The sequence below is a fragment of the Apium graveolens genome, chromosome 6 (assembly GCF_009905375.1).
Source record: "Apium graveolens cultivar Ventura chromosome 6, ASM990537v1, whole genome shotgun sequence".
Lineage (NCBI taxonomy): Eukaryota > Viridiplantae > Streptophyta > Magnoliopsida > Apiales > Apiaceae > Apium > Apium graveolens.
The window spans coordinates 21,398,196-21,470,284 of record NC_133652.1 but is presented as its reverse complement, the minus strand read 5'-3'; the positions used below and the strand labels follow the sequence as shown (position 1 = coordinate 21,470,284).

The 72,089-nt window shown below is 35.2% G+C and overlaps 1 protein-coding gene across 1 annotated transcript; it reads left to right on the top strand.

Moving 5' to 3' along the window:
* The first annotated feature begins 31,576 nt into the window (after window positions 1-31,576).
* On the top strand, window positions 31,577-54,941 carry LOC141666797 (myosin-9-like). The gene is made up of 40 exons (XM_074472993.1): window positions 31,577-31,887; window positions 32,234-32,362; window positions 32,742-32,885; window positions 33,013-33,158; window positions 33,234-33,390; window positions 34,395-34,453; window positions 34,558-34,717; window positions 34,797-34,946; window positions 35,034-35,170; window positions 35,278-35,424; window positions 35,679-35,780; window positions 36,761-36,818; window positions 36,895-36,996; window positions 38,366-38,403; window positions 38,564-38,690; window positions 38,785-38,967; window positions 39,117-39,248; window positions 39,344-39,453; window positions 39,795-39,855; window positions 40,774-40,951; window positions 41,107-41,312; window positions 41,392-41,511; window positions 42,575-42,673; window positions 43,106-43,348; window positions 43,677-43,919; window positions 44,239-44,481; window positions 45,382-45,521; window positions 50,428-50,614; window positions 50,709-50,732; window positions 50,828-51,085; window positions 51,185-51,334; window positions 51,422-51,628; window positions 52,053-52,196; window positions 52,378-52,448; window positions 52,627-52,726; window positions 52,806-52,862; window positions 53,157-53,213; window positions 53,298-53,378; window positions 53,720-53,802; window positions 54,272-54,941. Exons 1-40 carry the CDS (start codon window positions 31,885-31,887, stop codon window positions 54,393-54,395), a joined length of 5,160 nt encoding a protein of 1,719 aa, XP_074329094.1. The 5' UTR covers window positions 31,577-31,884; the 3' UTR covers window positions 54,396-54,941.
* Window positions 54,942-72,089: the final 17,148 nt, after the last annotated feature.

Genomic DNA, 72,089 nt, shown 5'->3' with positions numbered 1-72,089 from the left:
GTAAGAAGTTGAGAGCTGATAAGAGAGCCACCACTTAATCTGATCAATCTCAGCCTAAAACAACCACACACCGCTTAAGTTTCCGGTAAAGAACCACCGTCACAGATCTTAGTGCCGGCGAGAAATCTCAATCTTTGTTGTTACCAAATTCCTCCGTCAACAAATTGGCGCTAGAAAGAGGGGTGCTAATTAAGGTCGTAATCTTAGGAGGAAAAGATGTCTTATAATCGTGATGGAAGTTCTTATGATGGAAGTGACAACAGATCTGAAGGAGAAGGCGGGGGAGGCTACACTAGCCATGAACCCTACGTTCCCAGAAACATGGCGGATCCACCAAGAGCTCCGGATGTTGGGGGGCACCTCCAGTTCTCATCAGCAACGCTGATATCTTGGAGCAGTTGTATCGCTTGAGGGATACTCTTAACAGTTTTCACTCAAGACTGAACACGGTGGAGCGTCGAAGGACGAGGAGAGGTCGTTGTTTCCCCCGTCACGGTCATACCTTGGGGAAAGCCCCTGTAGTTGAAGGAGACACCCAGGGCAGCGGGGAAAACCCGTGAATCACTCCGCGGCGCTTGGAATATTCTGATGATGTAGAGCCTATTGTGGAGCTTGTTGATGAGGACACCGAGGGTAGGGAAAGGCCTCGCCTTGGTAACCAGGTGGTGCCACATCCACATAGGTCTGGGCGTACGATGGACGAGCGTCGTCATGCGGAGAACACTCAAAATCAAGATGAGGAAGGAAGGGATCTTTCAGCCTTGAAAAGGAGGCTTGGCATAAGGTTGGAAGACGATGATTTGAGAATGTTGCTGGTAGAATGGCAAAAAGAAGGAAACGCCGGAGAAGCGAGGCCCCGTGACACGACGTGTGTGCCCCCTGCATTCCAAAGGGATGACGTGGCGCGGCACCGCGAGCACGAGTGTGCCCCTCCGCGAGGAAGGCCCGGGAATTACTACCGGGGATATTAGAGGAATGGAAGAGGAAGAATGGGATATCAATACGGAAGAGCACCGTACAACGGTAGGAGAGGTGGAGCACCCTCCGCTGCAGAAGCCCTTGCCGTTATTCCCGTAGCTTCCCACAATGCTACTGGTAATGGGTCTGGGGCGCGTCCTCATGACCAGGACGATGGGCGAATTCAAGTAAGAATGCAGAACAATGATGAAATTCCGCGACGCGGTCAAGAGGAACCTCGCGTGCGGGAAAATATTCAAAACCAAAATGGTAACATGCCACATCCACAGCCTCAGGGCGAGGGGCGGCGAGATCCACCGCCACACCCGGGGGGTAATCAAGGGGAATTACAGCAAGTCGCAGAGCAACCCCAACAGCCTAATGTTCAAACCATTCCTGGGGTAGGGATGTTTAATGTGAATGATCTCAAGAGGTTGCTCAACCATCTTGAGGGAGGAAGAGTAACAGTGACTGCGCAAGCTCCTTCTCCTTTTGCTGCTGTTGTGAGGGAGGCGCAATTGCCCGCAGGATACGGGAACACAACCAATGACTTGCGTTTTCATGGGAACTCTGATCCTGTGGAATTCCTGGGGCATTTTAACATTAAAATGGACGTATATCAAGTACCTGATTTGGCTCGATGCCGTCTTCTGGCAGCCACTTTTAGAGAAGGCGCTCAGCAGTGGTTCCAAAAACTTGGTCCAGGTGTGATTACATCTTGGGAACAGATGAAAACTTTGTTTTTGACACAATTTCAAGCCGCAGTGAAGTACACACCACCTGTTACCACACTGGCTAATGTGAAACAAAAGGAAGGAGAAAGCTTGACTTCGTATTTCAAGAGGTTTAATACAGAATCCACTTTGGTGAGGGGTGCAACTGATGAGACACTGAAAATACTGCTTATAGCTGGGTTGCGTGTGGGAACGGATTTCTGGAAGCACCTGCAAGCGAAGGACCCTATGTCACTAGCTGACGTGCTTGCGCAGGCGGAGTCGTTCAAAGCAATTGAGCAGTCGCTTACAGAAACAAAAAAGAATGACAATACCCACAACTCCAAGGGGCGATCCAAGAGAAGGGACAGATCCTTGAGCCCAGATTATCGGCAAAATGCCAGAAGCCCTAACAGGGTGAACACCGTAAGCTCGCGGAGAGAATGGAGCCCACCGTCGAACTACGAGAGAAGGGTTAGCAATTATACACCACTGACGGCGTCCATTGATCATATCTTTGAGGTAAGTAAGGATAGAGAAATCTTCAAGAAGCCCGACCGTCTAACTTCATGGCAGAGCAGAGACAAAAAGAAGTATTGTGACTACCATGAGTCTACTGGCCATGACACCCATGAGTGTTGTCACCTGCGGGATGAAATTGAGGAATTGATCAAGGCTGGATACCTAGGAGAATGGATTGACAAGGTGAAGCGACGCAGGGGAATTGATGACAAGGGTAAGGAAGAAAGACAGCCCCCGCGGGCGGAAGATGTTGAAAAAACAGCATAAGTCAAGTTTCAGAGGGCTGGCAGCATCAGGGTAATTTTTGGAGGACACCCTTTTGTTGGTGATAGTAATCGAACATTGGAAAGAAACACGAGAGAAGCGCGACATCCACCACTCACCAATATTCACAGCTTAGAAGACAGACCTCCGAAGGTCTTTAAGGGAGAGTCCGCTGATATTACGTTCAAAGAAAAAGAATCAAGGTAGGTGCATCATCCCTACAATGACGCGCTTGTGATTACCATGCTTATTTGGGAAATGAACGTACATCGAGTCTTCTTGGACAATGGGAGTTCTACGAACATCTTGTACTACAACATTTACAAAAAACTGGGTTTCCTGGATAACGACATATATTTTGAAGATGCGCACGTCTATGGCTTTACAGGGGAAGCAGTGAGAGTTATGGGTTCGGTCAGGCTTCCCGTCACGCTGGGGGAAGGAGCTTTATCGGTTACTCAAATGATAGACTTCAAGGTGCTAGATCAGGATTCCGCGCACAATGTGTTGGTCGGCAGACCTTGGTTGTGAGCGTTCAGGGTGATAACTTCGATACATCACTTGATGATAAAGTTCCCAACACCAAACGGAGTTGGCAGTCTGAGAGGGTCGCAGTATGAGTCACGCGACTGCTATTATAAGGCTGTTAAATAATTCCGCAGGAGAAGGTACGAAGGAAAAGGTCTCCCATTTGAGGATGTAGAAGATATTCATACAAAACCAAGTGGAGAGGTCCATGCCCACTATTTCGTTGAAGGCCCCGAAGGGGAAGAAACCTATGTCTCTGGGAACTCTTTTTTGACGCTGGGACATGTTTCGAAGATCCGTAGCATGGAAGAAGTGGTGGTGAGCCATGCAGAGGAGATCATACAGAAGGAGGTTAACGGGGAAAAATTGGAAGGGAGAAGTGAGATTTTGCAAGGTCTCGGGAATAACTTCAAGGTGGATGCTCCTCAAAAGAAGGACGTGCCCTTGAGGAATGAAAATGAAATTGAGGTTGATGCTCCTCCAAATGAGGACGCACCCTCTTCATCTGCGTTGCACAAAGCTATGCCCTGTCTTGAGGTGGATGCTCCCTCTTATGGGGACGCGCCCTCAGATGCAAAAGTGGAAGTCGAAGATCCCTGAGACTTTGATTTCGATTTGGATCCCAGGATCCCTATGCCCGCCGAAAAGATGGGACCGGCCGAAGACACAATATCTATTCCGGTTGACAAAAATGACCCGAGCAAGGTTTTGAAAGTAGGATCCCAGTTAGATGATGAAATGAGAGGAAGTCTTACCCGCTTCCTAATTACAAATCTTGATGTCTTCGCGTGGAGTCATTCAGATATGATAGGAATCGACCCAGAAGTAATGTGTCACCGTTTGAATATCTTCCCGAATTGTAAGGGCATACGTCAAAAACGCCGCCCAGTAAGTGGGGAAAGGGCGATAGCATTAAAAGAAGAAGTAGACCGGTTGTTGGAGGTGGGGCTAATCAAAGAATCATTTTACCCCGAATGGCTTGCAAATCCAGTGCTGGTGAAGAAGCCGAATGGGAAGTGGAGGATATGTGTGGATTTCACAGATCTCAATAAGGCCTGTCCAAAGGATAGCTTCCCGCTTCCAAGAATCGATCAGTTGGTTGATGCAACGGCGGGGCATGCGTTGCTGAGTTTTATGGATGCATACTCCGGTTACAATCAAATTCTGATGTATGGCCCTGATCAAGAACATACATCCTTCATTACTGACAGGGTGTTATACTGTTAGATAGGAATGTCGTTTGGTTTGATTAATGCTGGCGCAAACTACCAGCGGTTGGTAAACATGATGTTCAAGGATCAAATCGGGAGAACTATGGAAGTGTATGTGGATGATATGCTGGTAAAGTCCGAGGTGGCGAAGGACCACATCAAGCACCTGATGGAGATGTTTAACATTCTAAGGAGGTTTCATATGAAATTTAATCCACAAAAGTGTGTGTTCGGCGTGAAGTCGGGCAAGTTTCTCGGGTTCATTGTTAACCACAGGGGAATTGAGGCCAACCCCGCGAAAATCAAGGCATTGTTGGATATGAAGTCACCCACCAATGTAAAACAGGTGCAGAGTTTGACTGGGAGAATCGCCGCGTTAAATCGATTTGTTTCCAAGTCGTCCGATAGATGCAAGGAATTTTTCAAGGCAATTAAGTTAGCAGGGAAAGACTTTGTATGGACGTCAGAATGCGAAGAGGCTTTCAAAAGAATTAAGGAGCAACTGGGAAACCCTCCCATGCTGTCAAAGCCGTTGGATGGGGAATCTCTAATACTGTACCTTGCAGTGTCTGAATATTTGATCAGTGTAGTTCTGGTAAGAGAGGAAGATGGGCAGCAATCACCAGTGTACTACGTGAGCAAGCGGTTACACAACGCTGAAACTCGCTACACAAGCATGGAAAAACTGGTTTACGCCCTGATTCTTGCATCAAGAAAATTGCGGCCGTATTTTCAAGCCCATAGAATTGAAGTCCGTACAGCGTACCCGCTGCGACAGGTCCTGCATAAACCAGAGTCATCAGGAAGAATGCTGAAATGGGTTGTGGAGTTGGGACAGTTTGATTTGGAATATGTGCCCCGAACGGCGATAAAAGGGCAAGCCTTAGCCGATTTCTTGTTGGAATTTGATTTTGAAATTGATGATAAAGCTTTGGTAATGCTACATCCACCTCATGCTGAGGAGTCTTTGGAGGAGTTTCCACATCCTTGGTGGATCTTGCATGTGGATGGGGCGGTTAACAATGGAGGAGCGGGTGCGGGTATAGTACTTGTGTCTCCGGAAGGCCACCATCTGATGAGCGCAATTCATTTCAAGTTTTATGCAACCAATAATGATGCGGAGTATGAAGCACTGATTAATGGCCTAAAAATTGCTTTGGAAATGGGGGTACGAAACTTACTTGTGAAAAGTGATTCAGAGCTGGTGGTGAATCAGGTAAACAGGGGGTTTCAAGCGCGAGGCCCGCGAACAGAATTATACTTGAGATGCACACAACGCCTGATCGGGATGTTCAAAGAAGTTAGGTTGGAATGTGTTCCGCGGGAGAAGAAAAGTAACGCGGATGCTCTCGCAAAAATGGGGTCGCAACAAGAGGCTGTGTTGTTAGGGTCCATCCCTCTTGAAATTCAGGAGATTCCTAGTATTCCAGAAATAGAAGTTATGCAGGTGGATGAGGCTCCCAAGGAAACATGGATGACGCCCATTCTGGCCTACATTCGCAAGGGAACGCTTCCTGAGGATAAGTTTAAGGCTCGCCGACTTCATTATCAGGCTGCAAGGTACGTGATATATGACGAAGTCCTGTACAAGAGAGGGTTCAATCAACCTCTGCTTAGATGTGTTGACGAAGAAGAAGGAAATTACATCTTAAGGGAAGTACATGAGGGAATCTGTGGAAATTACTCGGGGGGTGGTTCGTTGGCAATGAAAGTTTTGCGCCAGGGATATTATTGGCCCACAATGAAAGAAGATGCTATAAATTTTGTCAAGACATGTGATCGCTGCCAGCGCTTTGCAAACTACTCATCTATGCTGGCGACACTCTTGACGCCTATGGCAAGCCCGTGGCCGTTCGCCATGTGGGGAATTGATCTTATCGGAGAATTGCCGAAAGCTAAAGGGGACGTCAAGTATGCAGTGGTCGCGGTCGATTATTTTACTAAATGGGCGGAAGCTATGCCACTGGCCTCTATCACCGCAAAGAAAATCAGAGATTTTATTTTCAACTCCATCGTGTGCAGGTTTGGAATCCCTTACAAGCTTGTCTCCGACAATGGAAAGCAGTTTGATAGCAAGGAGTTGCGACAACTATGTGAGGAGTTGAAAATCAAAAAGGAGTTTGCCGCGGTCTACCATCCTCAAAGCAATGGACATACAGAAGCTGTTAACAAAATAATAAAGCATACCCTCAAAACCAAACTGGAGGAACGCAAAGGAAATTGGCCTGAAGAACTCCCGAAGGTGATGTGGTCATACAACACTACCCCACGATCTACTACGGGAGAAACTCCGTTCATGCTGACTTACGGCTACGAAGCCATGTTCCCCCTGGAAGTTGGATCGGGATCGCTTCGCAGAGATTGTTACAGAAGGGAGGATGCCGAGGTTAATCAAAGGCTCCATTTGGATCTCTTAGAGGAGACGAGGGAAAATTCTCAGCTAAGGCTCGCAGCGTATCAACAACGCGCCGTAAGGTATTATAATAGGAAGGTAAAGGGACAATTGCTGAAGGTGGGAGATTTGGTACTTAGGAAAGTGATGCCCAACACGAAGAACCCCCAACATAGAGTGTTTGGAGCTAATTGGGAAGGACCGTACAGAATAAAGGCCATCTTGTGGAAAGGGCCTTATCACCTTGAAGATATGGAAGGGAAGTTGGTTCCGCGAGCTTGGAATGCGGAACATCTCCGAAAGTTTTACCAACAAGGCGCGGCTTTGGCCCCTTACGTACCTCATTTATTATATATTTAGGGTTATGCCCGGATTATAGGCTAGAATTAAATAAATTCCTCCTAGCCTAGGGGGGTAGTGCATGTACAACTTACCTTGGAACTAGTTGAAGGGTCATTTTTTCGAATTTATTTCCCCACAGAGCATAGTAGCCATGGGACTGGTGCACTTTTGACACCAAAGCGCATTATAAATAAAATCTTTGAAATTTTCCAAAAAGTTATTTGCTTTGTTTGCTTGGTTGCATGACGCGTCCTAGCCATAGGGCGCGCCCTGATTGATAGTTCTATGCGAATGTTAACTGAATTAGTGGCTGTCAAAAGGAACAATAAAACTCAAGTAAAAATGGAACTAGGAAGTGTACTATTTCCAAGGACGCGCCCAAGTTATATTGGTTGATGCTCTTTCAGTTGAATGTTTCCTTAATTTTAATATAACAAGTCCCTACCAAGGACGCGTCCTCCCTGAGAGATGAAGTACTTCTTAGAGAAAAAGTTTAGGTGCGTCAAATTGTTAAGACGCGCCCCATTGTGCTTTGTGCCTTGACTAAATAAACAAGTACAACTTAGTGCCGTGCTCATGCACTTTCCAAAACAAATAAAGACGCGTCCAACTATAGAGGACGCGTCCACTACGGAAATTTGCTTATCATGTGAGTAGAAAAAATAACAATTAGTCAAAGGTGACGCGTCCTAAACACAAAACGCGCCCATATAAATGACTACTTAAGTAAAAAAGTGCAAGTGAATGAAGTTCAAAAATAATCATCACAACTTGCAAGGCTTCAAGGGGCCCGCACCCTTAAAAATAGTTCAGGAAGAATACATGAAAAACATAGGACGCGTCCTAGGTAGGAGGCGCGTCCTGAGGCTTGTCTTGGTCATTTGCAGGGGGAGGTTGAGTCTGAAGCGGAGCAGGAGAAGGGGGCGCGTCCTCTTCCTCTAAGCCTAGAAAAATCCTCTTGTTCTTGATAGAATCTGCGACCCTGACCCTGAAATCATTGACCCATATCTGGGTATCTGCATCAAACTTTGAAAATGTATACCCTGAGTTGTTGGCAATAAACCCAGAGCACCACTCTTCAAACCCAGCCTGGAAGCCGTGCTGGTAAACTAGCTTTTTCTCCTCTGTCCATCCATGCAGCCTGTCATCATTCAGAGTGTCAAGCTCCAGCTGCATGGTGGAATTCAGCACGATGACACTATCCATTGTTTTCTCCAATGAGGAGACATTACCTTCCAACACAGCCTTTTCTGACTCAAGACGCGCCCTCTCCCCCTCCAGGCGTTTGATCTCAGCATCTTTCTCTTGGACAAACAGGGTAATGTATCTTTCCAGAGATTTAACCTTGTCTTCAGCCTGGCTCCTTGCAGTGTCGGTGGCAGCAAGACGCGCCCTGAGCCTTGCAGCCATATTAGCACTTTGCCTAGCGTGCAGGTGAAGCTCAGCTACAGCCCTCACCATGGCCTCTTCTGTTTGTTGCTCTGTCCTGAAGGTCCAGCCTCTGACTTCGTCCTCTATGAAATTTCCAGCTGAGGACGCGCCCAGATATCGAAGAACGAAGGATTGATCGTCTGGAACTACCTTTTGGCGTTTGGAGGGCGCGTCCTCCACCTTCTCGGGGATGTCTAATACAGTGGTGTCAATTATCTTTGGTGGAGGAGAAGGAGTTGTAACAGGAGTTGAGGTTTTTGCCTTCGTATCAACCTTTGTAGGGGCCTGTTTCCTGGCCCTTAGCTTTTTGGAGGCCCCGATTGCGAATCCTTTGGGAAGAGAGGCCATATCTGTGGTATAAACAAGAAAAGGTATTAGTTAAGTACAAGAAGACGCGTCCTTGGAACAAGACGCGCCCATATTATGATATAAAATTCTACATGCATGACAGATATAGATGAATGCAAAAATGTATAGATATATGTGCCTCCTAGAGAAGTGACGCGTCTTACCTAGGACGCGCTTCGGATATATGGAAAAGCATAAGTAACATTAATAGCAAAACCATAAAATTTTACAAAAAAGACGCGCCCGGGGGGTAGGGCGCGCCCATGGTAACAACGCAGATATAAAGTAGCGTTCATAAGTCGGGTTAGAATTAAGGAAAGGTGAGCACAAGGAGACGCGTCCTAAAGCCATGACGCGTCCTATGTTTAAGAACTAAGTCCACCTTTTTGTTGATGTCTGGCTGAATGATTTCTGTGGCTTGGAGCCCTTTGGATTTTTTCGGAAGCAGTGAGGATGGGTTTCCCATTATGGAAGTCTCGGAATTTGCAGAGAGAACCCACTCGTGGAGACAAAGCTCCTATTTTCTTCAAATTTTCTTCAGTAATCATGTCCTTGAGGTTGAAATATTTCTCAGCATACTATAATACCTTCTCTGCTCTCTTCTTCTTCCTTCTTGTTAGCTCTTTCTGAGTTCTTTTGTCTAGAGAGGGGAGAATAGGTTATAAAAAGAGAAAGAAGGTAATAAAGGGTAAGACGCATCCTGATACACAGGACGCGTCTGAAATATTGAACTTACTTGGTTCCAAGTTGAAGCGAACGCGCGTCCTCTTGACATCATAAATATAGAAAAATGGCTCCTTCCAGTCTCGCTCGTGGCTGATTTTACCTTCATTAAATCTCTTATTGTTCAACCATTTGTTGACAACCAGGAAATGGTACCCGGGAATTGATTTCCTGATGCTGTAAAATAAGTTAATATACAAAGCCCATGCTAGCTTGTATGAATTTGGTGATAGTTGGACTGGGGCCACGTCGTACCATTTCAAAATTCTCTTAATGTATGGATGCAAGGGCGCGCCCACACCCAGGGAAATTAACTTTGGTGTAAGCACCATTCTTGGGATCCTTTGGTTCCCAATGTTGAAAATGTGTGGCCTCATGGTTCGAAGAGGGTGCGCCCAGATGCCCTCCATGTCATAGTACTTCATGTGCCATTGGATTTCCCAGTCAGTTGCAGTCGAGTCAAGGGCTACACAGGCTAGCTTACCTTCTTTCTTCTTTCTGGCATTTTTCTCTACTTCAGTTAGGGCACCAAGCCTGGCCCAGTCACAATCTGTTTCAACGTCTTCAGGTTCCCAATGTTCCAGGGGAGAATCAGATTTTTGGGGGGATACAGGATATGTTTCGGGGTCGGGAACCCTCTTTTCAAATTCGCTTACACTAAGAGGGGACGCGTCCTGAGAAGGAGTTGCACCTTGGGAATCTGACGCGTCCTGGGAACGGGACGCGTCCTCGTTTGAAACAGCAATTCCTCGAGGCTTTTGGCCTGTGGTAGGAACAATCTCATCGTCCGTCCAATCTTCGATGGCGGCCCTAGTATGGAGAACTGGAGTTCTTTGCCTTTTAACTCCCTTCTTTTTCATTCTTGAGCTTATGGGAACATGGTCCATGGAATCGGAGCTGGAGTCAGACATTATAGAAGTCTTTGAGTTGAGAGATTGGAAGACGCGTCTTTCTTTTTTGAGAAAGGAGCTCGTCCTATGCCGATTCAGGGAAGTCGGGTTTGAAAGAGATCAGGTGCGAGGAGTAGATTCTAAGGCATTTGTTGAGGACTTTAAACGGATGGAAAGGTGAGGAAGAAGACGCGTCCTCCAGCTGCAAAAGAATAAACAAAAATTTGAGGACGCGTCCACAAAAAAAAAAGGGGAGAGAAGAAAAGATAAAGGGGAAAGAAAAGAAAAATGAATGATAATGAAGGAAGCTACTAGAGACATTCGAAGGCGCGTCCTAGTAATCTATCGCAGAGAAGTGCTATGGTGACGCGTCCTATTAGGCTTTTGGTTCTATATTACCTTTGTTTGGGACAACTTAAACACGTCTTAAATAAGGATATACAGGACGCGCCCTAACGGGAAGGCGCGTCAAACATGGTTGCAATGTAGTGGAATTTCAATCGATTACAATCGATTTGAGGGAAGTCTATCTACGAACCTAGAAACATGTAAGTGTGGAATCAAAAGAGCAAAACACGACCCAATTACAGATATATACATATATACATACAAGGGAAACTAAGAACAGTTCATAGAAGCATGGGGTATGTGAACAGTTTTTTTTCGTTATAGTCGATTTGCTCAATGAAATTAAGAAATAATGGAAGATTTGCATACCTCGTAAGTTGGGGGATTGATTAAGCTGAGAAAATCGGGAAATGGCTGGATAGATCGCCAGATTTTTGGACCTTGGAACTCCTGCTTAAAAGGGCGGCAATGGCGGTTTTTGGGAAGAAAGAGAATAAGGTATAATTGTGAGTTGGGAGGATATTTATAGGAGGAGGACGGCTACGTGGATGACAGCTGTGTGTCACGGGTATAAGGTGAAAGCAAGACGCGTCCTACGGCCATGAGGCGTTCAATTGTTTTGGGCCAAATTTCGTTACTCGGATTCAAGGATAAAAATTCCAATTTTGTTGTTAACTGCAAATGGAATTTGGGGGGTAGTTGTTATATGTAAAATTCGGCCCAGGTCAAATGCGGAATACGATCGGTCAAACTCGGTATTGCGTTGCAGGAGGTTAGGATGCGTCCAGCGTGAAGGACGCGCCTACTTGTTAGAAGATGAGCTATAGTCTGTCAACGACGAAGTAGGGTAGTGTATGTATAGGGAAGGACGCGCCCAATTTTAGTAGACGCGTCAATCATGGTGAATGTATTTGGTAAATGTGATCTTATGGTAATGGGAGTTGTAGGACGCGCTTGTCTCCACTAGGACGTGTCCTGTAGCTTTGGCACGCTATAATGGGTGGTTAATGAAGAAACGGAGTTGGGTTTATGAAGGAAAGGGCGCGCCCAATGGGTTAGGACGCGTCCTGTGATTGATCTATGTGCACTCAATGGTGACTTCATGGAATAGCTTGTATGGAGAGGAGCAATGGAGGTTATTTTTACTAACGTATTTGTTATAGGTACTCTTTGAAGAATTCTCTCTTTGAGACGGTCAATCAGGGGGATGTCCGTGAAAAGCTTGAAGGCTTCCAGGGGTATACCTGATGATTGAAGGCCTCCTCCTGTATTCAACGGGTGTCGTCGTTGGGGATGTGGGGTTAACCTCGGTGTGTGCTTTGGGAACTCTGTTCTTGCATTCAACGGGTGTCCGCGTTGGAGAACTTTGGAGTCATCCTGCACTTTGCACCCAAGAGCTTGGGATCACCTGTCTTGCTTTCTGGTGGGTTATCCTCATTCGGGGGACAGGGACGCGTCTGGCACTTGGGGTGAACCGTGGCTATACCTGCGTTCGTGAATCAAGGGAGATAGCGGTTGCGGAGTGTTATCCTTGCGCAGGGAGATGCACTATCCGTGAAGTCCTGCGATTACGAACGAGCCTTGGGCCTTCGCGGTTGGGCCTCATAGTTGGACATTCCTAAAGCTAGCGGAAGACGGACGTTGGATTGGCTTCTACTGGACCTAGGAATAAGAAGTCTAAGTCCATTAGATTTTTTGTTATACGAGAACTACGTCAGGCTTGATCCCTATTGTAATGACCCGCACATCCGGACTATTAATTCTAAATCAAAACTAAAAAAAAATACAATTTACTAATCGAAAATTCAATTACAAAGGAGACTATTACAAAAGCGCAGCTAACAGAAGTCTAAAAGTCAAACAACTCCAATTCTAAGTCCTCTAACTTCAATGCTATCCAACTCGAACTCTTAGGCGAAACCTGAAATTGTAAGTAATGAGCTATACAGCCCAGCAAGAAATCAATCGATCCAACTAGTAGGCCAAGTAACATGAACACATATAACAAAATACGATAATCTATACGATACGATATACGAAACAAACACTTTTGATACACTTTCTTATTCTTATTCTTATTCGATACATACGATACACATAACACATAAACAACAATAATTCAAAACCCATAATTCATGCCAAGACCACTACAACCCGGTGATAACGGTCCTAAATTTTCTCAAAACTGTCACTACAATCCGGTGACTGCGGTCCTAAGTTCTTATTTGATATTTTCACAAACCATGGCACAAATCAAAGATCTCAAATTATCGTCTAGACATCACATATATATTCGATACATATAACTTAAGACATAATACTCTCAAATATATAATCACTCAGCCCAAATTTTGATAATCAAATATACACGTATCACATAATTTTGAAAATCTAGCAAGATCGATCGAAAACTTACCTCAAAATCTGACCAGATCTGAATTTAGCCTTTTTTGACCCTCTAAACGACGTTATCTTGAAAAACACAAAACACAAAAGTTGTGGAGAACGAAAAGATCTCTCCGAAAAGTCTAGAATCACTGAATTCTGACTTACGATGAATTTTCTACGAATTTTGCAAAACTGCTGAATTTTATGAATAAAGGCCTACGAATTTTAATGATTAAAACGAGGAAGACGAATAGAATGTATTTATAACGATACAAAACCCTATTTCTTAACCTACAAGTTATCCATATTAGAATCTGATCCAAATTTTAGGCATGTTATTCTAATTCAATTTTAAATCCTAATCTTAATCAAATTTTAATACTTTTTTCTATTATTCTATTATTAATCGAATTCTAAAAAAATTACGGGATATTACATACTACCCTCCTTAAAAAGAATTTGGTCCCCAAATTCACAACAATCCTAAAGTTCGAGACACATCTACCCCCTGATCTACCAAAGGTCAAACTATGGTCCACAAGATCGAATCCTAGGGAATGTACTAGTCCCATACCTAATACACTCCGAAAGACAGCCTGCTCTGAATACCAACTGTAATGACCCGCACATCCGGACTATTAATTCTAAATCAAAACTAAAAAAAAATACAATTTACTAATCGAAAATTCAATTACAAAGGAGACTATTACAAAAGCGCAGCTAACAGAAGTCTAAAAGTCAAACAACTCCAATTCTAAGTCCTCTAACTTCAATGCTATCCAACTCGAACTCTTAGGCGAAACCTGAAATTGTAAGTAATGAGCTATACAGCCCAGCAAGAAATCAATCGATCCAACTAGTAGGCCAAGTAACATGAACACATATAACAAAATACGATAATCTATACGATACGATATACGAAACAAACACTTTTGATACACTTTCTTATTCTTATTCTTATTCGATACATACGATACACATAACACATAAACAACAATAATTCAAAACCCATAATTCATGCCAAGACCACTACAACCCGGTGATAACGGTCCTAAATTTTCTCAAAACTGTCACTACAATCCGGTGACTGCGGTCCTAAGTTCTTATTTGATATTTTCACAAACCATGGCACAAATCAAAGATCTCAAATTATCGTCTAGACATCACATATATATTCGATACATATAACTTAAGACATAATACTCTCAAATATATAATCACTCAGCCCAAATTTTGATAATCAAATATACACGTATCACATAATTTTGAAAATCTAGCAAGATCGATCGAAAACTTACCTCAAAATCTGACCAGATCTGAATTTAGCCTTTTTTGACCCTCTAAACGACGTTATCTTGAAAAACACAAAACACAAAAGTTGTGGAGAACGAAAAGATCTCTCCGAAAAGTCTAGAATCACTGAATTCTGACTTACGATGAATTTTCTACGAATTTTGCAAAACTGCTGAATTTTATGAATAAAGGCCTACGAATTTTAATGATTAAAACGAGGAAGACGAATAGAATGTATTTATAACGATACAAAACCCTATTTCTTAACCTACAAGTTATCCATATTAGAATCTGATCCAAATTTTAGGCATGTTATTCTAATTCAATTTTAAATCCTAATCTTAATCAAATTTTAATACTTTTTTCTATTATTCTATTATTAATCGAATTCTAAAAAAATTACGGGATATTACACCTATATAAAGGGTACGTAGGCACATTGAGAGGGTAAGAAGTTGAGAACTGATAAGAGAACCACCACTTACTCTGATCAATCTCAGCCTAAAACAACCACACACCGCTTAAGTTTCCGGCAAAGAACCACCGTCACAGATCTTAGTTCCGGCGAGAAACCTCAATCTTTGTTGTTACCAAATCTTTGTTGTTACCAAATTCCTCCATCAACATTATTATACATATATAATATATTGAGGCGTGCGACATGAAACAGTTCTTTCACAGCCACCTTCCATTATAAATTGTAAGCACACAGGAGGTCATAACATCCAGTACTAATCAATATTTTATTATAAGACACACAAAGGGAGACACACATAACCTATGTTTTCATGTTTTGTAAATTACGACTGAAAGGATTATTGTTTAGAGGAATGGACCATGTCTTCATCCTCCATGTCTTGACTAGGTCATCCTCCATGTCTTGACTGGTTGAAATTGATTTTGCTACTGCCTCATTTTAATCTGGGCTGATTATATATGTTTGGTCCAGTTTTGAGCAGTTTTGCATTAATTATACAAATGAGAAGCTGCAACAGCATTTCAACCAGGTAATAAGTTCGTCATTTTTGGTGCGCCATTCTAAGACAGCTTTTACACTTTAATTATAACTACTAGATAACTCGTGCGAAGCACAGCCCGAGATCAAAATATCAGTATTTAATAATGATTATAAAAATTTATTTTAATTTTTTTATTAAAATATATAATAAATAAAATTGTACGATTATTATAATTTTCATTTTTAAATTATATGTAACTTTCATTAATTCAAATCTTATTATAACAATAAACTTAACATTATTATGTATCTATTGTTCAAAAAATATAACTAATATTTTACAATAAAACTTAAGCCGCGACACGATTGATGGATAATTTAATAAAAAATTAAATCAACATCACTAAGTAATTGCATATTAAATTTCTTATTGTTAGCTGAATTTGTGTTTTTATATAGTTTGTGATTACATAATTTTTTATGATAAAATATTCATTATGTATGTATAAATTTGCAATTGGTGCTAAAATAGCATTCCGTAGGTATGAATCTAGAAATTACAATGTATATACGATTTTGTTTATATAAAAACAATATGAATATGTGGTCTATAAGAATCAAAAAACGAGTAAAGTATTACATATATAATTATAAGCCATATATAAATAAAAAAGAATAAAAATGATATATTTAGAGCTACATAGGGGTGAAAGAGAACTATAGGGGTGAAACCAAAATAAGGCGTAACCGTACTAAGATGAAACCAAGTACCCTATCAAGAAATAATTTGGAGTTCTACGGAAATAGAATTGTTATCATATTACGGTTTGGACAATTTTATTATTTTCCAGTGGTGAAACCAAAATACAATTTTTTATAATATTCATACCATTTTATTAATATGGAATTATACCAACAAATTAAAAAATTCTAAATTAAAAATTTTCAATTTAAACACATGACCTATTTACTTGATCGCGGTTTATATTTCTCGGAGCCTATTTAGTTGAGCCAATTTGTGAACTTATTTATTTTAAAATATATTTAAAAATAGGATTCAAACCTATACAAATAATAAAAAAATATGGCTTATAAAAATTTTGTAAATGAGTAAAAATAATACATATACAATTATAAGTCATATAGTAATAAAAAAGGATAATAATAATACACTTGGAGTTATAAAAGGTGAAACCAAAAGGTGGTGGAACTAAAAAATAAGTGAATATGTTTCGTTTATTAATAAAGAAAAACGGGTAAAAATAATACATATAGAATTATAAGTCATATAGAAATAAAAAACGATAAAAATATTACACCTAGAGTTACACCATGAATCATAAAAATAAAAAAAACAAAAGGTGATAGAACCAAAAGATAAGTGAAAAAAAAGTATCACTTAAAAAAATTTATTAATAAAGAAAAACGGGTAAAAATAATATATATATATATATAGGGAGTTGCTCAAATGAGAACCCCAATTATAATGAGATATGAGATCTGATCTCAGCCCTCCATTTTATAATATTTTTTATTTTTCTTTTAATCCCTACCACACATTTCCTTCTTCCACCCAACTATTTTCTTGTCAATTCTCTCTGGACATTCAACCCACCCACCACTGCACTCTCTCCACCCTTACCACCCGATGCCACCGCCACTATACTACTCATCGCCGAACTGTTCTCTCTCTCTCTCCCTCCCTCCCTCTCCACAACGGATTACATACACACAACTATACGCACACCACCGCACTTTCCGTTCAAGCTCAATTCATTCGCCATTGGATCTGTTTTTACTGATTCGTCCACAGTTAATTTCATCGATCAGAGTTTTACCTTGAATATTGGCCTTGCAATTGCTCTACTGTGTATAGTTTGAAATCTTTTGATCAATATCATGGGTAATTTTTTAATAAATTTTGGTAATTCTTCCGATATCGGGGGTCAATGGATGGTGATGGTTATTGTGGTGGTGATGATGACATGGTGGATTTGACTATGCTATTTATAGTTAAATATGGTGATTTTTGTTCTAATGGTGGTGATCGGAGTTGATGAATTGAGTTGGTGGTAGGATCTGGTGAGTATAGGCAGTGACCGGTTGTGGTGATTTGTTTATTTCGGAGGTGATTTTTTGTTTATCAGTTGTCGGTTGCTGTGATTTTTCATTTTTTAATGGTGATTTTTGATTTTCCGGTGGTGAGTATAGACTTTGATTTTTTTTTACCGGTGGCTATGTGGTGATTTTTGTGTTTCCGGTGGTGATTTTTCATTTTTCAGTGGTGATTTTTTATATTCCGGGGGTGTTTTTTTAATTTGACGGTGGTGATTTTATGTTTGCCGGTGATGATTTTTCGGTGATCGCCGGAGGTAGTGGTGGTCACCGGCAGTGGTGGTGGCCGGAAATGGTGGTTGCCGGTAATTGGAGGTAATGGTGGATGGTAAGTAGAGAGAAGATAGAAGAGATAATGGTTGGAGAAGATGATGGGATTTAAAATGAATGTTGTAGATTAAAAATATATTTAAATTTTTATGGCTGAGATTAGATCTCATATCTCACCAAAAAAAGCTTCTCAATGGAATAAGACCCTATATATATATATATAGAATTATAAGTCGAATCAAAAAGGATATTAGAGTTAAAGTTATTCATGATGAAAAAGTGAAATCAAAATGGTGGTACCAAAAAATAAGTGAAACTAAGTACCATTTGAAAGAAGGTTTTGTTTATTAATAAAGGTTATTAATTTGGCGATTTAACAACATGTGTTCAAGATGGAACAAGAGGAGTATACAAAAGAGGCGATCAACTGGAGCTACATAGAGTTTGTCGATAACCAAGATGTCCTAGATCTGATTGAAAAGGTAAACCTTTAGGTTAGTTATTGACCTGAATTATGATAATCTGCAGGCTAAAGCTAGTTTCTAATAGTAAAGTACAACACAAACATTCAGTTCTATATAGTAAAAGACTAGAAGATGGAGCTTATTTCTTCGATGTCATTAGCGATGTTGGAGGACTAAAATGCTGTTCAATCTGAGCAACTTCCCAAGACTGGAAGAGAGAATATAACTTCGCCTACCCTCTCTGCTACACGAAAGACGAACTGTTAGAGTACTAATGAGCAAGAAATACCGCGTACTAGACTGTAGATAGCATGCTTAGTGCTTGACGAATAACGTATATAGTTCCGCCTGATAAATGTCGATCTGCCTGCTATGGAATAGCAGAAGTGTTGCTTGGTAGTACAATAGCGGAGAGACGGACAGAGAGTGACTCTTTTGATCAAGAAGTATCTTTGTTGTTGAGTCTGAGTGCATTTTTGAGCCAAGTGCATGTTAGGCATCCAAAGGTCCACTGCACGGACCTGCCATGTGGCCAGTGTGGTACATTAAGTCAAAATGTGTAATTTACTGGTTGATGAAGATAATTTTTTATCTGATTTTGCAGTGTCTAAAAGCATGAATCTAGGCAGGGCTACTATACTCAAATAAAATACTATATCCGGACCTGTCGTTCACAAATATAGTGAAATTATCTTTCCTATGATGTCCCGGAAATCCACTACTAATAATATATATTCTTTTGTATTGTTGTTGAGTACCCCTTTTGTACCTAAAATGTTGTCAATTTAAGGTCTATGCCAATTCACGATGATTAATAAATGCAATTACTGCACTGAATTTTTTACTATAATTAAGTTTTTTCACTTTTATCCCCATAAGCTACAAAGTGTACTATATTTAGAGAGTGTGGATATGTTTAAAAAACAACTCATTTATCATAATACGCCAACTGTTAGATTAGTCAAAGTCAAAGTGTTATATGTATTACACGGATCTTATGCTCACTCAATTATTTTATTCAACCATAATTGCATTATCGTTCTTTTGCTAAATACTTACATAATTGTTTGGGGAGTGGCATTTTTTTAGGGTTAAATATGCTTCATCAAGGGATTGCTAAAAAATGCAAAGTGAACCTTTTTGAAATTGAACATAGATGCTGCTGAATTATCGCTATAGGGAGCGTAATGATTTCATTCAAAAATCAGACTACGGGTCATGCACTAAGGGATTGATTTTCTTGGTCTAACATTATAACTCATGATGTACGATTTTGAGTCCAGAGATATGTCTTCAATATATAGAGTACTTAACAGTTACTAGTTCGGCTAATTATAGATCTTACAGTAAATGTTTCACCAAAGGTTCTATTGACTTCGTTTGCAGAAACCTGGAGGGATCGTTGCTCTGCTTGACGAAGCCTGGTAGGATAATGAATAATATCATGTTTCTCATCATAATATTTGAGATTTGTGTATTCAAGGGTGTTTCATGATCAAGTCTGATGTCTTCACATAAAATACTGTGAGCATTTGCCTGCTACTGCCGACTTAATTGTTTATCTTGTGCTTGTTTTTACTAAGTGCTGCAAACTGGAGGAGTCTTCTAAATTACATGGCTTCATGCTGCATGTTGGTTTTAGGTCCAATATCAATCTGATCTATTTTTGGACAAAAACAAAGACTATGTTGTGGCCGAACATCAAGATTTGTTGAGTGCTTCCAAATGCTCTTTTGTAGCTTGCCTTTTCCCACCACTTCCTGAAGAGACAACCAAGTCATCATCTAAATCTTCCAAGTTCTCATCTACAGGATCTCGGTTCAAGGTATAGAAATAAAAAGGTTCTTGTCATTAACGCAATGAATTGATTTTATTTTTTCCAGTGATACTGTAAACATTTGGAACTATAGAAATATTTCAAGCCCTTTCTTTTGCAAGAAGGTAAAAACGGTTACTATTAAAAAAATTTACAGGCACAACTCCAACAATTAATGGAAACGCTTAATTCTACAAAACCTCATTACATCATATGTGTGAAGCCTAATAACCTCATTACAATTAATGTATCGTGTTATAACCAAAATTTGGTATGGGATCATCTCGGGTTAAATACGGGTCAATTGGAATTGAATTGGGGCAAGAAGATGAATAATTAGGTTTTGGTCTGCATTGTATGAAGCAAATACGCGCCCTATATATGTAGGATGCGTCCATGATTGTGTAGGCTATACTTTGGGTTGTCATGTAAAGAGATGAGGAGGAAGATATTGAAAGGAGGAGGACGCGCCCTGACAAGTAAAAATAATGGGATGAGCTGTACAGGTAATAAGGTTGCCATGCAAGGAGAAAATGTGTATTTTACAAGGGGAGGATGCGTCCTGCCTCCTGTAAATGCACACTTTGGGATGGGTAAACTTGTTCTCATTCAAGACAAAGCAAATAAAGATACTTGGAAAATATAGCAATATGTGGAGTTCGTAGGGTCAGGGCGCGCCCAGTCGTTCAGGACGCATCCTATGTGTGAAGAATGCATGATCAAGAGTAAGTTTAAAGCAAGACAAGCGTGGAAGGAGCAATGGAGGATTATTTTCACTAACGTATTTGTTGCAGGTACTCTTTGAAGAATTCCCTCCTTGAGACGGTCAAGGAGGGGGATGTCCGTGGAAAGCTTGAAGGCCTCGAGGGGTATGCCTGATGATTGAAGGCCTCCTTCTGTATTCAACGGGTATCCTCGTTGGGGATGCGGGGTTAACTTTGGTGTGTGCTTTGAGAACTCTATTCTTGTATTCAACGGGTGTCCTCGTTGGAGAACTTTGGAGTCATCGTGCACTTTGCACCCAAGAGCTTGGGATCACCTGTCATGCTATCTGGTGGGTTATCCTCATTCGGGGGACAGGGACGCGTCTGATATTTGGGGTGAACCGTGGCTATACCTGCGTTCGTAATTCAAGGGAGATAGATATAGCGGAATGTTATCCTTGCGCAGGGAGATGCTTTATCCGTGAAGTCCTGCGATTACAAACGAGCCTTGGGCCTTCGCGGTTGGGCCTCATAGTTGGACATTCCTAAAACTAGCGGAAGATGGATTCTGGACCGTGCCTGGGAATAAGAAGTTTAAGCCCGGTAGATTTCTTGTTCCCCAAGAACTACGTGGGCTTGATTCCATATAAATAGGGATACGTAGGCAAATTGTAAGGGGACGGAAGCGAGAGCCATAAGGAGTTACCACCAACCCTAAGCAATCTCAGCCCTCAATTTACCACAACCACCACACTCCGCTCACTTTTCAGGCGAAGGACCACCATCGTAGATCTTAATTCCGATGACGAACCTCAAACTTTGTTGATACCAAATTCCTCCGTTAACAAATTGGCGCTAGAAGGAGGGGTGCTGATTAATATCATAATCTTAGGAGGAAGAGATGTCTCATCACGATGAAGGTTTTTTACACAAGAATTGAAGGAAAGCCACAGAGGAGTTTGCAAACAACGGCCACGAAGGAGATCTGTGAGTAACTATTTTCGGCTAGGGGGTCGAAGGTTATTTGAATGTAGTATCCGCGACTACGACGGAGATTCATGGATGATGATTTCCAACCATGGGGGTTGAAGTTTTCAGCTATGGCCACGAAGGAGCGAAGTTGGATGCGAAATTCGGATTTGATGGGTTAGGCGATTTACTTACACTGTTTGGGCTTTATCTTGAGTTCCGTAAGTCAGATTTGGACGATCTTACAGCCTACGCGAAGCTTATTGAATTCTCTTTAATTCAGAGATGATATGGCTACGAGAATCCAAGTTGATCAACCCGGAAACAGAGGAAAACAACAGCTACGAATTTTTACCAAAAAATCCTATTTGGTTTAGAAGATTGCAAGAAACCCATTCCATTAAGAAGATTGGGAGAAACCTATTTGTTATAGAAGATTGAAGAATCCTATTCTAATTAGAAGATTGAAGAGTTCTATTTGATCTGGAAGATGGGAGAATCATGTTCTAATTAGAAGATTGGAGAATCCTATTCTATTTAGAAGATTGAAGAATCATATTCCAATAAGAAGAATGAACAATCCTGTTTGATTTAGAAGATTTGAGAACACTATTCAGATCAGAAGACTTAGTCAGGCGCAAATCTGAGGACGATCGGGAGGAGAAAACTCCGAGAAGAAGGCATTACTATCATGAGCTAGTCATCGCCTTTAAGACGATCCCTCAAGGAAACACTCAACTAGTTTCATTGTATTTTTCGTTACTCGTTTATGGGACTTGTGCAGGAAGAGGATTGGGAAGTAGACTTGGCATGGAGAAAATCCCCACAAACTCTTAGGACGCGCCTTGATTAAGAAATTTGGGGCCCAGACGACTTCCAGCAAATTCCAAGAGAATTCACCGACTAGATGCGTCTGTCCCTCTAGGACGCGTCCTCCAAGTAACATTTCAAGTTCCATATTAATTGTGTTTATTGCTGGTAGGAAATCTTATCAGGAAAAAATCTCATGAGTTACCAAGCGCTGCGTCACAATATATTAAGACGCGCCTTCTGCATGTGAAACATTCAGTGGAGAATTGCCCTCCCAGGGCGCACCCTCAGAAGAAAAAGTCTATGGAATTTTTCAATGAAGAGGTCATGATAATCAGATGAGTTATAGTCACTACTTGAAGAATGGCTCGACTGGAACTAATTCCTCATCTTTCAAGACGCATCCTTTCCTTAAGGCGCGCCCTCGAAAAAAATATTGATGGTGAGGTGAACTTTATTGACCACAAGGAGAATCTTAATATTGGAACTTCAAGAGAAAAGAATCTATCAGAGTAGAGGTACCATGAATCCTAGGACGCGCCCCTTGATTGTCAAGGTGAGGCCCCTGGACATGAATGAGCTCATCTATCTAAGGATATAATGTTATATCCTCAACAGTTATAAGTAAACTCTCCAAGGCTATCTCTTTCAAGGCGCGCCTTCGTTGAAATACCCATGTGATCTTCCTCGACATTACATACATGATTTATAAAGAAGCAAATGAAGTACAATGATCTTCCTAGTATGTCGAGAGTTTAGTTTCAGCGAACGTGCCCTCACATCCTCAATAATCTGAGTGAGTTTTCAGGACGCACCCTGAGCATATCTGGCTCATGTTAAGGTTTCTTCTTTCGATATGATTACCAAGGTCATTTGGTTGTCTTTAGCAAAAAGGGAATGTGGGAGTTGCATTAGTTCAGATGAGGAAGATGAGGCTACAAAGTACTTTTGACAAGGTGCACGCTCGGGGGTAGGTTACCTCTCATTAGTTTTGTGGTGTTACATATTGCCACATGAGTAAGGTACATGACTTTTCCTAAAAATAAGAGAGATGCTTAAGGTCGAAAAAATACTCATGTTTAAGGAAACGCTCAACTTCAAGAAAATGTCTCTGAGAGTGAGATGCCCTTTATCAGATGCCACTTCGTGAGATGCCTCGTTGGGAGATGTTTCAACAAGAGATAGTTTCTGCATCGCTTGAGCTTTGTTGAAGATAAAAGCCTTCTAAAAATATTGATCTTTGATTTAGTTTTATTACATGAAGATTCTGTAGAAGACCCTTGTCGAGGTAGATGCTGCTCTTACAGAGGACGCGCCCTCCAAGGGTGAATACCCTTGTCGAGATAAGACGCTCCTCTTAGAGAGGACGCGCCCTCCAAGGATGTTAGCTTGTCGAGGTAGACGCGCCTTTTACAGAGGTAGCTCCCTCAAAGAATGATTTCCCTTGTCGAGGTGGATGCGTTTTTGATAGATGACGCGCCCTACAAGGATGAATACCCTTGTCGAGATAAGACGCTCCTCTTAGAGAGGACGCGCCCTCCAAGGATGTTAGCTTGTCGAGGTAGACGCGCCTCTTACAGAGGTAGCTCCATCAAAGAATGATTTCCCTTGTTGAAGTGGATGCGTCTCTGACAGAGGACGCGCCCTCCAAGGATGAATTCCCTTATCGAGGTGGATGCGTCTCTGACAGAGGACGCATCCTCCAAGGGTGATTTCCCTTGTCGAGGTGGATGTGTATCTAACAGAGGACGCGCCCTCCAAGGATGTTACCTTGTTGAGATAAGCCGCTCCTCTTAGAGAGGACGCGCCCTCCAAGGATGAAGACCTTGTCGAGATAAGCCGCTCCTCTTAGAGAGGATGCACCCTCCAAGGATGAAGACCTTGTCGAGATAAGCCGCTCCTCTTAGAGAGGACGCGCCCTCCAAGGATGTTAGCTTGTCGAGGTAGACGCTCCTCTTACAGAGGTATCTCCCTCAAAGAATGATTTTCCTTGTCGAGGTGGATGCGTCTCTGACAGAGGACACGCCCTCCAAGGATGAATACCCTTGTCGAGGTGGATACGTCTCTTACAGAGGACGCACCATCCAAGGGTGATTTCCCTTGTCGAGGTGGATGCGTATCTAACAGAGGACGCGCCCTCCAAGGATGTTAACTTGTCGAGATAAGCCGCTCCTCTTAGAGAGGACGCGCAGTCCAAAATGAAGACCTTGTCGAGATAATCCGCTCCTCTTAGAGAGGACGCGCCCTCCAAAGATGAAGACCTTGTCGAGATAAGCCGCTCCTCTTAGAGAGGACGCGCCCTCCAAGGATGTTAGCTTGTCAGAGTAGACGCTCCTCTTAGAGAAGAAGCGCCTTCCAAGGATGATTCCCCTTGTGGAGGTGGACGCTCCTCTCATAGAGGATGCGCCCTCCAAGAATGATACCCTTGTCGACGTGGACGCTCCTCTCATCGAGCAAGACGCTCCTTGTAAGGAGGACGCACCCTCTAATGATGTTAATTATTTGAGGAAGACGTCGCCTCTTTAAAGGGCGCGCCCTCTAAAAATAGATGATTGAAGAAGATTGTAAAAGTTTTGACTTTGATTTGAATAAATGAATCACGCTATTTGTGGAAAAGATGAGATCAGCGGTTTGGAGTCATGATTTGGAAAGAAGCAGAAAATCAAATATAGAATGGTATTGTGTCATCGGTGGAAGGATCACTATCACCAACAAGGCACGTCCTTTTTGCGTCAAAGATTATTTATTACTTGAAGATCAGAGAGCTAGTGTTTCATTCTGGTCGCGTTTTCCTTAGAGCGCGCCCTCATATGATGACCCTTTCAGTTTAAGGCGCACTCATGGGAGACCAATACTGGGATGAAAAAGTTAGAGAACCCTCAAACCTTTGTTAATGGATTGTGCTTTTCCAAGGTATGTGAGGTGCACACTTTTGTACAAATTCTCTTGTTTCTTACGCCGAGTTATCTCATGTAAGCTTAGAGATATGGTACATAAGTGGTAAATCTCTCTAGACAAACCAAGGTTAAAGTTATCAAGAAGAGAAGGGGTATTCATAGGTGAAGGCGGGAAGAAATGTGAATGACAATTGTGAACGCGGCAAAGAGTGAGAGGGCGCCGTCATGGTCAATAAGGATGATAAGATTCCGAAGACGCGACCTTAATTGAGAATGCGCCCTCATAGAGGAAGATGCAGAAGACGCATACTCATACGAGTGGAGGATGACACAAATTTTTGCTTGGATGTAGATATTAGAATTCCAATTTTGTTTCCAACTTCATAGGGAAATCGGGGGTAGTTGTTATAGCCAAAATTTGGTATTGGATCATCTCGGGTCAAATACGGGTCAATTGGAATTGAATTGGGGCAAACAGATGAATAATTAGGTTTTGGTCTGCATTGTATGAAGCGAAGACGCGCCCTGTATATGTAGGATGCGTCCACGATTGTATAGACTGTACTTTGGGTTGTCATGTAAAGAGATGAGGAGGAAGATATTGAAAGGAGGCGGACGCGCCCAAGGTGCAGGACGCGCCCTGATAAGTAAAAATAATGGGATGAGCTGTACATGTAATAAGGTTGCCATGCAAGGAGAATATGTGTATTTTATAAGGGGAGGACGCGTCCTGCCTCCTGGAGATGCACACTTTGGGATGGTTGAGCTTGTTCTCATTCAAGACAAAGCAAATAGAGATACTTGGAAGATATAGCAATATGTGGAGTTCGTAGGGTCAGGACGCGCCCAATCGTTCAGGACGCGTCCTATGTGTGAAGAATGCATGATCAAGAGTAAGTTTAAAGCAAGACAAGCGTGTAAGGAGCAATGGAGGATTATTTTCACTAACGTATTTGTTGCAGGTACTCTTTGAAGAATTCCCTCCTTGAGACGGTCAATGAGGGGGATGTCCGTGAAAAGCTTGAAGGCCTACAGGGGTATGCCTGATGATTGAAGGCCTCCTCCTGTATTCAACGGGTGTCCTCGTTGGGGATGCGGGGTTAACTTTGGTGTGTGCTTTGGGAACTCTGTTCTTGTATTCAATGGGTGTCCTCGTTGAAGAACTTTGGAGTCATCCTGCACTTTGCACCCAAGAGCTTGGGATCACCTGTCCTGCTATCTGGTGGGTTATCCTCATTCGGGGGACAGGGATGCGTCTGACATTTGGGGTGAACCGTGGCTATACCTGCGTTCGTAATTCAAGGGAGATAGCTATAGCGGAATGTTATCCTTGCGCAGGGAGATGCATTATCCATGAAGTCCTGCGATTACAAATGAGCCTTGCGCCTTCACGGTTGGGCCTCATAGTTGGACATTCCTAAAACTAGCGGAAGATGGATTCTAGACCGGCCCTGGGAATAAGAAGTCTAAGCCCATTAGATTTCTTGTTCCCCAAGAACTACGTGGGTTTGATTCCTTATAAATAGGGATACATAGGCAAATTGTAAGGGGTCGAAAGCGAGAGCCATAAGGAGCCACCACCAATCCTAAGCAATCTCAGCCCCCAATTTATCACAACCACCACACTCCGCTCACTTTTCAGGCGAAAAACCACCATCGTAGATCTTGATTCCGGCGACGAACCTCAAATTTTGTTGATACCAAATTCCCCGTCAACAGACTGTACTGCACATTCTAAGATATCAGCCCATTCTTTTGATCAGGCACATCTCATGAGAAAAGTTGAATTTTGGTGAAAATTAATTTAAAAATATTGCAGAACCCTTTTAGTGTTTCTTATATTTTCTATCTCTGGTTTGAGAAAGGCGATGGTATCTTCTGCAACAGCTGAAACACCTTGAATAAGCCCTTCCTTCTTAGCTCTTTCCGTCAAGAAAATGAAATACTTCTCCAACAATATTAAACAAAAATGGAGATAATGAATCATCCTGCCTCATTTATCTCTGAAAGTTTAATTCTTTAGTTGGAGACATATTTACAAGTACCGAAGCCTTCCTAAAGTGAAACATAGATTTGATCTATAACACTCATTTCGATCGAAATTCAAATGCTTCCAACACTTCAAATAATCTCCTAATAATCTTCAGCCATATTACATATTTTTAAATTACTCAAATCATGAATATTACACATATCAACATATCTGACTGAACCACCAATAAAGATTTTGGGGTCCACATTAAATTCACCCCATAATAAATTTTTATAGTGAATTTATCAGGACAGTCTACCTATGCAAGAGAAGGTGACAAAACACTTAAGATTAGAATGCAAATATGTGATGTTATTAAATTATAAAACAAAAGTAAAGTAAATTGAAAAATAGGACACTTAAACATACACACAAATAAAACACAATTAATAGGCTCAAACAAATATGTATTCAAAAGCATATCATCAGCTGATTACACTACTACTTACAGTTATATTAAGCTCAATAAAATCAAAAAAAGAAAATAACAACTCACGAACACCTGACGACTATAATCGAGATCTCATGAGGTAAAATGCTTTATTATCTCATAATGATCATACATGCTAAGTTATTGCAATGAACAAAATAATAAACACATCAACAAAATTTATGCCATAGATCAGGAGAAAAATAATGTTTTACATTAATGAAGATGGAGGCAAAAATGATCAATAATACAAGTGTAGCAAAATGACAAGAAATTCCTTGTTAATATAACACTAATGAAAGTACACATTTTGTACTTCTCTCCAAACTTCATATATACATTTTGCAATTATGAAAGTTGAGATACACATCCTGCACCATTTGCAAAATTGAGGTGTACAAGCAGCTTGTTTCTTTCTTTTTTTTTAATCAAAATTTTAAAATGAAAATTCAAGGTCCGTTTGATTTGCAGGTCCAAAACCGTCAAAACCAACGTTTAACACACTGCCCAATACATTACAGCTTGGATCTCCAAGGTGTAATATATAAGTGTCACTCTATTATATCTATTACTTAAAAAATGGAACACTCCAACAAGAAGGCTTATTAGATATAAACTAGCTTTATAGCCCGTGCAATGCAGGGGCATACTCTAAATTGGACGAATCAATATTATTTTAGTTATATTTTATGATAATATTTCATGTTATCCCCCTCCGAATGTTGATGGATTTATTTGTGTATATGAGTAGATTTTTATTGTGATGACATTGGTGCAATAGTGTTTATCTATAATTGACGTAGAGACCAGTGACATTTCTTGTTTTCCACCGTTAAGGACGATCAATGGAAGTTTTTTAGAAATTTTAGTAATTACCTAAACTACTGCACGATATAGTTGTTTGTTTACATAAAATTTTATTTTATAATTGTTATTTGAATTTTAGTATTCTTCAATTTTAATTTCCGACTTTAGTAACTCTTTCCCCTCTCTCGAAAAATATTAATAAATTCACATCTCTCGACATACTAGGCGCTTCTTGGTTGTATTTCATATGTAAACTTTACCAAAATTATTTATTTTAGTTAATATTATTCGTTCACGCCATGATGACGCCGTAAAATACCAATGTAAACCAACATAATCATATATTTTATGAATTATGAAGACCATAAGTTAAAGGGTTTTTTTGCATAAATTAACACATAAATATACACACATATATATTATATACATATAGTTGTGTGTGTCTATATATATATATATATGAAAGTCCTGAATTTAATTTTTTTGTGTAAATATAAGAATATATATATATATATATGTATATATATTATATATACATATATATATGTGTGTGTGTCTATATATATATATATGAAAGTCCTAAATTTAATTTTTTTGTGTAAATATAAGAATATATATATATATGTATATATATTATATATACATATATATGTGTGTGTGTCTATATATATATATATGAAAGTCCTGATTTTTTTTTGTGTAAATATAAGAATATAACACTTAAAGTATGACATGATTAAATATAAATATTTATTCAGTTAGAGGTATAAATGGTTGCGATGCACATAATCATATTTAATATATAAGTTTCTCTAGTTGATTTGTTTTTAATATTTAATTCGCAAATATTTATAGTAGAGTATAATGTGATAAATATGGTATATGTCAGTCAACTGTGTGATTAAAGGTGGGTGTGAAGTGAGAGAGGAGGGATGTCATAATTGCGGTGCGAAGCGAATGAGCGCTGTACTGTTTTTCGGGGCGGGGGTGAAGAGAGACGAAGTATTCTTTACTCAAGTTTGACCAATTAATATAAATAAATAAATTTTATTTTAATAGTAAAATTTTGTACGATTTTTGCATATCTTTCTATCTATATATATATATTTTGTCATTAAGATTAACGACAAACAATAATATTTTATAAAAATAAATTTTATTATAATTTAAATGTACTACCACTTTTTTTTATAAATAACATGATTTTGAACTCAAGTTTCTCATGTATTAATATTGTTTATTTTTTTATAATAATAAATTAATAATAATTATTATTACTATAATAATAATAATTATTATTATTAGAATTTTTAATATATATATTTTATAGACCTGCTATTCAAATTAAATATTTTTTATTTTTTAATGAAATTTAAAATTATTACTATTACTATTAATAATTATTTTTACTTTATATTTAAAATTTACTTATTTATATTATTAATTTGATAATTAATAATTTATGTATTCTCCTCTTTAGAATTTAACTTACGTTAAAAATATGTACAATTTTATTTTTTGTAGACAAAAAAAATTGAATTATTAACTAAAAGAGAAATTTCATTTGAATATTAGGTTTTTAATTTTCGAAGCAAAAAAAAAGAACAAGACATGACTACCACATGCCAAATAGAAAAACAAACTCAGGGTAATATAAGATTTTTATTGTTTTGCTCTGATAATATGTTTGTATGGATATATGTATGTATGTATATATGGATATATGCATGCTTGCATGTATTTATATAATAATTAGTTATAAATATATATATATATTATGTATGCAATAATTAATCGATATTAGTAAGTCACTTATGAGATAACTTATGTATTATATGATGCATGCATGTATCTCTATAATAATTAGTTATAAATAAATATATATACTAAGTATGCAACAACTAATCAATATTAGTAAGTCAATTATGTATTATATGAATTCTTATTTAAGGGTTAACATTTAAATTTTGTATACTAATTTTTTTTAATAGAGTATGTAAATTTTATGAAGAAATTATTGTTAATGACTTGCATATTAATGATGTTTTAATTGAGGTAATAAAAATTACATGAATAAATCCGTATTAAATATATAATAATGAATGAGTTATATTAATGATGTTTTAATTGAGGTAATAAAAATTACATGAATGAATCGGTATTAATTATATAATAATGAATGAACATTAATGGTTAAAACAAATCATGTACAGATATTAATTACTGTATTTATGATTAAATTTGCTCAGCGAACCCTGTTGATGTATTAGATATATCATAGATTTAGATATTTGTTGATTATTCAGCCATAATCTATAATACTTCACCTCATTTCCTGCCCATATTAACCCTAATATAACCTAAATTTTATTTTAAATTTTATTATTTATATTTTTTATAACATATTTAAGGTTTATATATATAATATTATAATATGAAAGTGGTGTATATATCTTAATAATAATTATATGTATAGATGTATTGCTTGTATTTTATTTATAAAAAAATAATAATATGTAATATTAAGTGTGATAAAATTATTTTATTGTTAACTAAATTTATAAAAATTCTAATATATTAATATATGTTTTAGTCATATATCTTATTTTATATGTAATTAATGTTCATAATAATTACTAAATTTTATTTTATAATGTTTATTTTAAAATATTGATATAAATATAAAAATGTTATAATATTATAATAAATATCTTTTGATTGAATATATTATTTTATTTCCATTAATATAAAATATAATTAACTAAACTCCTTTTCGAAAAAAATTAAACTTTTTTATTTATATATTAAAATTAATAAAAAAAATAATATTATAAATATAACTAATAATTATAACTAATACGCAAAAATGATTACGGGTTCAATAAACTTTTGCTAACTAATAGTTTTAGATGCCCTCTTACCGTTTATAACCCTCCCCGCCAAAATCGAATACCAGTGGAGAAGGAGCGAGAGATAGAGAGAGAAAGAGATACATGTCATCCTATTTTGTTGCAAATGACTATGTCCCTCTATCCCTCGCAACCACATACTCCACACTCACTTTCTCCTCAATCACCTCTCTCTCTCCTCACCATCCTTTCTTTCATTCTCTCTCGTATCTTCCCGCCGATTCGCCACCTCTTACTTCTTTTCCGGCCACCATCTTATCGCCTCTACGTTACCGGCTCAACTTTTTTGTCATCGGAGTTATATTATTGGACGTCATCCAACCTAATATTTCCACATCCATGGGATCATTTTAATGGTACACACAATACATGCCCTATTCTATTTACCGCTGTTAGTGACAGAACCAGAATTTCAAATTAGCCGGGCCAAACTAGTCTTAATATTTTAATGCTGGTCACTAATTATTATTTTTTTATAAATTTTGACTAGTGTACAATATTAACACTTGTTTTGAATGCAATTACACGTTTAATGATTTGATTGTAGGGTTGTACAAGTTTTATATGAATTATGTGCATAACAATCATGAAATTGTAGGGTGTTTAAATTTCATGCAATTACACTTTTAATAGAATGTATTTAATCAGGTGATCTATAATTATGCGCCACTAGTTGCTTTCCAATAATTTCAATTTTTACAGGGTACCGCGGGGAATTTTCTTGTTGGTGCTCATGTTTGGGTTGAGGACCCAACGGCAGTGTGGATCGATGGGCAAGTAACAAAAGTAAAAGGGCAAGAGATTGAAGTAAAGACTTCAAATGGGGAGACGGTAAAATTGAGATTTTATTATCCAACATTTACTAATTACTCAAATGAATTCACTCCACATACCGCTTTTAATGTTTTTTCCCCGATATATGTTGATTTTTTTGGGTGCAAAGTTCATAAGCATGGTGCCTAGCATAGATGTTTTAGTAAGTTGGGCGAGGGTCTGAGAGAAAAACATTGGATGAAATAACATACGAAAAATTATGAAGGCCACTAATAGGTGTATGTAAAAACTGACATTTGAACTTTTTAAATAGGTGTATGGAAAAATTGGCTAAATCCCAAGTTAAGACGCAATAAATCACGAACTAGGGAGAATTATTTGTTTTATTTAAATCTCATAATCCTAAATAAGTTGGGAAATTTCTATTCCTTCTCAGGTTGTTGCGAACAAATCTTCAATCTATCCGAAGGATGAAGATGCACCCGCTGTCGGAGTTGATGACATGACAAAGCTATCATATCTTCATGAGCCTGGAGTCCTGCAGAATTTGGCAACTAGATATCAACATAATGAAATCTATGTAAGGATATTAATAAACAATTATTTTCATAACTAGTTAATGTTCACCTGGTGAGGGAAAGCACTGAACTAATGCAGCTATGGGCGGCTCTGTCATAATATTGTATCCTACTCTCACATTATGGCAGACTTATACCGGCAGTATTCTTATCGCCATAAATCCATTCCAAAAGTTGAACCATTTGTATGATGGTTACATGATGGAACAATACAAAGGAGCACCATTTGGAGAACTGAGTCCTCATGTTTTTGCAATTGCAGATGTCGCTTTTAGGTATTATGTCCATTGCTTATATTGAAACCTCATTGTCATAAACTTCAAGTTACTAACTTGATTGAGATAAATTAGGGCAATGGTTAATGAGGGAAAGAGCAACTCAATTCTAGTCAGTGGTGAAAGTGGGGCTGGCAAAACTGAAACTACTAAAATGCTTATGCACTACCTTGCCTACTTGGGTGGACATAAACAAACTGAAGGACGGACAGTCGAACAACAAGTTTTAGAAGTAAGATTTATAATCTAACTCTACTTTAATTCTAGATTTATGTAATCTGAATTATCCTTTAAGACAAGTACCAAATATCTTTAAATTTGTGTTTGACTCGTAAATACTATATGACGTGCTAGGAGAAAAATATAGTGAAAAAACAAGAAGAAGAAGAAATAGCCATGTGCATAAAAAGCAAGAAAAACATGTTTGCATAATGACTACAATGAAATCACAAATATGTTTACTATGTCCTTGGTAGCGGGAAAATATGTAATACCAGTTCTTCGCAAGTATGTAAACCGGACGTGCGGACCATAATGTTATAAATAGAAAAATTTTGATTTACTAAATAGGACAGGAATGGTACAAAAGATCGAAGAGATGCATCCTCTCTACAAATCAATTTAGATACAAGTTAGGATGTACTTGGTAAGGCAAAAGTTGTTTAAAAAGCTTTCGTGTTAACTGTCACTTTCATTACTTAACTAAGTCCAACCTGTAAGTGGAGCATCAAACTCAACAAACTTTCGAATGCATAACACAGCCAATTAAACCTTGCAATCTAGTAACTGAACATAAAAAACTTTCACGTCCGTTAGGTTGAGTTTGACTTTAATGGAAGTCCTTTAAATATTTTCTGTTATGATCTTGCGAATGCATAAAAATTGAAAAAAATGAATCAAATTTTATCAATATTAAAAAAATAAAAAATTTGTCATTCTTTATCTTTTTATATTTAATAAATTGAAAAATATAGACATAAATTTTTATCTTGATACTATAAAAGACCACCAAATCTATGCATATATTCTTTTGTTCTCTTACCAATTCTACTACTAGCGTAAATTACATTATATTCAAAATTTGTAGAGCTACAAATTGTGTTGCTTTACTTTCCAATTTTTTTTTCAACTTGAAGAGAATTTACTGATTTGCAGTAAATCTTTCCTCCTTTGGTACTAGCTTTCTATGCTTTCAATTAAAATGTTAAGCTTGACTATTGAACCCTGAAAATGCAGTCTAATCCAGTTCTCGAGGCTTTTGGAAATGCAAAAACTGTCAGAAACAATAATTCGAGGTGGGGCCGTACTGCGAGCTTGTGGTTTCTTTCATTCTAAAACATTTTAGTTATTGAAACCTAATGGCTGTTTTCCTTGCTTGCTCTTATGTTATGTCGGACAGTCGGTTTGGCAAATTTGTTGAAATTCAGTTTGATAGACACGGGAAAATATCAGGAGCAGCTATTAGAACTTACCTTCTTGAGAGGTCTCGCGTATGCCAGATTTCAGACCCTGAACGCAACTATCACTGTTTTTACCTTCTTTGTGCAGCACCGTCGGAGGTATATTAATTAAGTTTACTTTTCTACTTCAGTCTGTCCTTAATATTCCATACTTATTAAAACCTGTAATTTGTATCAGGAAGTTAAGAAATATAAGCTGGGAGATCCTAAATCGTTTCACTATCTTAATCAATCAAAATGCTATGAACTTGTTGGTGTTAATGATTCTGAAGAATATCTCGCCACTAGAAGAGCCATGGATGTAGTCGGCATCAGTGAAGTTGAACAGGTATAGTTTTTTTTATAGAAATTCTCTCTCCTAACTTCTATGTCACTGTATACAGTGATTATGCAATCACCCTTCCACGCCATTCAGGAAGCAATTTTCAGAGTCGTTGCTGCCATTCTTCATATCGGAAACATAGAATTTGCTAAAGGGAAAGAAATCGATTCATCAATTCTGAAAGATGAGAATTCCCAGTTTCACCTTCAAACAACAGTAGAACTTCTCAAGTATGAATAAAGCATTCATGCTCTCTCTCTCTCTCTCTAAATATATATATATATATATGATTTTTTTGTATATTTTGGTTGTGAGGATTAATAAATAATATTTTCAGGTGTGATCATCATGCGTTGGAAGATGCACTACTGAAGCGTGTAATGGTTACACCAGAAGAAGTTATCAAAAGAAGTCTCGATCCAGAGGCCGCAACAGTTGGAAGAGATGGCTTAGCCAAGACACTATATTCACGCTTGTTTGACTGGTAAGATACGAGTCTATTTGGCTCCCCTTTTCTTTTTTTTGGGGAGAGGTGCAACATAAGGGATTATTTGCACAAAATATACCAAATTAATACTTCTTTTGCCAAAAGGAAAAAAGAATGGGGAGCCCAATTGGCTTTGATGGTTAGCTTTTACCCCTAGAGTGATGGACAGGAGCATTAATTTTTTTTCTTTTTTGGCTTTTGATCCTTTAATGATGTTAATGTTCAAGGGTCCATGGTTTTTATGAATGCAGGTTGGTAGATAAAATCAACAAATCGATTGGGCAAGATCCTAACTCAAAATCTCTTATTGGGGTTCTTGACATCTATGGTTTTGAAAGCTTTAAGAGTAACAGGTATAAGCTGATATATATTAAGGATTTAAAAGAATTATATGTACTATGGAATTGTAATGCTAGTATGTGTTTCATGCTATAGTAATCTCTTTGGTTTCTGTTACTATGTCTTCAAGGCATTGTACTCTAGTTTTGAACTTGTAAGAAGAGAAAATCATGTCTGACGTACTAATTAATTGGGGATGGTGACTGTAGCTTCTTATTTTTTATTGGTGAGTTTTACACATCTGTCATCGTTGCTCACTAATCAAATTTTCTACTGGAATCTCTTTCCCACATTTCAGCATGTTTTCTGGACAAACAAGCATGCATGTCTTCTATGTTATTACTTTAGTCAAAAGGTTATTGTCATTTCACCAGTTCCAAAGTGTCTTTTTTCTGACCTTCACGGTCTAGTTATTGAATTAATGGTATTCCGGGGTCAAATAGACACACACATCTTAATGTGTTCATGTCACTATGGTTCCCCATCCTCATGTTCGTGTTGATCTGTTTGCATTACAAGAGAGAAAGTTTGGACTCTATTAACTTTTATTTTATTAATAAGTTTAATATATTTTCATGAAGAATTTCACAAATTGCAATTTCCTCATACCCTGTATTATACTTCTAAGTATCTCTCTCCTACTTGTATGTTTGGTAACTTCTGTTTTATGCTCTAATATTGAAATGTACCATGTGTTATTATACATATATAATATATTGAGGCGTGCGACATGAAACAGTTCTTTCACAGCCACCTTCCATTATAAATTGTAAGCACATAGGAGCTCATAACATCCAGTACTAGTCAATATTTTATTATAAGACACACAAAGGGAGACTCACATAACCTCTGTTTCCATGTTTTGTAAATTACGAATGGACCATGTCTTCATCCTCCATGTCTTGACTGGGTCATCCTCCATGTCTTGACTGGTTGAAATTGATTTTGCTAGTGCCTCATTTTAATCTGGGCTGATTATATATGTCTGGTGCAGTTTTGAGCAGTTTTGCATTAATTATACAAATGAGAAGCTGCAACAACATTTCAACCAGGTAATAAGTTCGTCATTTTTGGTGCGCCATTCTAAGACAGCTTTTACACTTTAATTATAATTTGGCGATTTAACAGCATGTGTTCAAGATGGAACAAGAAGAGTATACAAAAGAGGCGATCAACTGGAGCTACATAGAGTTTGTCGATAACCAAGATGTCCTAGATCTGATTGAAAAGGTAAACCTTTAGGTTAGTTATTGACCTGAATTTTGATAATCTGCAGGCTAAAGCTAGTTTCAATAGTAAAGTACAACACAAACATTCAGTTCTATATAGTGAAAGACTAGAAGATAGAGCTTATTTCTTCGATGTCATTAGCGATGTTGGAGGACTAAAATGCTGTTCAATCTCAGCAACTTCCCATTACTGGAAGAGAGAATATAACTTCGCCTACCCTCTCTGCTACACGAAAGACGAACTGTTAGAGTGCTAATGAGCAAGAAATACCGTGTACTAGACTGTAGATAGCATGCTTAGTGCTTGACGAATAACGTATATAGTTCCGCCTGATAAATGTCGATCTGCCTGCTATGGAATAGCAGAAGTGTTGCTTGGTAGTACAATAGCGGAGAGATGGACAGAGAGTGACTCTTTTGATCAAGAAGTATCTTTGTTGTTGAGTCTGAGTGCATTTTTGAGCCAAGTGCATGTTAGGCATCCAAAGGTCCACTGCACGGACCTGCCATGTGGCCAGTGTGGTGCATTAAGTCAAAATGTGTAATTTACTGGTTGATGAAGATAATTTTTTATCTGATTTTGCAGTGTCTAAAAGCATGAATCTAGGCAGGGCTACTATACTCAAATAAAATACTATATCCGGACCTGTCGTTCACAAATATAGTGAAATTATCTTTCCTATGATGTCCCGGAAATCCACTACTAATAATATATATTCTTTTGTATTGTTGTTGAGTACCCCTTTTGTACCTAAAATGTTGTCAATTTAAGGTCTATGCCAATTCACGCTGATTAATAAATGCAATTACTGCACTGAATTTTTTACTATAATTAAGTTTTTTCACTTTTATCCCTATAAGCTACAAAGTGTACTATATTTAGAGAGTGTGGATATGTTTAGAAAACAACTCATTTATCATAATACGCCAAATCTTAGATTAGTCAAAGTCAAAGTGTTATATGTATTACACGTATCATATGCTCACTCAATTATTTTATTCAACCATAATTGCATTATCGTTCTTTTGCTAAATACTTACATTATTGTTTGGGGAGTGGCATTTTTTTAGGGTTAAATATGCTTCATCAAGGGAGTTGCTAAAAGATGCAAAGTGAACCTTTTTGAAATAGAACATAGGTGGTGCTGAATTATCGCTACTTAGGAGCGTAATGATTTCATTCAAAAATCAGACTACGGGTCATGCACTAAGTGATTGATTTTCTTGGTCTAATATTATAACTCACGATGTACGATTTTGAGTCCAGAGATATGTCTTCAATATATAGAGTACTTAACAGTTACTAGTTCGGCTAATTATAGATCTTACAGTAAATGTTTCACCAAAGGTTCTATTGACTTCGTTTGCAGAAACCTGGAGGGATCGTTGCTCTGCTTGACGAAGCCTGGTAGGATAATGAATAATATCATGTTTCTCATCATAATATTTGAGATTTGTGTATTCAAGGGTGTTTCATGATCAAGTCTGATGTCTTCACATACAATACTATGAGCATTTGCCTGCTACTGCGGACTTAATTGTTTATCTTGTGCTTGTTTTTATTTCAGCATGTTCCCAAAGTCAACTCACGAGACATTTTCAACTAAGCTTTATGCGACATTCAAAGCCAACAAACGTTTTATCAAACCAAAATTGTCGCGGACTGATTTTATTATTTCTCATTATGCTGGAGAGGTCTGTAATAAGCATTTACTGCTATATTTACTAAGTGCTGCAAAATGGAGGTGTCTTCTAAATTACATGGCTTCATGCTGCATGTTGGTTTTAGGTCCAATATCAATCTGATCTATTTTTGGACAAAAACAAAGACTATGTTGTGGCCGAACATCAAGATTTGTTGAGTGCTTCCAAATGCTCTTTTGTAGCTGGCCTTTTCCCACCACTTCCTGAAGAGACAACCAAGTCATCATCAAAATCTTCCAAGTTCTCATCTATAGGATCTCGGTTCAAGGTATAGAAATAAAAAGGTTCTTGTCATTAACACAATGGACTGATTTTATTTTTTTTCATTGATACTGTAAACATTTGGAAATATAGAAATATTTCAAGCCCTTCCTTTTGCAAAAAGGTAAAAACGGTTACTACTAAAAAATTTTGCAGGCACAACTCCAACAATTAATGGAAACGCTTAATTCTACAGAACCTCATTACATCAGATGTGTGAAGCCTAATAATCTCCTTAAACCTGCTGTTTTTGAGAATGTCAACATCATACAACAGCTACGATGTGGCGTGAGTACATGGATACCTTCTTGTTGTTGTATAGAAATTTTCATTTCCCTTAGCTTTTCATTTGGTGTTAACATTATATTTTTTAATTTATGCAGGGTGTTCTTGAGGCTATCAGAATCAGTTGTGCCGGCTATCCTACTCGCAAGACATTTTTTGATTTTCTAAGTCGATTTAGTTTCCTTGCTCCAGAAATTATGGATGGGAAGTAAGTATAAGCCCTGTTCTAAAGTGTAACAGCCCGTCACACATTGCATGATGTGGGAAATTTTTAAATGCATATAAGACTGTAAACCATTACCTAATTAACCAACAAAATTTTATGATCTTTTGGAGGTTTGTGGTGGTCTTATGGTTCACCCATTTGGGCTGGTATTTTCTTCATATTTGCACTATTGTAACTTCTGATATATGTTGATATGTGGGACGGGGATCTGCAGCCTTTTTAATTGTATAATTTACAGTTTTTTCTTCTTCTATTTCTTGGGACTTTTAGCTGATTGATATGTGCTAGATTCTTACTTTTGTGTGTTTATTGTATTTGTGTAGTCTTGATGAAAAGACAGCTTGTGAAAAGATTTTGGAGAAGGCTGGCCTTACTGGATATCAGGTATAAGGATTGGTTACTGACTTGTCAAAATTTAATTCTACTATTCGTGTTTAAATTTGTTTAGTTTAATTCTTTAGCTGTATTCCTTGAGCAGAATAATACGCTTCGCAGTCTTCTTTGAGGCTTGTTCTAGCTATACCTACTTTATTGCATTGCGTCAGTCCAGAACTGTAGATGAATAAAAGTGGAAGACGGTTCCTTTTTGTGATTTACAGTATACGCAGGAAAGAGCCGATATTCTTGTATTTCCTAATTGTTAGAACCACCTCATGATTTGAGTCACCCGAGCATGCATCCCATCATACTCTGAGGTCCTAATTATCTATAATATCTACAAACCCTGTCTCCCTCAAGCTGTAAATTTACTCTGGGCTTGTTAAAAACATCGACCTAAGAACATAAAGGGAAAAGTAACATAGAACATATAATTTAATTGAACCTCAAATTTATTGATATGTGATCATTTAGTGGGTAGTTAGTCAGTTAAGCGGGTATTGAAGTTTGGTTCACCCAGATTCTTGAATATAAATCCCAGGCACTCCCAAATTATGTAGACACTTTCTTTTAGGCTACTAGTGGGTCATTGTTCATCCACTCTTACCCTTATTGGGATTTGAGGTGAGGGAATTTATACTATATGATGAATTTAATTTTAATACTATATGATACATTTGGCGGGTTATCCTTTACTTAACCTTTTGAGATAGTTGGTCGTCTAATATAACTTCCATAACTCGATGGCCATCACTGCAGGCAAAATGTTTTAATATTGATCATCTCTGACTTAACTTCTTTGAAGTTTGATTATAATGGCACTCATCTACTACTGATCTACAGATAGAACCAAAATATTATCTTCCAATCTTCTCATTGAGTTCTTTTAATTTCTCTTTTCTGTCATGTGTATTTAAATTGCAGACTGGAAAAACAAAAATTTTCCTAAGAGCTGGTCAGATGGCCGATCTTGATGCACGGAGAGCACTAAAGCTCAGCAGTTCAGCCAAGGTCATTCAAAGAAAGATGAGAGCTTATCTTACTCGGAAATTTTTTCGTGCTATAGTGTTTGCATCTGTTGCTTTGCAGTCTTTCTGTAGAGGTGTGTCTAAACACTGTTCACTTCCCATACATTTTTTAGAATGACATCACAACAGCTAGCGCAGGACCCATTACATTGGTATCATATTATGTTAAATTCCTTATTAATTGTTCATTATATATCTTAATCTATTTATCTATGATTATGAATAATAGGAAGCATTGCTTTGCAAATGTATGGTAATTTGAAGAAAGAAGCAGCATCTCTGAAAATTCAGACGAAGAGGCGGGGGACCTCAGCAAGGAGAGCGTTCAACAAACTTCGATATTCTGTTGTGCTCATCCAAACAAGTTTACGGGCAACGGCTGCGCGCAAAGAGTTTAAATATAGGAGACAAACGAAGGCATCAATTTTGATACAAGTTAGTATATAGTTGCTGTGTTGAGATTTTCGGGTTAATGCGATCCTTATTCTGTTATTCATTAATACTCTATCTGCAGTCACGTTGGCGCGGTCATAGAGATTTTGCTTACTATAGGAAGTTGATTAGGGCATCCATTTTCACACAATGCAGATGGAGGGTAAGAGTTGCAAAACAGGAGCTTCGCAAACTAAAAATGGTAGGTCTTTGTGTTGTAAACATGCGTTAGTACAAGATAGCCATCTTCAATATGTTGTCAATCTGAAACTTGGTTGTTGATTACAAGGTACTCACTGTAATATGGACACTTAAAAATCACCACCCCAATTCAAGTGTCCTACAATCCTTTTCAGAACTTTCGAGAATATGTCTGTTTTACAATTTTAATAGTAGTTGATATTGTATTGTTTCTGTAATATCGTTATTAAGATGAAGTGTATGCGGTGGAAGTGTAATGCTATAGTTCTGGAAAAAGATTTATATATTGGAAGTATTTAATGTTGTTGGAACATGTAGCAACGTTGTGGGTTCTGAAAAATGGAAAGATGATCATTAATGTTAGTGAATAAATTTGGAAGTAAATAATATACATATATAAGAAATTCGACCACCTAATGTAGGACAGTGGGAGTATGGGATTTCCTTTATTTTTCCTATGTAACTTATAGTTTATGTCATTTTACACTCTCTTTCTTCTTTCCCATTTGGCATGAAAAGAATAAAAATAACAAATATTAGTGGTTGTGGTAGGGGTTAGTTTGCTTTTTTAATTAACTAAATTCGAGTTGCCAGATGATGATATACTATGACCCGGGGGGGAGCATCACAACTGTAATTGGTCACTTGTTATTTATATATGTTATACATACTTTGGAAACAACTTCTCTACTCGAGGTAAGGTCAACATACATCTTACTGTCCCTAGACCCATTGTAGGAGTTGGAAATATTGGATACGTTTCATTTGGTATATTATATAGACATTTTACCGAGTTTATTTGTCAAAAATAAGGCTGAGAGAGTTCTCGCTTGGTTTACAATAAATTTAATTATACACGTATTCATGTAATATTGTTTTGTGCATGATGTTATAAGTTTGAGATCTTATCACCTTGAGGTTTTAGGAGAGTTCAGAGAATGGGTTGGGAAAGGTTAAGCTCCTTGCATAATTTTGTTACCACACGTGAAACTACTTTTGACTTTATAAGATTCCCTAAGTTTCATTTATTCTTTCCTAAAGCGATGTGCCTTCTTTTTATATAGGAAGCAAGGGAAAGCGGTGCACTCAAAGAAGCAAAGGATAAACTTCAAAAACAAGTGGAAGACCTTAAATTAAGTTTGCAGTCGGAAATACGTCTAAGGGTAATAAGTGGACTTATTTTATCTTGCCCTTTGATAACACTTTAATAGTCTAGTTCCCTTCCCTTATTTTACCTTATCCGTTTATTTATCCTTTCATTTCGATACAAATACTTTTCCTATATTATCATGTCATTTCACTTATTTTCATAGAAGTAATTTATCGAACCTTAAAATTCGGTTAACTTAAATATGCTTATCATTATGATTGTGACAACTGTATTACAATAAGAAAGAGATCATCTATTTCCCGACATAAAAGTTTGGTGAGTTCTTTATTGTATCTGTCACATGAGATGAACTGTGCCCGAGTCCTCATGCTCTTGTCAGAAGCAACCTTGGGAAACAGATTCTTTCTTCCAAATAAATCTCAAAAAGTTTATGCTCTATGTTTGCATGGTTCACAGTGGCTAAAGTTTAAAGTCATACATGCAGACTGATTTAGAAGAACAGAAAGGGCAGGAGATAGCAAAGTTGCAGGATTCGTTGAAAGCCCTGCAAAGCAAATTTGACGAAACAAATGCATTGCTTATCAAGGAACGTGAAAATGCACAGAAGGAACGTGAAAATGTACAGAGAGCAAGTGAAGAGGCATATGCTACTGTTAAAGAAACCCCAGTTTCTATCGAAGATTCTAAAAAAGTTGAAGAATCAAGTGCAGAGGTGCAAACGTTGAAGGTAATTTATATTTATACCGGTGACCGGTGTTCACCTAAGCACTATGCATGTTGTGAATTAGAATATTAGATGTTTACATCTGAATGGAGATTGTACTTTCTTACCTTATATAGAAAGAGTTGCAAGGAGAATAGTATTCGAAAGAGATAAAAACCATGAACAGTTTGTGTAGATGCATCTACAAATTTCTACATTCTCAATTTATTCAGCCATTATTAAAATCATGGGTCAAGATTAAGAATTTGATTTACACAAAAAATTCTTTAGAGTTCAGTATTTACACTCTACAATAAGATTATCCACCAAGTATATTTCTTACATTATGCAGACTGATTTAGAAGAAGAGAAAGGGTGGGAGATAGCAAAGTTGCAGGATTCATTGAAAGCCCTGCAAATTAAATTTGATGAAACAAATGCATTGCTTGTCAAGGAACGTGAAAATGCACAGAAGGAACGTGAATATGTACAGAGAGCAAGTGAAGAGGCATCTGCTACTGTTAAAGAAACCCCAGTTCCTATTGAATATTCTAAAAAAGTTGAAGAATCAAGTGCAGAGGTGGAAATGTTGAAGGTAATATATATTTATACCGGTGAAGTGTTTACGTAGCAATATGCATGTTGTGTATTAGAATATTATATGTTTACATCTGAATGGAGATTGTACTTTAACGTATATAGGAATAGTTGTAATGAGAAGAGTATTCGAAAGAGATAAAAACCATGGACAGTTTGTGTATATGTATAAAATTTCTACATGCACGATTTATTTAGCCACTATTAAAATTGTGGGTCAAGAATGAGAATTTGATTTGCACAACCAATTCTTTAGCGTTCAGTATTTACACTCTACGATAAGATTATCCACCACATATATATATTACATTATGCAGACTGATTTAGAAGAAGAGAAAGGGCGGGAGATAGCAAAGTTGCAGGATATGTTGAAATCCCTGCAAAACAAATATGAAGAAACAAATGCATTGCTTGTCAAGGAACGTGAAAATGCACAGAGGGAACGTGAAAATGTACAGCGAGCAAGTGAAGAGGCATCTGCTACTGTTAAAGAAACCCCGATTCCTGTCGAAAATTCTAAAAAAGTTGAAAAATTAAGTGCAGAGCTGGAGTCTTTGAAGGTAATATATATTTATAGCGGTGACCCGTTTTCACCTTAGCACTATGCATGTTGTTGGGTAGTAGAATATTAGAAATTTACATCTGAATGGAGATTTTACTTTCCTATTGCATATGGGAATAGTTGTAAAGAGAAGAGTATTGGAAAGAGATAAAAACCATGGACAGTTCGTGTATATGTATCTACAAATTTCCACATGCACAATTTATTTAACCATTATTAAAATCGTGGGTCAAGAATAAGAATTTGATTTGCACAACAAATTTTTTAGAGTTCAGTATTTACACTCTACAATAAGACTATCCACAAGTATATTACATAATATGATTCTAGATCACACCGTATCTAGAATTTACAATTTGTATACAAGAGTTCTCAGGAGATAAGGCTCCTCTATGTTCTAAGATCTTCTAGTTGCCTCTGCATTGTAGAAGTGCCTCCTAGATTGGTTCCCTGCATTCTACTATATTCCAGATTGCTTCAGAAAGGTTCGGATTTCTTTAAAATGTTCTGAAATCCAAAGCCCAGTTTACTCTTGGTACCCAAGCGACCCAAGGGCCTCTGATGCCTTGGTGCTCAACACTGTGGCGCCCTCCAGTGGTTAAGCCAGAAATAATTGCGGTGTGACAACTACTTACAAAAACATTAATATTGTTGTCGTCATGTTAGTATCCAACTAATTTTACTTTAGGTACACAGGACCTCTACCCATTTTAAGGTCGCGGACTTGTTGAAATTTTTAGCATATGGAAGACCTAGCCCTACAGTAGAATCGACATTAGAGGACTTGTTGATCATCAAGATAGAGATATTAGTTATTCTGTTGTTCAATCAATTAATAATTTTTCTTCATATTTTTGCAATGCCCTCACCGATATCTAATTGCACCTTTCTTTTACAGGCATCACGTCACTCGGACAAGGATCGAGCTGATGAGTTTGAAAGAAAGTATTACGAGGCTGTGCAATCGAGTGAAGCGAAGAGCCAAAAGTTACAAGAAACTGAAGTGAAAATTCACCAGCTTCAGGAATCTTTGAACAGGTAGTATTATTACAAAAATCGTAAGAATCAAGGTTTATTCTGATAACTTTCATACTAAGTTCCAGTATCACAATCCTAATTTTTTTGTTCGTTTTTGTTTATTCGTGCTACATAGATTTCATGTGTCAGCCTTCAGATAGAGTAACAGATTTTGTATTCTATGTTATTATATATTGGTGTAACTGATCAATATTTTGGGGCTTTAACTCATAACCTTAGCTTTTCAAAGTAGCACACTTAACCCCTCTTAAATTTGGAGTGTTTATTGTCTGCCCGTCTGCTGAACCTAAAGTGTTTGTGTGTGTATTTAGGATTTTGTTTTGCGGGGGAGGTGCAATGCATATAAAGGTAGTAGGGAGTACTTGTTTTCTCTTAAATTGTTTCAGTTTTGTTTCTTCTGTGCCTTATTGGCTACTGGAATTCTTTTGTAGTACTAGGCCCATTTAGGGGATTATGGTATTGTTTAACTTCTGGTTTCCTCAGCTGGAATTTTTTTTTTTACTTTTGGCATTTTCATATGTTTCAGGTTCTTTAATTTTTTTTTGAAAGCTTCAGGTTCTTTAACATAGTAGTGCTGGTATAGTACAATTTTAGACGGGAGTGCGTGGCAAATTTTAGACTACTTTGGCGTGTAAGACAGCATGCACATCATCTTTTATATCATTAAGTAAAACCAAACAAATACTTGCTTGCTAAAATTAAACAAACAAATGCAAGTTGTTAAAGCAAGAATCAATATTTATAAGATTCAAATATAATTGGTTCTTTGCATAATAGGAGATTTGTATAAATTTAAATGTCTCAGGAACTGGAGATTGAGAAGGGAGAATTAGAGAGAATTGAGCGAATGAAAATAGATCAGGGATGAAATAGGTTGAGTTTATAGGGCTTACTGAGAGAAACAGGTAGAGAGAGGTGACAAATAGCCTAGAACTCTGGAAAGGACAAAGTATATGGAAGAAGAAGGTATTGAGAGATAAATGAGGGATGGTGGAAATACTTTCATTTCCTTACCTTTATAAGTATAATGAACTAAAAGTACAAGCTGTATTTATAAAAAACTCAGTCATATTGCTTTGACTTCTCTCATACTCGACTTATATAACATTGACTCAGCTAATATTGAATATACTAATTTGGGTAATATTGTAACTTATTCTTACACTTGATTAGTACTATGCAAATTATTGCGTTGACCTGTATATTACAAAGTTATGAAATTGTAAATTTTTTGTGTCAAATGTTTAATAAATTATATATATTTATATAAAGATATATTTGATTAGTGGACTCTATGTACTATTTATAGTAAACGTGATACAAACACACACACACACACACACACACTATATTAGAAAAAGTTTTGGTGGCTGATGCAATGTACATTTAATTTTATATTATTAATCTGAGGGTACAAATATTAGATATATATATTAATCAGTTGTTTGCCGTAAAAGCCAACATTTATCTAGGCAAGTGCCTTATAGTCTAGCCATATAGGCATTTCCTTAACATGGGTTATTGCTCTTGCAACTTAGCGGCCACGGTCATACCAATATATGTGGGACTAGCTGGAGATCTTTCTGTGAAAATATTTGGTTTGCAGCAGCATTGAAGCCTTTAAAAGTGACATTTTATTAAAAAAAATGTAGTCATAACGAATAAGATGATAAAGCTCGTTAAGTTTCCGACCTATCCAAAACTTCACTTTTAATAAAAAGTAACCGACTGTTATCAAATTTTTTATATGCGAGTCTATGAAATGTGAGTAATAAAAGTAGAGAAAAAGAAAATAGTTATGGAAGGAGGAGATGTTGAGGAAATTGATCGCAGTTTATTGATTTAAAACTTTTACACCACTTTATAAAAAAAGGTTGCTGTTACTAGAGCTACTATATAAATTTAGATTCCTATATAGTATTTGACTGATATAGCAGATATGATCTAGTGTGCCTCAGGATGATAAACAGCATGTCCAGTCAAGTTTCAGAGCTGAAAATGATAGTGCGTTCCTCGTCCAGTTTGAGTTCAACTTCAGGACTCTTACGTAAAGACAGTCAAGATGATGGTACATCTACTTTCTCCAATACATCCACTGACTCCGAATTCACCTTCCCAGCTCCCGTTTCAACTCCAGCAAACCCAAATTCCCTCAATCCTGGTGCTTTTCATCCGATAGTTCAGGATCTTTCAGCCGCTGAAGTATCAGGTCAGTCTAGTTTTCCCAGAGTCTTCCTGTCTGCACTTAGACCATCTTGCTAGTCATTAGTTAGTACGTGAGTTGCGAAGTTGATGGCTACTGAACTTGAAAGCCTGATATGAGCAATGAATTTAATACTAACTTCCAGGATTGAGAAACTTCATAATTCAGCCACTTGTATCATTTTGTCTCAGTTTCTCCATCATCCCATAACTTCAACAATTCATTTTAGTTTTTATTTTGGCAAGTTGGGTTTAAAGGAACTTTATCATATATCTTCTTTTACTCGATGGTTGCGTTGTGCAGGATCTGAAAACTGGGAAAGTGACAAGGAGGGGGCCTTCGATGATTTCTTCTGATGGAACTTGATCTATCAATTTGTTTTATACCTGCATTTGTTTTATCTTAGCTAGATCATTATATTAGTTAACTCTGGGCATTTGGCACAATTTATAGACAACTCAACCCACCCAACATTTGCTCATTGTTCTTTTGCATATAAAATGTGGATCAAACAAAATTTTGGTTATTGATACTCTGCAATCTGGGTTTCAGATCTTCCATTTTGCCAAATCTAGTATTTCTTGTTAAATGTGTAAAGCTCCACTTTGTCCCATTGTGAGTTGTGAAATTTGTAGTTGAGCAGGCAGAGTGAATGCCCTTCAAAACATATCTACTAGAATAAGGTCTGTTTACATGTTAATAAAGATATTCAGCTTCCATAACAAGTTAATGATATGAACCACATCTACGTCAAGGAAAAACCTAGAACCTTGTTTTTCTCTTAGTTTGTTTTTAATTTTGAAATATTTTTATGAAATTGAAAAGCGAATACTTATTTTGGGAATGGAGGAGGGTATGCAAGATATTTTAGGACATCAGAGGGGCTTTACCTAGTTATACTTGTGTTTAATATGGTGAGATGTTATTTAATGTGGAAATAACATATAAATACTGTTTACTGGTTTAATCTTTTTTATCCTGGATATACAAATTAAAATTTTCTGTGTTGCTATAACTCTGTCTGATGTCATTATATATTTTTTGGTGTCCACTGAACACATATAGCAAGCTATCATTTATTATCATTATATATTTATTATATATATATATATAAACACATTATATATTTATTATCAGGTTAAGTGTTGGGCATTTAGGTTCTGAGGGTGTCTTTCAGTTGTCCACATCTTGAAATTTTCTATCATTGGGACACAAATTAATGTTGTTTACTTAAAAACAGTTTTGCATGTGTGTTTTGTCAACAATACTTCATAGACCATCTATAAAAGTTGGTCATCATTGAAAGAGTATATATTCCCCCTCCGACATCAGTACCAGTGGAAGGGCCGCATAGAGCATCATCATAAGATTCCCCTCAAAGTTTCATCCTTTAACTATTTGATCTTGGTAAGTGTGTATATTCCTGGTTCTTCTTCACCTCAGACATCTGTATCTTTGAGTGCATACTCATTGTGTCTTCTTTCAACTTTCTGCGTAGTTCTTTGTTTATTCAGTAGACTGATGGTTTCTACGCGAGTGATTATGGATTCAATTGAAAATAGATGAAAGAAATTCGTGAAGTTTTCCAAGATATCGATTGTAAAAAGATGAAACGTTGATATATGTGTTAGCATACGAAATTGAGGTTCCATTTTTGTCTTCTAAACTTCATTTCTTGTCCTTGTATTTCTAAATATTTGGGACATCTGAAGAGAATCTGTAGTTCGGTATGTCATAAATGTTTCTCCTTCACTTGAACAAATATTTTGGTTAGTTCTAAAGTCGGTGCCCACACAAGAAAGGTTTCATCCCTCTTACTCCCAGTACCAGTGAAAGTTTCACATTAAGCAGCATCATTTGATTCCATTTGTCAGGTTTAGATGCTTCAATTTCTTGATCTTTAAGTAAGTCTTCTATCTTCCAACTCTCTTATATGTACACTATAAATTTAAGTTTTATTTCACTATATTTTCTACCATTATCTTTTCTCATTCAAATGCATGTATTGGTAGTACAGCGGAAGATATGCTCCAGATTATATTTCTAAAAATTGGTTTGCAAGGTCTTAAAGGACAGGACAAACAATTATGTCAAAGCCTTGTAGAAGCCAAATAGTTATAGACATCGCAGATTAGGTTGTAACTTGTAACTAAGCAGGGGAAGTTCATGTTTACTGGAGATTGACCTAATCAGTAATGATTTCAGTTTTTTATATTTTTTAGATCTCAGTGTACCCATCAACTGATGCTAAGAAAGTATGATCAAAGTATTAGGCAGACGTTAAGGTTAAAAGACGGGTCATCTATCAAAATAACTTTATCAGCTATGCATAAGGCTGAACAAAAAACTTGGGCTATTGACAGAAATTATTTCATGTTTACTATCCAATATTTTGGAATTTTAACTCATATGTTGTAGTCTACACTATGAAAACTAGCTTATTTATCTTAGAGTAAATAATATGTTTTAGCCTGATGTCTAAGTTAATTTTTACTTAGACCAGTCTTGTGTATTTTATCATTTGAAGAAGATATATTTTGTTTCACCCACATCAATAGTACTTTTAGAAATATCCTAAATTTACTTTAAGTAAAAGTAGTTAGCTACCTAGATGTTCCCCTTTGCTTATCATTGTTTTTATAAGATTTCCGTGTAAGATGTCCATAGTATAAGTTGCAGTGGATGAAACTAATTTTTTAATAGGCTTGAAGAGAAGCTTACTGACAGAGAGTCAGAAGATAAAGTTTTCCGTCAGCAAGCTCTATCCACGGCGCAAAATAATAAGGTCCTGGCAGATTTAGAGGCAGAAAATAAGGCTCTCCGTCAGCAGGTCTTGCAAATGGGTCAAAGTCATAAGCTCCTATCAGGACGTTCAAGATCAGTTATTCAGGTGATCCTAAAGAAGAGGTTTATATTCGTTCAACAATTGTTTCCTCTGTAGTACTAACATTTTCTCTCTTTTCACTTTCCTTCGTTACTGGCAGAGGGGTGAAACCCTAAAAGCATTAGTAAGTATAATTTACTTAAAGTACAGTATAATTATATTATTATCTAGTTTTTGGGGTTAATATTAATTCTTTAATTGCAAATTATTCTGTAATAGGATGCCCTGAGTCCTTCAATACAAGAACTGAGGGAACAGGCGAATGTAGAGGACACTCCCAAGAAAGCAAATAATGAGAAAGAGCAGGAGTATCAGGACCTGCTCATCAGGTGCATCTCCCAAGACCTAGGATATTCTAAGGGCAGGCCTGTTGCTGCCTGCATCATATACAAATGTCTAAAGCATTGGGGATCCTTTGAAGTTGAAAAAACTACCATTTTTGAGCGGATCATACAAACAATAACTCAGGCCATTGAGGTATATGGATTATTAAATTATGCTTTTGTGCTACAGTGTTAAGTTTATGCCAGCATCATGTACTCATTTAAAATTTGATTACAATTATGTGAATTGTAGGCTGCAGAGAGTAATGAAACCCTAGCCTATTGGATGTCCAATGCATCAACTCTGTTGCTTCTACTGCAACGCACACTGAAAGCTAGTGTTGCTGCTGGGTTGGCCCCAAAATATAGGCGATCACCGTCTTTATTTGGGAGAATGACAAAGGTCATAATGAGATAAAATAAATTTCGTATTTATTTCAGAAATTATGTTATTCTGAAGACCTTGAGATAACTTTGTTTATTTCTTCAGAGCTTTCGTGGAATTCCACTAAGCAGTAGCCTTTCTTTTTCAAGCGTTGACCTGGCTACTGAACTGGATACCTTGCATCAGGTTGAAGCCAAATATCCTGCTTTGCTCTTCAAACAGCAACTTACAGCATGTGTGGAAAAGATATATGGCATGATCCGTGATAATCTAAAGAAAGAGATTTCTCCTTTGCTTGGCTTGTGCATTCAGGTATTATGTTAAAGCTTTGAAATAAATTCTCATCTCAGCTCCATTTAAGTAAAAATGAGGATAACGAGTTCCCAACATTCTAGTTATTATAATTAATGGCGATGAAATAGGACAACTTTTTTGTTATATTTTTCTCTGTAAGATAACTAATTAGTTGATTCTGTAGCTCCTGAGTTAATTCCTCTCTATTTTAGAATTGGGGGAACAATGAACGAAGTAATTGTTAGCATTTGGCATGTGATACAGAATCTATAGCTGTTAGCATTTTGCTCAATCAGAGAATCAAACATCTGTGTCTGCCAAAAAGTAGTAACCGTTTCTTTTATTTTTCTTGTACGTTGAAATTGCAATTATCTCTTATGAGAAACTAACAGTAAAGAACTGAAACTTACACTTCACATTTTATGCTTTTATGGAAGTGTAGGCTCCAAGAATATCCAGAACAAACCTACTCAAGGGGACTGCTCGTACACTTGCAAATGCTGCTGCTCAAGAGATTTTGGTTTCTCACTGGCAAGGCATTGCAAAGCGATTTGAGAATTTCTTAAATATGCTTAAATCTAATCATGTAAGGAATACCTATTCTTCTGTGTTTTTCTATGTGCGGTTCTTCCATATTGATAGATCAGAACTTATGTTTTCCTGCTGAGTATCAAGTATCAACACTTAATGGAAGTTGATGTATCTATTTTATGCAACAAGTTTACGTTGATACATATGCGCTCAGATTCTTACTTTTTCTTTCTCAGGTACCCTCATACATAGTTCGTAAAGTGATTACACATATATTTTCTTTCATCAATGTGCAGTTATTTAACAGGTCCTCTGTCTAGTAACATTTTGTTATATGTTCACATTTCTGAATGTTTTCTCTGTAGATTATACACACACACACACACACATATATATATATACGTATATATGTTTTTCTGAATGTTATATATAAATATATATATATATACGTATATATATGTTTAATTCTTTTTTTCTGGTTGCAGCCTTCTTCTAAGACGAGAATGCTGCTCATTTAGCAATGGTGAGTATGTCAGGTCTGGGTTAGCTGAACTGGAACGTTGGTGCTACAATGCAACTGATGAGGTAATCATGTTTTCCATGTTGCTCTCTTGTTAAATTCTCTTTCTTTGTTATCCTGTCTGATGAAAGAGTCACACAATAGTATGCAGGTTCAGCATGGGATGAGCTAAAGCATATAAGACAGGCTATTGGGTTTCTGGTAAAGGATCTCTACCATATGCAGTGTCATCTTACAATCTAACACAATCTCTTCTTCTCATAATCATATCTTAGCCTTCAATTGTTTTCTCTCCCCATTATAAATCAGTATGGCCTCTTCTGTAGACAGAATGCTCTTTGGGTAATAATCCCGAAATTCAGAAAAGGATGATATTTTTGGCTTTAGTAAAAATAAAATCCAGACAATGAGAAACTTGATTAATATATCTACAATTGTATAGAAGAAGTTGGTGGATGCCCTATTAATGTGGCATGATTTTATATCATAATATAGGTCATACATCAGAAGCCACAGAAGACGTTGGATGAAATAAGTAATGAGTTGTGCCCGGTAAGTAAATTTTGAATAAGTTAGGTGTAGCAGCTAATTAGATCTCTGCATGATCACCAGAGGCTGAAGTTTAATTTTCTTTAGGTGCTTAGTATGCAGCAGCTCTACAGAATTAGCACCATGTACTGGGATGACAAATATAGCACACAGAGTCTTTCACCTGATGTAAGTTTCTATCATGTTTCTATCTACTTGTTCTTTTACAATCTAATTTTTGCATAGCATTAAATAATTACATATTTGAAGCATTATAACCCAGAGCCAGCCTCCTTGTTTTCGGGCATGTTGTGTATTATGCTTTTCTGGTTTGAAAGGAAGCAGAGGACACTAGTCGCTGATTTTCTATGACTACATGAGTCCCTGCCATAATTGCTGATACCCTTTGCCTTGGCATTGCTTATCTTTCATGACAAGCCTTCTTGTAAATGCATGAACTATGACTTATAAGGAACCTATGCGTCTAAGCTGTGCCTTGCAAGTCGCAACTTGATTATTCTGATTGACAGGTAATATCTAGCATGAGGACTTTGATGGCCGAAGACTCAAATAATGCAGTCAGCAGTTCTTTTTTGTTGGATGATGATTCAAGGTTAGGAATAGTAGAACTTTTATCTCCATTTCTCATCATCTAGTAATAACGAGTAATTTCACCATATTCACGATTCATTAATTATGTATCATTTCACTTAATAATATTATTACTGCGAGGAAATGGTTTTTGGCGACTCACAAGTCTTTTAATTCATATTTATCTAATTAAATTTTTCTTTCATCAATCCTTATTTAGATGAACCATGTATAAATAAATATAATGTATACATATTTATAAATATTAACACAGGTCACTGCTAAGTAAATGCACCATTCAAATAGTGTATACTCTATAGAATATATTGTTATCTACTTTTAACATTATAATTACGATTTTATTTGCCAAAAGAATACCAAATATAATATATTTGCGACGTTCACAGCACGAAATAAGCAAGTGATTGAAGAAGCCCAACATCTGTTGTTATAATTATTACTATGGAATTAACTTTTTATGAATTCTGCAGCATACCATTCTCAGTTGATGAGCTCTCTAGATCAATGGTTCAGATTGATATTGCAGACATTGAACCACCTTCACTTATTCGTGAAAGTTCAGGCTTCAGTTTCCTATCTTCTAGTGCCAAGTGATCACTGTTTGTATACGTCAACGTGGATGTAGTTACTAAAACATTCCTTGAAGGCTTCCAGAGTGAATTAAAAGATGCCGAGATGCTGGCATGTATCTGACATTGATCTCAATTCATGTTTGCTAATTATCCTCAGATGAGATCATGATTTCCTTGTAAATAGATGGTTTGGGTAGCCCGGACGAAGAGGACCTCTGATATTTTAATTTCTTTACTACATACTTTTCCTCACCATGGGGTTTGTAAGGGAAGAGATAGTTGTGCCACAAGCTTCCGTCCAAAACACATTAACAACTAGGCTATTTCTTGATGTATCCTCTTTATCACTAGAAATCAAGAGTTCAAAACTGTTTATAGATTTATAAATATCCGAGAAAAATAGGCCAGAAAAAATTAGGCTTGTAATTAGTTTCAATTTGTTGCACCCTAGTACACACTGCACAAAGAGTTACTAGTAGATACATATGTTTGCTTCTGATCTTTGTATAATTCTTTTCTTGTAATAAACCGGAAGATTATGTATATCAATTTTATTTAGTTACTAAAACATCCTTGAAAGCAATCCTTCTATTTTTCACTATTTTAAATGACAATTTTGTATTTCATTTGAATACTTAAATCATCCAACAAAATTATGAGTATAAGAAAATGTTAAAATGAATAACATCAACTGAAGATAGTGGAGAATTAATTATGATAATTGATGTTGAATTAATTGTGATAATTGAGGTTAAATTTGACTCAGTTCATTCAATGACTCGTAATTCATTCAATAACTCGTAAAAAAGAGTTAATAAATTTAAGCCTAAATATGAAAAAAAAGAGAAGATAGAATGAACCACCTGTGACAAAGGTCGTTAAAGACGGTTCCGATGCAAAAAGTAAAGGTACGAGGTTGAGGGGAGATATGAGTGCATATTTCTGTATATGTTAACATAAATTAAATACGCTATTGTTGTTAGAGCTTTATACGGGTATTTATGACCAACAAACCGACAATATATATATTGAGTCAAAGTATATCAAAAAATGAGAATATTGGTTATTTTCTTTTATTTTATAAATAAGTGGCAAAACAATTAAATGCTTATTACGTTCTTATTACAAAAATATAATTGTTTGTCATACAAATCAATGATTTTCGTCACACCTTTTCTATGATAATTTATCACACGATTTGATGATATATACCGTAAATCACATTTTTACTAATATTTAGATTCACTTAATATTAAAATAACTGAAAAAAGTATGTATTAAGCATGAATGTCTCTGTGTGTGTATATGATTTAGCTTATAGTATTCATAAAACATGTAATCATGGTTTATATTGGTGTTTGGATGCGTTCTTACATGCCACAACGTGAATGAATGGTATGAATTAAAATGAATAAGTATGATAAGATTTCTACATCAAATGCAACCATGTGTCTCTTAACATGTCCACATCTGTGTATTTGTTAATATTGAATAAGGGAGGAGAAGATTTATTAAGGTTAAAAATAAAATTTCAAGAAAACTTAAATTCAAATAATAGTTATAAATTAAAAGTATATGTGAATAATTATTATATTCTGCAGTAGTTCAAACAATCACATACATTTTCGTAACAAAAATCTATATAAATCATCCGGTAGATAATAAGAAATACATTACAAATGTTGGTTCATCTTAATGACAAATTAATATCGAAGAACATATTCTGCACTAATATCACCATACCCGAAAAACTACTCATTATATAAACAAACAAATACATCATCTATTATCCACCTAAAGACAATAAGAATATACCATCAACAACTGTAATTGAAATAACATATTCGTGCAAATTTAGAGCACGCTCGTATATTACACAGGCTATAGAGCTAGTTTTTATTAGTATTGTGTTTGACGGGAGAACGGTTCAAACAAAATTCTTATCTAAATCATATTAAAATTTTATTAGTATTATGTTTGACGGGAGAGTGCCTCAAACTAATTCTTATTTAAATTATAATATTAGTTTAGGTTAGAATTTATATAATTAGTGTTTTTTTATTATAACAAGATTCTGCCTAACAAAACATCATAATTAGTACAATTGTTATTGATTTAAGAAGACATTATATAAATTGATATCATGAAGAAATATATACGCAATTTTGTTTATTATGTATATTATAATGGGTCTTGGCCTAACAAAACATGACACAAAATAAACAATAATAATGAATAATTAATTTTTTTTTATTATAATTTATGTTTTTCTTAAATAATCTTCGCATAAAATTTTATAAAAATAGTTTTTGGGGCCGCTGCGCAGTGCGGTTTTGTCGACTAGTCTTTATTATTATTATTATTATAATATATATATATATATATATCTTTATATATATAAAGGAAAACACCCGGGAGCTCCAGAATCGTCTAAAAATTATTTATTTATTTTTCTAGAGTTTCTCTATTTTAATTCAATAAAATTAAATTTCCTTATATTCATTCGAATTAATAGGGAAGATAATAAATATTTAGAATTAAATCCTATTTAGATTTTTTTTAATCGAATTAATAGAGAAAACTTATATATTTAGAAGTCAATCCTATTTAGAATATATTTAAACAAATTTTATATTTTTCTCAACTAACTTAAACCTTAATTTTCTAATTAAATTTGAAGTTCAACCTATTATATATAGGAGTATATACATTCGAATTAATAATGAAGATAATAAATATTTAGAATTTAATCTTATTTAGAATTTGTTTAAACCCATTTTACGTTTTTCTCAACTAACTAAAATCGTAAATTCATATTTTATTTTGAAGTTCAAACCTATTATATAAAGGAATATTATGATATATATGAGGAGCTCTACTACGAATCATATTTATCTATTCGAAATACTACATGTCATATTTTTATGGGAACGATAATTTATATAAAACAATTTGAATTGTTGAGGAGAAAGAGTTTATAAAGTATTATATATGCAAAGTGAAAGAGATAAAACACTTATTTTTAAGAATAACCACCTTCAATTATTAAATTAAATTTACATTAAATTTTTTTATAATATAATTAGAAATTTAACCTTTTCTCTAGAATTTCTCTAATTTAATTATTAAAGATTATGTTTTTTTCTGAGTTCCCCAAATATAGGTAAATAAATAATCAAGTTACATATCCAGAACAGAAAAGGTATAACAAAATAAATAAGATTTTTATACCAAAATTTGTAATTAAAAATTTAGTTTAACATAATTGAAATATATTCAAAATAATTATAAAAAGATCATTTACGGACGGACGTTGAGGTACAATTTTTTTGTGCAATTACACTATCTATACATATTTTTAGTCTTAATTTTTTATTACAAAGGGCGTCAGCCTAATTTGTCGGCTAAAAACGACGTGATATGAATTGGTATGATGAAGAAACATGTACACAATTTTGTTTTATTATATATTGTAACACGCGCCGACCTAACATAACTAGACACAAAATCAGTATCAAAAATTATATGATTAATTTATTTTATTATAGCTTATAGGGCTGATCGAGCATTCGGCCGGTCCGGTCTAAAACAGGACCAAACCGAATAGACCGAAAAATTTAATTATCATTTTACTTGGACTAAACCGGACCTAAGTTGTATTACAGTCCAAACTGAATCTAACCGAAATAATTCGGTTCGGTCCAGTTTTGAATCGAGCTTACCAAAATAATTTCAAAAAAGAAAATCATATTGAAAATTAAACAGAAAATTATAAAATCTAAAATATAATTATAGTAATATGATACATAGATTTCTTAGAGTGTATAAATACAATAAAAATTAAAAATTATGATTGTAATTTTTAAGATATATTTAAATTGAATATATATAAAATTATAATATTTATAATTTGGTACATTCAATTTGGACCGAAATATTTTTTAAAAGAACTGGCACTGTTCGGCTTTTTTTATTTCGGTTTGATTTTACTCAGCCCTAATAGTTTATGATTTTCATAAATAATCTTGATATGAAAGTTTTGTAAACTAAATATGTTAGGTCACACACACTGTAGAGGGGGTGAATACAGTGTAAAGTACAATCTAATCGAACTTTAATATCTCAAGTAACAGAAAACAAACTTTATTAAAATAATAAACTCTGTTACAGTATGGAACTGTTACCTCTCAGTGATGAACAAATATCACGAGAGCTGCTAGGGTTACTACGAATAATCTTCTCGAATATATTAACACTTATAGTGTAAACCCTATGTCTGTGTTTATATACTACACAATTACAAGATAATCGCTAATTGATATGGAATATAATTCTGCTTCCTAAAATATATCAATCAAATATCTTTTCTTCCAAGTATTCTATTCTTTATAGAATTCCTTCTTCATGCATATCTCTTCTTATGTTTATCTCGATCTTCTTTCCTTTAATCAGCTATTGTCCTTATCTGAACGTCCTTCAGCACTTAAGTTCTGAAATCCATCTTCTGATGATTATCTCCTGATAATATAAGTACTGATATCCTTAAGTCCTGACTTCCAGTAAGTACTGATTTATTTTGTTTAACTAAGATCTGAAAAACTAAACATAAATCATATTAGTCATGACATTATCAAATATATCTAACAATCTCCCCCAACTTGTAAATTAGCATAATATACAAGTTTAACAGATATTTGATGATGTCAAAAACATTAAGTACAAATGCATGAGAATTAGACTAGATAACTACAACTTACAATCCTTAAAGCTTTACCAACATTTAACTTCTGATAACAACTTCAGTCCGTACAAATATCAGAATTTAATCAGTTGTAGATCTTGACTTGGCTTCATCTTCTGATCTCTCTGATATCAGGAGTTGTTCTGAGATAGTTCTTCAACAAACATCTCTCAGCATATCTAAGTTCATCAATCATCCTCCTTCTAGCATCTTTAAGCTCTGCATTATCTTCACCAATTTGAAAGATTGCAGCCCTGAGATCATTAATCTTTGCTTTACTTATATCCTGATCTAGTCTGATCAAATAAGCTTTATCAGACTCAAGATTGAATTCCACAGCCCTGTAACCCCGAAAGGTAGTTATAATTTTAGCAGTGTTGGGCTTCATTTCAACTATATCACCCTTGTGATCTCTGTACTTTGGAACATATGTACTGTCAGACTTAACAGAATAAAGCCTTTTCTGTCTCTGAATCTGATCCTTCAAATAGTTTGCAGCACTTCCTGTCAATCTGTCATCCACTTGAAGTAAGAATAGTACATGCTCCAATTCTTCAAAATACTTCAATGGAATGACATTTTGCCTTATATGATAAACCTTACCATCTTTCATGAAGTACAACAAGATGTGTTCTTTCAAGTAGGTATGGTAAACCATTTGTACAGATTCCAGTTGATTCAATCTCTCAGGAGTCGCTCCAATACCTGGTTCACTCAAGGAAGTTGGATCATTGGTAGTGTTCTGTATTCTTCTTTCATCAGCACTTCCCAATCCAGTTTTATCTCTTGCTTCCTTTCCAGTAACTACTCTTGCTTCAAAACCACTTGCAGCAGTCTTCAAAGGTTGAGTCTGTTTTGCTTTAGTGAATCCTGGTAGGAGTGTCTTTGATCTATCTTCTGATATCAAGTTAACTTGAGCTATGTCAGAGGTTACTTGCTTCTTTGAAATATCAGAACTTACTGTCTCTTGACTCTGAACAACTTGAGCCATTTCAGAGGTTGTTTTAAGAACTTTTCTTGAAGTCAGAGCAAGATCATCATTTTCATCAGTGATTTCTTCATTCTCAGGAGGCACATAAACCTTGATAGGTTCACCAACCTTTTCTTTACCCTTGGATCTTGGATCTATCTGTGGTTGTGATTTAGCCAATGTTGCTTCAGTATTTGTCCTCTCACAAGATCTTTCTTGACTAGTTCATTTATATTGTTGAAATTTAAATGAGAGAGTTTCTTGTGCCAATTCCAGCTTTCTTCAATTGATGCTCTACTCATCAGACAGATTGCAGAACTATCAATACTTGTTGAAAGCCTAGCTTCATAAATGTTACCACGCCTGTATCCTTTTAGAACAACTTTGCCTTTGGATTTACTCACAACTTCACAGTGTTCTTCAAAGAAATCAACATGATAACCTCTGTCACAGATTTGGCTTATACTCAGCAGATTGTGTTTAAGTCATGAGACCAGAGCTACTTCTTTAATGATGACATTCCCAAGATTAATATTGCCATATCCCAATGTTTTTCCAATATTGCCATCTCCATAAGAAACACTTGGGCCAGCTTTCTCCACAAAGTCTGATAGCAGGGCTTTATTTCCAGCCATATGTCCTGAACATCCACTGTCCAGAACTAGAATATTTTTCCTGTTGTCCTGCAATCACAAAGACCACTAATGATTAGTTTTAAGGACCCAGACTTGCTTGGATCCTTTGGTCTTATCAAGTTTGTTAACATTTGCAGCGGATTTAGCATCAAAGTTTATGTTAACATTTTTCTTTTTAGAACTTACACTATCAGACTTTGAATCAGAATTTACACTAGAAGGAACAATGGAAACTTTCTTCAAAGAAGGTTTTATTTGATAATAATCATAGTACAAACTATGATATTCCTTACAAGTATAAATGGAATGCCATAAACTACCACAATGAAAACAAGGATTTTGTGGTTTATATCTAACAGACTGACTCTTAACTCCTGATTTTGAAGGTAAGGAGTTTATGTTCTTATTCTTCCTGCAAAAAGAAGCCAGATGGTTAGAACTTCCACAGTTATGACACGTTTTCCTAGGAGCATCAGGAACAGGCCTATAATCATTGCTTTTATTCACACCTTCCTTTCCATTCCTATTTTTCCTAGGTGATTTTACCTTATTTGCATTCTTAACATCTTTCAGCTTATGCTTAAGCTGCTTCTTAGTCATTAAGCCTATGTTTACTTCAACTGTCTTTTCCTGTTTTAGTTTGTCAGAAGTTAATTCCTCTTTAACTTCTAATTTCGCATTATCAGACTTTACAGTTACAAACTTAACAGGTTTTAATTTTGGCTTTTGCTTAGCAACAAGCTTAATTTCTACAGTTCCTTTATCATTCTTATCATCTCCATAACCTAATCCCTCTTTCCAATTTTCACTACTTAGCAAATTCTGAGTTGTTCTGCCAGAGTTAGTCCAAGTCCTGATAATCTCTTTTTCCTTTTCTAACTCAGTTTTTAGAGATTCATTCATTTTTAGCACTTCATCCCTAACATAAAAAGCATCATCTCTATCCTTCTGAGTTTGATGGAACATAACTAACTCTTTTTCTAAGAAATTATTTCTTTTCTTAAAAGCAAGATTTTCAGAAGTTAATCTTTCACATGTTAAAGTTTGATCTCTATAATTAACAAACATGGTTTTAAGATATCTTCTCAACTCATTAATATCATCAGTATGAAAAGCATAAGTAGTCTGAGGTACCTTTATTTCAGCAGCTTCAGAACTGCTCTCAGCACTTTCTTTATCAGCATTTGCCATCAACGCATAGTTCTCCTCAATTTCAGAGTCTGAGGTGTCTGTCCAGCTTTTCTTCTTTGTGACAAGAGCCTTGCCTTTGTCACTCTTTACTTTCTTGCAATCAGGAGATATGTGGCCTTTCTCACCACAGTTATAGCATTTGACATTGGTATAATCTCCTCTATCAGACTTTTCTCCTCTGCCCTCAGATCTTCTGAAATTCTTCTTATTAGAACTTGTGCCTTTCATGGAAAACTTCTTTCCCTTCCTGAACTTCCTGTATGCAATCTTTGTGATCCCTTTCACCATAAGAGCACACAACTTCATCATCTCCTCATCAGCATCAGCCTCAGGCAAGCTTTCAGAATCCGAGTCATCATCACTTTCAGAACTTGATGACTCAGTATCAGACTTTGTGAAAAGAGCTTTACCCTTGTCTTTCCTTGAGGTAACTGCCTTGGGGAATTCTTCTTCAGCCTTAAAGAGCAACTGTCCTTGACTTTCCTCCTTTCCTCTTGCTTCTTTGTTCCATCTCAAGTTCATGAGTCTTGAGCATTCCATAAATTTCATCAAGAGTTGTTTCATCAAGATTGTAGTTGTCTCTTATTGTTGTTGCCTTCAAATCCCAGCATTCAGGAAGAGCTAACAGGAATTTAAGGTTTGAATCTTCAAGTTCATACTCCTTATCAACCAATGACAAATCATTCAAGAGTTTGACAAATCTATCATATAAATCAGTCAATGACTCATTAGCCTTTGAGTCAAAGTGTTCATACTCTTGAGTGAGTATTGTCTTCATGTTCTTCTTAATTGTATCGGTTCCCTGACACCTTGTTTCCAGAGCATCCCATATCTCCTTAGCAGTTTTGCAGTTAATTACCCTATTTGACATTACATTATCAATGGCACTATGCAGTAAGTGTCATACCTTAGCATCCTTAGCAATTGATGCTATATCTTCAGCAGTATAATCACTCTTCTCCTTTGGTACGGTCTTTGCTGTTTCACCTGTAACTGCAACAACGAGCTTGGTTGATTTGTGAGGCCCTTCCTTGATTCTATCAAGATATTCTAGATCTGTTGCTTCCAGGAACATGGTCATCCTCACCTTCCATATAGAATATTCAGATGGTCTCGGTATGGGAACTCTGATGGTCTCATACCGACTTTGAATTTGTTTCTTTGGTGGTTCTTCAGTTTTGGTAGGCTTAGTTGGAGTTTCTGTGTCAGACATGATTGTGTTTGGATCTTAAACTGTATGTGCGTTAACAGATTGGCTCTGATACCACTTGTTAGGTCACACACACTGTAGAGGGGGTGAATACAGTGTAAAGTACAATCTAATCGAACTTTAATATCTCAAGTAACAGAAAACAAACTTTATTAAAACAATAAACTCTGTTACAGTATGGAACTGTTACCTCTCAGTGATGAACAAATATCACGAGAGCTGCTAGGGTTACTACGAATAATCTTCTCGAATATATTAACACTTATAGTGTAAACCCTATGTCTGTGTTTATATACTACATAGTTACAAGATAATCGCTAATTGATATGGAATATAATTCTGCTTCCTAAAATATATCAATCAAATATCTTTTCTTCCAAGTATTCTATTCTTTATAGAATTCCTTCTTCATGCATATCTCTTCTTATGTTTATCTCGATCTTCTTTCCTTTAATCAGCTACTGTCCTTATCTGAACGTCCTTCAGCACTTAAGTTCTGATATCCATCTTCTGATGATTATCTCCTGATAATATAAGTACTGATATCCTTAAGTCCTGACTTCCTGTAAGTACTGATTTATTCTGTTTAAGTAAGATCTGAAAAACTAAACATAAATCATATTAGCCATGATATTATCAAATATATCTAACAAAATAATTTTAGGGCCGCTACGTAGCGCGGCTTTGTCGACTAGTATATATATAAAGGAAAATCCCGAGGAGCTCCAGAATCGTTCGAAAATTATTTATCTATTTTTCTAGACCTTCTCAATTTTAAGTCAATAAAAATAATTTTTCCTTTATACATTTGAATTAATAGGAAATATAATAAATATTTATAAGTCAATCATATTTAGAATTTTTACTTGAATTAATTCGAATTAATAGGGAAGATAATAAATATTTAGAAATCAATCGTATTTGGAATTTGTTCATTTGAATCATTTCGAATTAAAAGGAAAAATAATAAATAATTAGAAGTCAATCCTACTTAGTATTTATTTAAACAAATTTTTACATTTTTCTCTAATAACTTTAAATCGTAATTTCCTATTTAAATTTGAAGTCACTAAAAAATTGGAACTTCCTTATTTAGCTCCTATATTTTAGAAAATAAAATTCAAATTCATGTAGAAGTAGAAATAAAATCCAAATTTATATAGAGTATATAATTTCCTTATTTTAGTTCCATAATTTAGAAAATAAAATCCAAGTTCATATAAATTAGAAATAAAATTCAAGTTTATATAGAAGTAGAATTTTATTAAATTCTATTCAAAACTTATAATAATAAAAACTTTTTTCAAATTATTCAAAATAGAAAAGAAAAAAAGTTTGTTACTAACATATACGAAATGGAAAAGATTTATAATAATTAAAACTTATTTTAATTTATTCGAAATAGAAAAGAAAAATAAGTTAATACTAACATATTCGAAATACAAAAGAAAAAATAAATTACAACAACTATATATAAATGAAAATTATTCGAAAATGATGATATTTAAACAATTCCATGCATACAAACAGACATGAAGGACCCGTGACCATGGAGTTAAAACTTAAAAGAAGTCGATAGACCTTTCACGTACAAATCTTTAATATTATTTATCGTAACGTTCTTTTTTTTTAAAAAAAATTATTTTGCATTTCGTCGGCTCTCTAGTGTAAAGTCCTAAATTTTAGGTAAGGTTATAATTATTAAAAGTTATTTTAATCTATTCAAAATAAAAAAAATTGCTACTGACATATTCGAAACGAAAAATACTTATAATAATTAAAACCTATTTTAATTTATTCGAAATACAAAAGAAAGATAAGTTGCCACTAACATTTTCAAAATAAGAAGGAAAAACAAATTTCAACAAATATATATAGAATGAAGATTTTTCAAATATGTGTGATCACTACAAGAAAAACGACCATTTCGTACAAAATGACCCAAATCTGGTAGGAAAAGGGGTCAATTTCTACCAACGCGCTTGGTGGGAAATACTCAGGTCGGAATTACTACTTGGTAGAAATTGGTGCTTGTATCTCAAATGGTCCCACCTTCCATATCAGCTGCCACGTCATACAAATTGGGGCCAGGTCGATGAGTTGGCATGTGGACTCATCCACGTGTCCAGCCACGTATCCTGCCATGTGACAATTTACACCGAAAAGACCTTTTGCTTACCAGAATTGGTAGGTTTTTAGTGAGTATTTCTTACCATAATTGGTAGTTTTTGATTGACGAATGGTAGGTTTTATGTCAGAAGACATGAATATCAGCATTTCTACCAATCATTTCCTACCACTATTTAGCTTGAATTTGGTTGGAAATACCTTGAATGTGGTAGGAAATGGCTTGAATATGGTAGGAAATGTTGGACATGTTTTTTATATAAAAATTATTTCATTGATATCAATGTAGAATAAGTTGTACATAAATTAATAGCTAAATCATAAGCATACAAAAATAACCAAAATTGAAAAATTCATCATAAACCACAATCCGGATATATCACCATTATAACATAAAAAAGAAAAATTTACATTTCCATGATAATTGCACATTAGAAATAATAATTCATTACAAAAATTAATAGATGTTTCAAAAGTTTAGACTAATCATCTTCAAGTTCTCATCATTGTTGAATCATTTGTCTTCATTCTTTGTAATTTCTTCATTATCGTTGTTGAATCATTTGCGTACATTCTTTGTGATTTTTCCATTTTCGTCTTTATTTGTTTCATTTCCTTGGTCTCGAGTGAGTACAATCTACATAAGAAGAGTAAATAAATGTTAGCAGTCATTAACACACATGAACAATTAATATATGTAGTAAAAAACTAAGAAATAATTACATAAACGAATCAAGATCAAAAATATGTTAAAAATATTGAAATGCATACATATATAAGAGATGGTTAAAAAGAACAAGATGAAGATTTTTACCAAAAGAAAAGAAGAGGATGGAGAAATTGTAAAATGAAATTTTGGTGGAATAGATGAAATTGAAAGTGAAAAGAGTAAGATAGTGGTTTATAGGTTCAAGTCACCTATTTCCTAACAATATTGGTAGCTTATGGGTTCGGGCACAAATTTCAAATTTTTGGGTTTAATTTTGGCTCTGTATTTGAAATTTTCATTTTTTATTTTGGCTCCACATTTGAAATTTTTGTGAAATTAAGGTTCATTTCCCAACCAATATTGGTAGGTTTTGAATTTGGCGAAAATTTTGAATTTTTGGTTTTGGCTTCGTATTTGAAATTTTTTGATTTTGGCTCCATGTTTGAAATTTTCGTGAAACTAAAGTTCATTTCGTACCAATATTGGTAGGTTTTGAGTTGGATTTTTTCTTTTGAATTTTTGGTTTCGCTCCAAATTTAAAATTTTTGATCTTGCTTTCATGTTTAAAATTTTAGTGAAACTACAACTAATATAGGTAGGTAATGGGGTTTAACGATTTTTTTTTAATTTTTAATGTGAGTGCAATTATTAAAAATTAAATTAAATATTTAAAAAACGAAATATCAGTATAGGACCAAATACTAGTAAAAAGGACTAGTCAAACTACTGGTTGACTGTTAAAAGTAGCAAACCAAATATATATATATATATATATATATATATATATTGTTTTCCAAAAATATTATCATATCACTAAAATATATAGATCTTAATATCCGTACAGTTGGATCATTTATAAAAAAAATAAAAAATTGAAACAACAATATGGGAATAACCACCAGTTAGAAGTACTATTTTAAACAATTGGTTGATTGTTAAAAAATAAACAAAATAAATTTATGTTTTTCAAAAAGTTTTGTTATGTTACTAAGATATATAGATCTTAACATCTCTCTGGTTGGATAATTTATAAATATTTTTTTAAAAAATCGAAACATCAATGTGGGATTAAACGTTATTGAGAAGAACAAGTTAAACTACCGGTTGACTATTAAAATAGCAAACCGAATACATTTATTTTTTCTAATAATTTTATCATATCACCGAAATATATAGATCTTAACATTCATATGGTTGGATCATTCATAAAGTTTTTTAAAAAAATAGAAATATGAAAATGGGACTGAATAATAGTTGGAAGTATTATTCAAACCATTGGTTGATTGTTAAAATAACAAGGAAAATAAATTTATTTTTTTAAAAAAATTTTGTCATATGACTAAAATTTATAGATCTTGATATCCCTAAGGTTGACATTTATAAATATTTCTTAAAAATAAAAATAAAACATCAATATGAGACTAAAAGCTAGTAAAAAGTACTGGTCAAATAACTGGTTGACTGTTAATATAGCACATTTATTTATAATCCTAATTTTTTTTCATATCACTAAGATATATATATATCTTGACATCCATATGGTTGGATCATTCATAAAATATTTTAAAAAAATTGGCATCAGTACCAAACGCAAGTCAGAAGAACTGGTCAAACTACTGGTTGACTGCTAAACTAACAAACCGAGTACATTTTTTTATAATAAATTTTTTATATAAATAAAATATATAGATCTTGAAATCCGTACGGTTGGATCATTCATATATACATTTGAAAAAATCGAAACATGAATACGAGAATAAACACTAGTTAAAAGTAATATTCAAATAATTGGTTGATTGTTAAAATAACAAACAAAATAAATTTATTTATTTTCAAAAGAATTTTCATGTCATTAGAACATATAGATCTTAACATCCGTACGTTTGGATCATTTTTAAATATTTTTTTAAAAATTGAAATATCAGTATGGTACTAAACGCTAGTGAGAAGAGCTGGTCAAACTATTGGTTGACTGCTAAACTAACAAACCGAATACATTTATTTTTTTTCTAATCAATTTTTCATATCACCAAAATATATAGATCTTGACATTCGTACGGTTAGCTCATTCATAAATACTTTTACGAAAATCGAAACATGAATATTGAACTAAATATTAGTTAAAAATATTATTCAAATAATTGGTTGATTGTTAAAATAACAAACCAAATAAATTTATTTATTTTCCAATGAATTTTCATGTCACTATAGCATATAAATCTTTACATTTGTATTATTTTTATATATTTTTTTAAAAATCGAAACATCAATATGGTACTAAACGTACGTCAAAAGAACTGATCAAACTACTGGTTGACTGCTAAACTAACAAACCGAGTACATTTATTTTTTTATAATAAATATATCACATAACTAAAATATATAGATCTTGACATCTGTACGGTTCGATCATTCATAAATACTTTTAAAAAAATCGAAACATGAATATGGGAATAAACACTAGTTAGAAGTACTATTCAAACAATTGGTTGATTGTTAAAATAACAAACAAAATAAATTTATTTATTGTCAAAAGAATTTTTATGTCACTATAACATATAGATCTTAACATCCGTATAGTTGGATCATTTTTAAATATTTATTAAAAAACCGAAACATCAATATGGTACTAAATGCAAGTCTGAAGAACCGGTCAAACTACTAGTTGACTGCTAAACTAACAAATCGAGTATATTTATTTTTTTATAATAAATTTGTCATATAACTAAATTATATAGATCATGACATACATACGGTTGGATCATTCATAAATGCTTTAAAAAATCGAAACATGAATACAAGAATAAATATTAGTTAGAAGTACTATTCAAACAATGGGTTGATTCTTAAAATAACAAAAAATAAATTTATTTATTTTCAAAAGAATATTCATGTCACTAGAACATATAGATCTTAACATCCGTATGGTTATATCATTTTTAAAAAATCGAAACGCCAATATGGTACTGAACGCTAGTTAGAAGAACTTATCAACTACTAGTTGACTGCTAAAATAACAAACTGAGTATATTTATTTTTTCAAATAAATTTGTCATATCACTAAAATATATAGATATTGACATTCGTACGGTTGGATCATTCATAAATACTTTTAAAAAATTCAAAACATGAATATGGGACTAAACACTATTTAGAAGTACAATTTAAACAATTGATTGATTGTTAAAATAATAAATTAAATTTATTTATTTATTTTTAAAAGAATTTTCATGTCATTAGAATATATAGATCTTAACATCCGTACGGTTGTATTATTTTTAAATATTTTAAAAAAAATCGAAACATCAATATGGTACTAAACGCTAGTGAGAAGAACTGGTCAAAATGCTAGTTGGCTACTAAAATAACAAACCGAATACATTTATTTTTTAATAAATTTGTCATATCACTAAAATATATAGATCTTGACATCCGTACAGTTGGATCATTCTTAAATATTTTTAAAAAAAATCAAAACATGAATATGGGACTATACACTAGTTAGATTTACTATTCAAACAGTTGGTTGATTGTTAAAATAACAAACAAAATAATTTTTTTTCCAAAAGAATTTTCATACTACTAAGACATATAGATCTTAACATCCGTACGGTAGGATCAATTTTAAATATTTTTTTAAAAAGTGAAACATCAATATGGTACTAAACACTAATTAGAAGAACTGGTCAAACTACTGGTTGACTGCTAAAATAACAAATCAAATACCTTTATATTTTTCAAATAAACATTAATATGTAAGTATAATTGACTAAATTTTAGAGTTTCACTACTTAAATTAATAAACATTTATGTCTTTAGAGTTTGATCAACAAAATGTGATAAACAGTGGACAAAAAACATGAAAAAACACATTTTTCTTTTCTTAATTTTCACCCATTTCGTACCAATATTGGTAGGAAATGACCCTGAATTATTATTATTTTTTCATGTTTCGAAAAATTGTTATTTACTTTTAATAATATGTGGACTGCTGATGTGGACGGTGGGACAAATGTTAGTATAAAATTCTATCAAAACCTACCACTATTGGTGGAAAATAATTTCACGCCAAACTTGGTAGGAAATCGTCTCAGAATAATGACATTATTCCTTTTTTTGAAAAAAAAAATAAGAGATAAAATATACGAGGGCTGATGATCTGGTTGGTGGGACCATTTCGATATCAAATTTTGATCAAAACCTACCAAAATTGGTAGGTTTTAAGTTTCTTACCAATATTGGTAGGTTTTGGTACTTGCATGTACAAAAACCGGGTCCCACCTGGAGTAATTCCTACCAGATTATATGTTGGTAGGAAATGGTATAGCAATTCCTACCAAATTTTGCTGTTAAGATTTGTTTGGTAGGAAATGCCTTTTTTTCTTGTAGTGGATATTTAAACAATTCTTTGCATGAAAGAGTCAGAAAGACCCATGGTCATAGGAGTTAAAAGGGCCGATAGACACTCGATGTAAAAATCTTTAAAATTGTTTATCTTAATCCTATTTTTTATTTAATTTTGCAGGACGTTGGATTTTGAGTGTATATAAAGATATCCAATACAATATTCTTTATTTATACAGGTTTGCATCTATATATTTTTTTAATATTTAAATTTTTTTTGTTTAAATTATAATAATTTTTTTTATATTGCATTTGACGGGAGGACGACTCAACCTAAATTTTATCTATATAACAATATTTTTTATTAGCATTGTGTTTGACGGGAGGACGGATCAAACTAAATTTTTTCTAAATTTAAATAATTTTTTCATTAGTATTGTGTTTGACGGAAATGCGACACAAACTAAATTTTAAAAAAATCATTAGAATTGTGTTTGAGAGTAGGGTAGGTCAAACTAATTTTTATCTAAATCATAATAAATTTTTAATACTCTTATGTTTGTCGGGAGAGCGGATCAAACTAATTCACTTAAATTATAATATTGGTTTATATTAGAATTTATCTATTTATTTTTTTATCACAACAAGCGTCGGCCTAACAAAATCTCATAATTTGTACAATTATTATCGACTTATGAAGACGTGATATAACCTGGTATCATAAATAAAAATGTACACCACTTTGTTATGTTATGTATATTATAACATGTGTCGGCCTAACAAAGTGTAACACAAAATGGGCAATAATTATCAATAATTATTATTTTTAATTATAATTCAAGTTTTTCTTAAATAATCTTCCTATTAAATTTTTTAAGAATTTTTTTAGGAACGCTGCGCTGCGTGGCGCGGTTTTGTCGACTAGTATATATATAAAGGCGGATATGTTTCGTCTTACTCTATTTTTCTATTTTTTTAGAGTTTTGAAATTTTAAATACTAAAATTTAAAATATGGCTTGAGAATATACTAGAAGTAGAATAGGTGTTCGGATTTGTAAAGGATAATTGTACGAATTTATAGGAACATACTAGAAATAGAATATGTGTTTGAATTTATATTCATTTTAATGCGGTTGATTATATTTACATTTACATTCAATTGCATTAATTTTCGTGATTATTGTATCCTATATATAATTGGAGTAAACAAGATAAAATAGTATGATTTGGTTGTAAATAGAGATTGGTGATTGGGAAATACTGTGTGATGTGCCTAGCACCAAATACATGTGTTGATAAACCTAATATGAAAATAATAATAATAATAATAATAATTTTAAGTCTTTTTAAATGTATGATGAGTTATTATTCTTTTTATTTGTATCAAATATAGTTCAAAAATATTCTTAATTTGAGAATAACTTTGCAAAATCATTAATTACATACTATAGACAAATATTCTTAATAATAAAACTATTATAATTAAAAATCAAAATAAAAATTTAATAAAATACTATATATTATATTTATTTCATTTATTTTAATACTTAATAATCTGTATAATAAACACAATAGGTAGTTTGTTTTTGAAAACATTTAGAGCACATAAATCTTATAAAACTTTAAACCAAGGAAGAAATATAATAATAAAAAACTATTACAACTCAAAATTTAAATATAAATCTAATAAAATACATTTAAGATAATATTTAATTTATTTATTCTAATATTGTATTACATAATAAGTAATGAATTAAAAAATTGAATTATAATTATATATACTTAAAT

Coding starts and splice junctions, on each gene's coding strand:
- LOC141666797 (XM_074472993.1), top strand. Junction 42,674..43,105: donor AGTCGGAAATACGTCTAAGG/GTAATAAGTGGA, acceptor TCATACATGCAG/ACTGATTTAGAAGAACAGAA. Junction 51,335..51,421: donor TATTTGGGAGAATGACAAAG/GTCATAATGAGA, acceptor TTATTTCTTCAG/AGCTTTCGTGGAATTCCACT.